Source organism: Ailuropoda melanoleuca, chromosome 16, assembly GCF_002007445.2.
Source record: "Ailuropoda melanoleuca isolate Jingjing chromosome 16, ASM200744v2, whole genome shotgun sequence".
NCBI lineage: Eukaryota > Metazoa > Chordata > Mammalia > Carnivora > Ursidae > Ailuropoda > Ailuropoda melanoleuca.
The window spans coordinates 86,980,161-87,050,153 of NC_048233.1; the positions used below are offsets into that span (position 1 = coordinate 86,980,161).

At 55.9% G+C, this 69,993-nt stretch overlaps 1 protein-coding gene and 1 long non-coding RNA gene across 2 annotated transcripts; both read left to right on the plus strand.

Annotated features, from left to right (window-relative positions):
• Positions 1-24,143: 24,143 nt before the first annotated feature.
• On the plus strand, positions 24,144-32,051 carry LOC117796760. Its single transcript, XR_004621416.1, has 4 exons — positions 24,144-24,246; positions 24,905-25,004; positions 25,243-25,510; positions 31,757-32,051. It is a non-coding gene; the product is annotated as an uncharacterized LOC117796760 (long non-coding RNA).
• On the plus strand, positions 25,625-30,262 carry SMIM38 (small integral membrane protein 38). Its single transcript, XM_034646069.1, has one exon. It carries the CDS (start codon positions 26,060-26,062, stop codon positions 26,213-26,215), a length of 156 nt encoding a protein of 51 aa, XP_034501960.1. The 5' UTR covers positions 25,625-26,059; the 3' UTR covers positions 26,216-30,262.
• Positions 32,052-69,993: the final 37,942 nt, after the last annotated feature.

Here is a 69,993-nt window from a genome sequence, read left to right on the forward strand (position 1 = left end):
GAGGCACCCCCCCCCAAGTCCTAGGATCCCTCCCCGGTGGCCAGCAGCCGGGGTCCCAGAAGGAATTCTGCCGAGAGAGAGCTTTTTCCCCTTGAAGGGATCAAAAGCACACACACACACATTCCTCCGAATCAGAGGTGTGCCAAGGGGGGAGGAGGGCAGGGCCCCCACAACCGGCCCGCCGCCAGTAGCGCGGGCACATGACAGCCCTGAAAACTGCTGGCAGGAACTCAGGCCGGCTGTTTGCAGTGGGCGGCGGTGCCAGGGGCAGGAGGGTGGCCTTTCACCAGCTTGGCACCTTGGACATGTGACGGTCGGGGCAGCCCGAGGGGTGCCCGTGTCTGCTGAACCTTCCGGGCCTGGCCTCTGGGCCCACACTCGCCGTTTCTGGTCGCGGGAGCTGGGGGAGGCGGTGTGAGGAGGGAACGCGCGAGCTCTGACACATTCAAGACACAGGATCCCAAGTGGCTTTTTGTAACTCCCACCATTTAGCCGGGAGAGGCTCTTTGCGGTTTCCACGGCGGGGTCACCTCCAGTGGCCTCGTGGCTGCCCCACGGAGGAGCCACTGCCACAGTCCAGCTCCATGTTAGCGGAGGGGCAGCGTGAGGCTTTGGGGATCGAGTGACCCCCCAGTGTCACACAGTTTCCTAGGCGCCGGGGTCTGGAGTCCTGACCCCACCAACCAAGGCTTCCCAGGCCAGGGGGCGGCCGACACGTGCGCGTTGGTTCCTTTAGGAACCATACGAGAAATGAGCCGCATGTGTGTGTGTTGGGAGAGGTTTCAGTGTCCTGGGGCGGCTGTGACAAAGGCCCACAAACGGGGCGGCTTAGAACAACAGAAAGCTGTCTCTCCCAGTTTTGGAGGCTGCAGGTGGGAGCTCGAGGGGCTGGCAGAGCTGCACTCTCCCTGAAGGCTCTGGGGTCGGGGGGATCCTTCTTGCCTCTTCCAGCTCCCGGTGGTGGCCACACCACTGCGGTCTCTGTTGCCATCTGCTCGTGGTCTCTCCTCTTCTCCATGTTCACTCTCTCCTTCCTTTTAGACACAGAAACCTTATGGGGGACTTTGTGGCCCAGCTAATAGGCTCTATTTCCCAGCCCCCCTCAGCGGGAGGAGTGTATCAGCTAGGTTTTGCTGTGTAACAAAGCACCCCAACCCGTGTGGCTCAATACAGCAAGGATTTATGATTTCTTGTGATTCTGTGTTGGCTGGGGGACTTTTCTGACCTGAGCCAGCCTGGCTGGGGCTGTGTGATCCGGGATGGCCTCACTCCTATTTCAGGGGCCTCAGTGGGGATGGCTGGGTGCTGAAAATGGCTGATGCTTCTTTCCCTGTGCTCTCACCTCTCGGAAGACTAGCCCAGGCTTGCTTCCATGCCGGCAGAGGGGTCCCAGCACCGAGAGCAACCCTGAATGTATAAGCTCTTTTTAAACCTCTGCTTGCCTCCCTCCTTCTGTCCAGGGATAAAGCACAAGGCAGGTCACAGGGCTGAGTCCAGATTCAGGGGTGGAGAAATAGACTTCACCCTCTGTGGGGAGGAATGACAAGTTCAAATTGTTATTCATACAGGGGCATGCATATAGGGAAGCATGAACAAATTCAGAGTCACTCCTGCCATGATCTACCACTGAGTGTGTGCCTCAGTTTTGGCCAAGGAGGTCTAAGCAGAGTGGGTCTTCCAGGATGGGTCCTTAAAGGGAACTCTCTTCCTCCTTTCTTCCATCCTGCTGCTTGGAATGTGGATGTGAGGGCTGGAGCTCCTGCAGCCATATTGGACTGAGGATGAGAGCCACACCCTGGGGCTGGTGAATCACCAAGTTGAAAGGAGGCTGGGATCTGGCTAACTCCTTGGAGCCTAGGACTGCTTAACCTTGAACTTGTGTTTATGTCAAAGTCACATGTGGTCACATTTCATGCCTCTAAGGGGCCCGGGCTTCTTGGAGCAGGCAGTCAGGGTGCTAGGGGCAGGGCTGAGGGAAGATGGGCTTTGAAGGCCTGAGAGCCAGTGCTGCAGGCAGAGCCAGCAGCATGGGTCCTGCCCACCTAACACCATGCGGTGTCCTGGCTCAATGGCTGGAGGAGCCAAGGCCTCTACAAGTTAGGCCATCCAGCCACAGAGCCAAGTTCAAATGTGCAGACCTGCTGTGGGTGGCAGTCTGGGGCCAGTAGACCAGCCTGTCATTTATACCTCTTGGTCGTTCACTCCTTCATTCATTTACTCACGCACATGCTCACTCATTCATTTGACACTTTCTGAACACCTCCCCTGGGCCAGGCCCTGCCTCCGGCGCCGTGGACCACGAACGCCAAGCAGACTTCCTGTGCTCGCTGCTCCAGGCTCGTGGGCTCAGAGACACGTCAGTCAGTCGCTGGCCCTCACAAGCCAGCTCAGCCCCTTGGGGATGTGACCCTGGCCCAGAGGCAGTGCTGGGCAAGGGCAGCCTCGCTGGGAAGGCCTGGGGGTCTCCCAGGGGCAGCGTGTGCGTCAGTGGCTGCGACTTGTTGGTTGTGTCACGTTGAGCAAGTGTGGTCTGCACTCGGGGCCTTGTTCTCATCTGTGGAGCAGGGACCCTGGTGCCTCGACTGGGGGCTGGTGAGAGGATATGGCTGTCTCACGTTCAGAACATCGTGCTGGGGCTGCTCCCCTGCGGTGACTCGTTCCTCGGCCAGTGCCTCGTGGGCACCACACGGGGCTGTGGGCACGGGGCTGCCTCCAGGAGTCCTCTTCTGGCGGCCTTAGCAGCTCTGAGGGGCGCTTGCCTCACGTGCGCTGTGGCAGTCAGCTCGGGCAGCTGTCACAAACTCCTAAAACCTCCCCACACCCAGGGGTTCACACAGCAGGATGCATGGTCCCCCCGTCCTGGAGGCCGAAGCCTGAGATGGAGGTGTGGGCAACGAGGGGGGGCCCCTAGGCCTCTCTCCTTGTGTGTGGATGTCATCCCTCCATGCGTGGTGTCCGTTTCCTGATCTCTCTTTTTTTTTTAAAGATTTTATTTATTTATTCGACAGAGATAGAGACAGCCAGTGAGAGAGGGACCACAAGCAGGGGGAGTGGGAGAGGAAGAAGCAGGCTCCCAGCGAAACAGGGAGCCCGATGTGGGGCTCGGTCCCAGAACGCTGGGGTCACGCCCTGAGCCAAAGGCAGACACTTAAGGACTGAGCCANCCCCCCCCCCCCCCCCCCCCCCCCCCCCCCCCCCCGTGTCCTGATCTCTTGTCGTAAAGATTAGGCTCCTCCCCTGCCCAGTGACCTCACTGTAACTTAATTTCCTTTCTAAAACTGGGTCTCATTAGAGGGACTAGAGGTTAGGGCTTCAACATATGAATTTTCGGGGAGACACAGTTCAGCCCCTAACACACCCCTGGGGGTCAGGTGTCAGGCTGTGGATGGGGAGACACTTGCTCTCCGAACACAATCTGGGAGGTCCCACCTGCTCGGGCCAGGACCGTAAGCGCCAGGCGCGAGCTAGGGCCCTCTCTAGGGACGCGGGTCCTACTCAGGGAAGCAGAGAGACTGAAGCTCATGGCAGGGGACTCTCAAACTCTGCCATCTGCCGCTTCTCCCCTTGGCTCGCCGCCTCCCCACACATCCCCTAAATCCCTGCTGTGTGCCGGACCAGCCCGAAGAGCCCTGGGGGTCAGGGCGCTGAGGGGAGCAGGACCTGCCTGCAGGCTGGGGGGGGGCACCGTGGTCCAGCTGGGGCCTCAGCAGCCAAGACTCTAGGCTCCAGTCCTGGCTGGGCGCTTGCTGGCTCTGTGTGAATGACAAGTTACTTCCCTCCCTCTGCCTCGGTTTCCTCGTCTGCCAGGCGGGTCACAGTGGGGCCTCCCAGGGGTGGGGTGATCTACACAGGCCTGAGAACAGGCCCGTCCTCAGGTAGCTGACTGCAGCGAGCGATGTGGATGTGCCTGGAGTCACCAGGCCCCACGTGACTGCGTGGGCTTTGACCCCACACAGAATTATGTTACGTTTACTACCCTGACCCTCAAAAGGGCACTCTGGATGGAGGAGGGCTCCGCTCCTCCCTTGGCTTAGCTGGCAGGGAGACCAAGGTCTGGGCGGGTGAAGTGGCCGGTCCACCGTCCCCTCTGCCCTACCCTTCAGTTGGTGGCAGCCCCACCCTGTCTCCTGGTCCTGCCCATCTTGGTTGGGCCCAGCGTGTCTCCTGAGGAGTGGCCACCCCCGGGCTTCTCCCCAGAGACGTGGTAGCCGACCTCCCTGATAGCGGCCTCATCGTCCTCGAAGGGAAGAAACAGAAAGGGCCCTTGGGCAAGTGGCGTGGTCCTTGCCTGTCTCCGCGGATGGCCCTGCAGCACGGCCTGGGTTCCCAGAGACGCCCCCTGCCCTAGACATACCTTGTCCGCCTCCTCCCTTGCCAGCAGGCCCTCCCCAGGTCTTCCACCTTGCCTGCTCTCCAAACTGGTGGGGCCTTCTGCAGTTGGTGCTGGCCATCTCCATCAGCCTGACCCTCAGTCATATCTCTGTCCTCTAGGGGACATTTAGGGACATCCTTGCCTTGGGTCCCCATGCCCTGGTTTTTCCCAGCCCCCTGTTCCCCACAGCTTCTCTCTGTGTCCTTGGCTCCTGGTCCTGGGTGTAGTCTGCCCTCTGCCCTTTGCCCTTGCCCTTTGCCCTTTGCTGGTCTTGGCCTTTGTCCAGCATGGGGCAAGGTGGGCTGAGAGAGATGTGGCCATGGCAGGAGCCAAGAAGCAGCTGGTGGGAAGTGAGGCCCCTACCCATCCATCTCAACCTTATCCCTGGAGGCGCTGGGGAGGGCTTGACGGAGAGGGCGGCTGGCCCATTGTTAGGAAGAGGATGATTCCAAGTGGCAGGAGAATTTGCAGTCAAGAGAACACGCCCAGGACACTAGGGGATGCAGCCCCCGATTCTGTCTAGGCTTGAGATGGTAGCGGAAGATCAGAGAAGTCTCCCAGGAGGAGGTGCCTTTGAGAATTATGTAGACGTTCACCAGGGAGACTAGGGGTGGGTTTAGGGACCAGATAGACACGTGATCCTCGGGTCCTGTGGGAGCCTGGCAGCGGCGTAAGGGTCTCTGACATGGAGGGCCCTGGGCACCTGTCCACCAGGTCATGCAGCTGGTTTGAGGCAGAGCCAGATCTTGAACCAGGTTTATCTGACCCCACATCTGGCATGCGTGGTTCTGCGGCGTGACACTGCCTCTGAGCAGCCTGCCCAGCCCTCCCGGGCAGTTAAAATGCTGTTTAATGTACAAAGTTCAGTTTACATACAAAGATGGCCATGCCTGGGCAGTGCTAGGTGGCTGAGGGAGAGCACTGTGTGAGGAGCCCGGAGTCCCACCCTGAGTCCCCAAGTGACCTTGGACGAGTGAGTGCCTTCCCCTCCTGGCGCGTGTGCTCCCTCCTCTGGGCGCTGCTCAGACGGGATCTGGCTGGGCTGTAGCCGATGGCGCCCGAGGGCTGGTTCCAGGCTGCTGTTTACCCCGGTTCTGCATGGAGGGTTTGACCTCACGCCCGCTCCCCACCCTCCAGCCCAGCTGAGCCCGCCTCCTCTCTGCTTAGCTGACTCACAGCTCCGCTATGTGCCCTGCAAACACTCCAAACCCTCACCCGTGGCAGGGCGCTCTGTGCCGGCAGATGCAGGGCCGTGCTCTGTGCTCAGAGGGACGCGTTTGGGTCCCCAAGAAAAACCCGCCATCCTCCACGTGTCTGTCCGTGGTGACAGCGTGCTCCCATACCTGTGACCTCAGAATTGCTGCAGGGTGTCCCTCCAGGCCTCCTGTGGAAGTTCTCCTTCACTCTTATCCAGACCCCTGGTGGGGTGGGGCAGAGGGAGCCTGAACACCGCATCCCGACCCTGTCCCTCTCCTGCTGGCTTGGGACCTGGGGCGGGTCAAGCCACCTCCCTGGGAGAGAAACCAGTGTTTACAGAAGCGGTGGCCACAGAGCCCTGCTGCTGCTGACCTCCTCTGTGTGGCCCCAATCTAGATGGGCGGAGGAGGGAGGCTCTGGTTGAATTAGTGGGGCTGGAGAGCAGAGCTGGCTTAGGAGCTCCCATACCGCTGGGACCCTTGGATCGCCACCAGTGGGAAGTCACCCCGAGAGCCCCCCATAATCTTCGAGGTCACTCCCCATGCAGATCTTCTGCACCCCACTCGACTTTGGTTGGGCCTCAGTAGGGATTTGAACCCTGGCCATCAGGACCCCAGACTCTGCAAGCACTCCACCTGAGACCTGAGGTGGGTTGGCACCTGTGTCCTCTGCTAGGGCTCTGTGGGGTTGGGGACGAGGGTGCTCACGCAGGTGCAGGGCCCGGTGCACGCAAGGTGCTCGAGAATCCTTTGCTTAATGAGGGAGGACATGTGGGGTCCTTGATCGCCCTCCTGCCTTCTCTCCCGTCTTTCCTGTGGAAGAGCTGAGCTCCTGGCTCCCTCTGGAGTCAACTTGCCCTCCCTCCCCTCACTTCCCCGGTCAGCTCACCTGTCACCCAGACTTCCCTTCACTTTCTCCCCATCCCAAAGGACTCCAGAGGCCCCTGTGTCCCACTGCTGGGCTCCTGTGGTCTGTGGAGAGTGGCCTGAGGAGACTCTCCTGCCTTGGGATTTGCTATGGGCTCGGGGAACTGAGACAGGTGCAGAGAGTGGCCCGAACGTCGCGGGCAGAAGGTGGCTGAGTGGCAGGAGCCTGGTGGGGGCGGCCAGGACCGTCAGCTCCCTGCCTTCTTATGCAAAACCGGTTGGATTGCAGGTCCTAGAAATATAATATGAACTTCTGGGTGATATAAATTTTTTTTAGTAGCCACATTCAAAAAGTAAAAAGAAACAGGTAAAATGGATTTTAATCACATTTTATTTAACTCGAGCTATCCAAAATATTATTTCAGCGTGTAATCAGATCAAAATTATTAACAATATAATAACTTTCACATTCTTTTGCGTGGACTTAATTCTCCGAAATCCGGGGTGTTATTTTTGTACTGACAAGCACATCTCAAATCAGATCCTAAACGGTCCACGTCCTGCCACGGCAATGAAGTTAGGTTAAACAGAAAACCACTTTACGTTGCCTTGGTTTTTAAATTGAAATTAATCAAAGTGAAATAAATTAAAAAAACACATTTTTGGGGTCTCACCAGCCACATGCCAAGTGTTCCACGGCCATGCATGGCCAGGAGCTGTGGTGCCAGATGGTGCTGGTCTAGAAGCCTCTGTGTCCTCCTCCTCTTACCGGTCCAGTCCCTTCTCCTGGCTTGGGTGGCCCCTGGCTCACCTGAGATGCTCACCTGTTGGAGGATGGACATTTGAGGGGTGATAAGGTGGGGTCTCCAGGCATCGTGGGAGGCTGGCAGGGGAGGAGATATTGCCCTTTGGAGCCCTTATTCACCCGCTGTAGTGTGATGGGGTGTCTGGGGCCTTGAAGCCCCTCCAATTTAGTCTCTATCTTGTATGAGCACCAACGTTTGCAAGCCAGGATCAAGCGTGTCCCTGACAGCAGCTTACATACAGATGGCACTTAATAGTGGCTTGGTGCATGAACAGTGCAGGTGATGGTCTCACCAGGTGGAGCTGCCTGGCACTGCCCTTTCTTTCTCCTGCTATAGGGGTCTGACCGACCTTCCTCAGGGACCCCTACCATTCCGAGGCAGTGCATCCCACGTGTGGGTGACGCTGACCAGTCACTGGGGCTCGCTTCTCCCCACACACAGATCGAAGCCCGTCATCCTGATGGTGTCCTTGGGAAGCCCTGCTGCATTACCCCCACTTCGTGGATGGGAAGACGGAGGCCCAGAGCTGCCTGGTGTTGCAGTTAGCCGGCGGCAGAGGTGGGCTCTGACCCCAGCCAGGTGAGCTCCCACCCCTCCTGATGACCACTGAGGGCTTATCTCCTCTGACAGCCCAGATCCCGGTTCCAGTCCTGGCTCTGCGGCCTCCTGGCTCTGGCCTCGGTTTCCCTAACTGTACCCTCAGTGGGTTGGACCTTCTGATGGCCGGATTCCTTCCAGCTCTGGGTCTCTGCGTCTGTTCTTGTGTCTTACTTTCTAAGTGATTTTACTTTGGTGATGGGGCCGAGGGAGTGTGAGACGGGGGAAGGGGGCTGGGGGGCAGGAAGCCCGTCATGTGGCGTAGCCCCAGTCAGAGGAGAGGCCCTGCACACGGCTCCCGGAGGCCAGGCCAGGCAGCCTGCCCAGCCGGATCCCGACGCCGGGAGAAGCCCGCTCTGCGTCTTGGCACTCAGGCCTCGCAGCTGCCGGGGGCTGGCCGCGCGCGGTCACTGGGCTGACGCGGGTGGCCGGGCAGTCGGGGCGGGCGGGGGTTGATGGGGGCCCCCGCATCCGTCACTGCCAGCAGCTCCTGCGGGTCCTGCCAAGTCCTGGTGGAACCGGGCCCAGGTGCCAATGTGCTTGGTAACTGGATTGCTATTTGAAAAATTAAAGCGGTGTCCAGAAAATCCAACCTTCGCATTCGTACCAGGAGCCTGGAGCCGGGCGGCGGCGGCCCACATGAAGCTGCTTGTGCAGGGTGGCCAGTGGGGAGGTGCCCCGGGACAGAGCGGATGACAGCAGAGGATATTATCTGCCTGGGCTCAGGAGGAGGGAGAGGAGGACGGAAAGCGCGCACTGGGCCTGACCCCTCACCAGCTGCTGGGCCCATGCGGCCCAGGACAGAAGGCTGAGGCAGGGCCTGCCGTGCGCACGGGGCATGTGCCAGGTGCTGGGGGGCCGGGTGATACTGGGGTGACGTCTTCAGGAGTCCCACTGCCTGAGCCCATGGAAACATTTTAATTTCTTTTAAAGCCAGAATTTTTTAAAAAATGAACTTTTGGGTTGAAGGAGATGTTTTCATATATGTACTAGGTTGAATAGTGTCCCCCTAAAATTCACGTCTACTGGGAACCTCGGAAGTGATGTTATTTGGAAACAGGGCCGTCTGCAGAGGTAATTGGCATAGATGAGGTCACAGGGGACAGGGGTGGGCCCTGATCCAGTGGCCGCAGTGCAGAGACAGGGTTGAGCGGCCACGTGACCACAGGGGTAGCGACTGAGGGGCGTGGCCTCAGCCCAGGAGTGTCTGGAACCCCAGAAGCTGGAAGAGCAGGAAGGGTCCCCCTTAGAGCCTCCAGAGGGAGCTCGGCCCTGCCCACATCTTGACGGCAGATTTCTGGTCTCCAGGACCGGGAGGGAATAAATTTCTGCTCCGTGGTAATTTGTTACGGCAGCCCCAGGAAGGAATGCAATATATAATAGTAATTTGTTTTCATTGCAATGCAGTTGTAAATATAAATTATTATTATTAGTAGTAGTTTATGGAAGAAGGAACCCTTGGAAGCAAAGGTCCCAAAGGCCCATGACAGTCTTAATTCAAGGTGATAAGCGTTGCCCTTCTCCAGGAACTCAGCTCCTGGTCTGGGGGTGGTGCGGGGCCCCGCGGGGGGCTTCTTGAGTGAGTGGACCCCGACGTCCATGTGGGGCTGAGGTTGAGGGGGGAGGCAGAGCTCTGCAGCAGGAATCTGGGGCTGCAGTTCCAGCTCTGCCATGTTCTCCTGTGGGACCTTGAGAGGGGACGTGGCCTCCCAAGCCTCAGCGTCCTTATCTGGGAGCCTCTGGCTGTAGAGGGCGTCGCTGGGTCTCAGAGCTCAGGGGCGGCAAGGGCCCTGGGCAGCGTCCACCGCCTGACAGGAGTCCTGTGCTTGGTGCTCGAAGTCTGTGGGCCGGGAGCTGGAGGCCGGCGCCGAAGGACGTTGCTGCCTGGTGGAGTTTTCCATCCGAGTGGGGAAAGAGCCGCCTTCCTTCCATCCATGCGGGTCTGGATGGATATCCTCCTGCCTTCTGACCAGCGTGGGGTCCCTATCCCTATAGGACTTCCTCCTCACGGTCAGCTCAGTACCATGCTGGCCCTACATGGAGGCCCTGAAGGCAGTCCCCCCTGCCTCTCCCACTCAGACGTCCCTTCCCTCCGGGGTGGCCTTGTGTCTAGGCCAGACCCTGCATGGGCCTGGGACCCACCAGCAGTGGGGGCAAAGTGCTGTCCCAGCTGCCAGCAGGGGCCCAGAAGGGTTCCGGGCTGGGCCATCTTAGCATCTTGGCACCGCTGCCTGGCCTTCAGTGGGAGACCTCTCAGAGGCACCAGACTTCCAGGCGGTGGGCTCTGGGCGCAGCTGTGCATGCTGGTGGTGGGGGGAGGGGCAAGACTCCGTCACCATCGTTCGAGTAGATCATCGCCGTGACACTGCTTGGAGAGACTGGGATGTAGACAGGATTTCAATTCTCACCGTACAGAGGAGGAAACTGAGGCACAGGGCAGCAGGCTGACTTGCCTGTAGGTGGCACAGCCAGGATAGAAGTCCAGGAGGAGGCCATTCTGGGAGCCTGGGAGGAGCAGGTCTTGTCCCCCGGGGATGGGCCCTGCTGGGAAAGTTGCAAAGCGGGGCCGAGGCCACAGGGGCTCCGTGGCTTTCCTGCCCCTAGGTGGGGCATTCTGCACGCGCTTCCCCACACTTTGCACCCGAGCTGGGCTGGTACAGAGCCTCCGGACTTCAGAACTGCTTCTCAGGACTCTCGCCCCTTCTTGCAGAACCCTCGGCCTCACTGCAGGATGCAGGGTGGACAGATTCTCCAGCCGTGAAGCACAACGCCCCTCTCCTCCTCCACCCTCTCCCTGGGGCCCGGATCCCCCCAGACGGGCCTGAGATGTGGCCGCAGCCCCCTCCCTCTCTCCGCAGGCCTCCATCCCATCGGGCCCCAGCGGGTGGCTTGCAGGAGAAACAGTAGGAGTGGTGGGAGTGTGTCTGGGCAGCCAAGCACCCTGGGTTAGGATGCGACCTTGGGCCAGAGGAAGCCGTGAGCCTCCTGAGGGCAGAGCCTGGCCCAGTGCACCTGGTACTGCCCCCGGCCCTCATTCCTGTTCTGTCTCAGGCCTTTTCTGCTCTCAAGGTTGTTGTAGGAGGGATGAGTGTTTCTTGACCACTGAGACCTGGCTCCCGCCTGATTCTGTTTCTCTCCTTGTGAGCTTGGGCGCTCAGTTCCCCTGAGACCTCGTCCATCTCTCTCGAAAGTGGATGAAGATGGCAGCTGGCTTGGCGGTCCCTGGGGAGTCCTCCAGGACAGCCTCAGGGGTTTGGGGTGTGTGCTGGGGTCATGGCTGCATAGAAAGCCTGACTCCAGCACATCCTTGCTGGTGATGGCAGCTGGCTTTACTTCTCCAGGTCTCAGTTTGCTCTTCTGTAAAATGGGGAGAACACAGGACCCATTGGACAGGTGACCACTGGGGACACGGCACATCCGTCAATCGGCACTGCACCTGCTGTGTAGGACATGGTCATCCTCTTACTGCGACTTTATCACTTTCATTGATGAGGAAGATGAATTTTGAGGGGAGGTTATCAAGCTATACTTAGCACACAGGAAAAGCCACCCTTTTGACGGTTTGATGCCTTTTGATAAAGGTACACAGTCGTCAGGGTACAGAACAGCGTCATCGCCCCCAAAGGTGTAGGCAGTGCCTCTCCCCACCGCAGCCCCCAGAAAGCACAGACCTGTTTTCTGTGCCTATGATTTTCCCTCTTCCAAAATGTCATGCACATGGGGCCATGCGGTACGCAGCCTCCAGTGTCTGGCTCCTGTTGCTTACGTAATGCATTTGAGTTCATGCACGTTAGTCCGTGGGTCTGTGGTTCATTCCTCTTCCTGCTGAATATCCCTGAATATTGCCTGCATGCTGAGTGGTATGAATACGCGGAAATTTGCTTTTCCATCCACCAGGTAATGGATATTTGAGTTGTTTCTGGTTGTGGCTAATGTCAGTGAACACAGCTGCTATGAACATCTGGATCCAGTCTTCGTGTGGACGCGTTTTCCTTTCTCTCGGGTACGTGCTAGAAGGTAGGCTTGGTGGAGTCACGTGAAGTGACTATTTAACTTTATAAGAAACTACCAAACTCTTTCCCAGCGCAGCTGCCCCATTTCTTGTTCTCATCAGCAACATCTGAGGGTCCCAGTCGCTCCGCATTTTGTCAGCACTTGGTGTTGGCAGCTTAAAACTTTAGCCATCTTCACAAGTACCTAGTGTGAACCAACAACGTGAAACATGGTTTCAGTTGCTTATTTGCCGCCCAGTTTATTCTTCTGAGAAAGGTGTATTCCAGTTTTGCTCACTTAAAACACTGGGTTGTTTTGTCTTATTATTGAGTCCTAGAGCTCTTTGCATATTTTGGACATAAGACATCGATCAGATGTGTATTTTGCAAATATCTTCCCAGTCTCTGGCTTGTCTGCTCATTTTATGAATGGTGTCCTTTGGGGAGTGGAAGTTTTTCATTTTGACGAGCTCTAGCGTGAGACACGTTCTTTTAGGTCTGTGCTTTTTCAGTCCCTTCTAGGGGCCTTTTGTCTGACTCCCAGTCACAGAGAATTTCTCCTCTGCTTTATTGTAGACGTTCCATAATTGTAGGTTTTACATGTAGGTCTATGACCCATTTCGAGTTGACTTTTGCCTGAGTTGATCTTGTGCACGGTAGCCCCAGACCCACCTCTCGGGGCACCGCCCGTGGCTGGCCAGGCCTCTCCAGCAGTGGTGACTCTTGTCCCTCTGGGTAGTGTCAGCGGAGGCTGCCCTGCCACCCGTGACCAGCAGATGTGAAGCCCTGGGCTGCCTTGGATCTGGCGGGGCTGGCACTAGGCTTTGCCCAGGTTGTTTGCCGGTCAGGCTGGTGGGTGGACTCGTGCAGGGGACCCAAGGCTAGGCTCCTTCCCACTGCTTGGAAGACATTGCTAGAGGAGGCAACCCTGCTTTCCTTTTCTGCTGGGGCAGCTGTTGCCTCCGTGGCCCCAGAGTATCTCCGTCCTCCCTCCTGCGTTCAGCTTGGGGCCCCTTGCCTGTCGGTGCTGTGAGCTGGGCCACTTCGCCCCAATGCAGACATTATAATCATATTCTACCAACTCCCCTCAACCCCAGTAGGTTACCGGTTCCATTTCTCAGGTGGGGAAACTGAGTTTTAGAGGGATAAGTTATTTGTCTAAGACTCATGAGTGCCAGAGCAGAGAACCGAACCAGGACTTCACGATTTCCCTTGACACCGTGTTGCTTTCCCAGGCCGGCACTCTCCACGTGGGCTGAATTGTATCCATGCAGGGACCTGGGAATGAGGTGTCCGGTGATTGTGGGCATGTGGTTATTTCAGAGTGAGGGGGCTGCCTCCCCTCTGGAGCGTAAGCTCCTCCTGGTCAAGGATTTCTCTTGTTTGGTGTCTTTTCCCACGAAGCATGGTCTTGTCCATCCACGGGCTTCTGCAGAGAGTCACTTGCACATGAGAATGAGCCTGTAGAGACGGCACCATCTCTCTACAATGCTCCTCAGGGTGACGGGTCGACCTGCCGGGCCCCGGATGGATTTGGGAACCGCGGCATCCCTGTATGCAGTGTTCGGTACACAACAGGCACTCATTCCATGCTTGTAGTGTGAATGAACGAACTTGGAATCATCCAAGTTCCATCCGTCTGGTGGATATCATCAATTTTAACAAAACTCAAGAGACCATGAAGAGAAGGGTCAAGGCTGAGTGTTCAGGGCCATTTGAGAATTGGATGACGTGGTTTTTGCATCACCCAGGTTCTTGGGTCAGGATCTCGAGGGGAGATGAGGAGAGGCCGTTGGGGCAGGGTTTGGGGTCTTGGGAATGTGCCGTTCACAAAAACCCAGGTCAGCGCGACCAACCTCATGCTGCAAGTGACATTATCCAGGGGCGATTGGGGTCCAGGACGAGCGGGGGCTGGCTGTCTCAGGGCGCTCACCAAAGCTACCTGTCATCGAGAGGGTTTTGTTGCCAGTAAAGCAGCTTAGCAGGTGAACTCTTAGCCAAAAAAGCATGTTTATCACCCTGTTTTGGTTTCCAGCATTAGGATTGCACCAAGTGCCCGAGTTGGAGCTTCTGGATTTGAGTGGAGACATTCCTCACACACACCCTTGTTGCTTCCCTCCCTGGCCCACACACTCTCAGTGACCGGTGGCTGCCAGAGCCGGAGATATGCCAGTGGGAAACTGGAATGTGGAGAGGGAGGGACCTTGCCTGGGGTCACCCAGCTCCCAGGGGAGGACCATGGTCCTCCGCTGGGGAGGCCAAGAGAGCTCGGGTGGGTAGGGGAGGAGAGGCCAGACTCCTACTGGTTTCCCTATGAACTCTGGGCCAGCAGACAGGCAAGGAGAGCCTCAGTCTGGTTTATTCCTGCTCTGCGACCTGGCTTTGGGTCCAGCGGCGATGTGTCCCTTCCCTGGCACCTGGGGCACAGGCGGGAGGCTGTGCTTGCATCAGCTGGGCCAACTGCTGGGGGCCTAGAAGACTTGGGGGCCCCAGGTTGCCCAGGAGCCCCGGAAAGGAGAAGAGAAGGGGACCCACCCTTGTCACAGGCTGTCCACATGTCAGGCTCAGTGCTGGGGCCTCATCGCTGGCAGTCCCACCAAATTCTCGAAACCAAGGTTCCTCCACTGCGGCACCACCGACTTTTTGGGGGAGTTCTGTCCCGTGTGTAGGCTGTTGTGCAGAACCCCGGTGGCTTCCACCCGCTGGCGGCCAGTTACCGACCCCTAACTCTGTGTGACAACCAAAAATGTGTTCAGACAGCACCAAATGTCCCTTCACGGGCAAGATCACTCCCATTTTACCGAGGGGGGAACTGAGGGCCCAAGAGAGACCGGTGACTCACCCAAGGTTTACTGAGCGGGGCCAGGGGAGGGGAAGATCCATGCCCAGAGCGCCAGGACAGGCTTCTCGGGAATGGGACGGAGGGCGAGCTTGACCCCGGCTCCTAGGGAAGGAAGGGCGCAGGAAAGCAAGGAGGAGTGATCGGTTATCTCTCACTGCACAACAAATTTCCCTAAGAATTAAGGGCTTGAAGCATAGACCAACACTTACCTCTCAGATTCCGTGGATCCGGCACTGGGACGGGCTTGGGCTTAGCTGGGTGGTTCTGGCTCCGGATCTCTCCCGAGGCCGGAGGATGTGCTTCCGAGGCTGCTCCTGGCTCGGGTTTGGAGAGCTGGTGCCGAGGTGGCCGGACGCCTCAGCTCCTCGCCATACCGGCCGCTCGGCGGGGCTGTGTGAACACCCTCGGTGCCCGGCGGCCGGCCTCCCCACGGTGGGCGGCCACAGAGGAAGCCACAGTGTCTTTTAGCGCCCAGCTCGGAAACCGCACAGCAGCATTTCTGCAACCCCCTGTGGGTTCCCAGGCCAGTTGTGTTCCCAGCGGGAGGCGGGCTGCCCAGGGCGTGAGCATAGGAGGTGAAGACGGTGGAGTGGGGAGCACCTCGGGAACGGGTGAGCAGGAGAGTCATCCCGGTGGGGGGACTGCACGCCAGTGGGGGGGGTGGGGGGCGTGTCTGGGGAGGAGGGAGAGCAGCCTGGTTCCTGTGAGTGAGCACATGGCATAAAACGGATGAGGGAGAGAATGGCCAGATGGTGGGGGGAACTCGATGGCCAGGCAGAGGTCCGTGCTCGATCCTGTGGGACAGAATGCCCCACAGACCTGTGCTCCCCACGTGGCACCACTGGGAGCTGTGGGGTTTTTGGGGGTGCCTCAGTTTCCCCCTAGGCAAAATGGCCGGGTTGCAAGGGTCGGCTGCAGGAAGAAGACCCGGATGTGTGGAGGCAGTATCGGTCACTCTGTGCCACGTGTGGCTCTGCGCCATGCTGTCCCTCACCAGGCCCGTCAGAGGACGGGGTGGGGCCCAGCTGATGAGCCAGCCGTTCAGGGTGGTGCCAGAGGGGCCGAGTGGCAGGGGAAGCCCTCCCACAGGACCCGCCATCTCCTCCACTGGGGCCTGCGGGTCCACACCTTAGATGGTTTCCATCCAGCGTCCCTCCAAGAGGCGGCTGGGAACTGAGCGCTGCCGCTCGACCCCACCCTGTCCCCACCTGTAGCTGATGCCCCCCTCTTCCCGCTGCCTTTGGGGGTGCAGCAGGGCCCAGATTCCCACAGCCCCAGCGCCCAGGTGGACAGTGAACTTCAGGAGCTTTGGGGCAGACGCATGTCCAGGAGGAGCCCTGTCAGACCCTAGACATTTGCTCAGCAGGAAATATCACGGGGGAGACGCTGCCCTGGCGAGGGTTATCTTAATCCCCGGCTTCCTTTGCTGCTCCTCCTAGCGTCCCTCCTGCTCCTGAAACAAAGCTGAGAATAAAAAACCCGAAGAGATTTTAGGAGCCGGAAGCACCCTGGGCCTCATAGACTTTCCATTGTGCCTGATGGAGGGGCAACCATCGTGTGGGCCTTACATAACGCGGCTTGGCTGGGGTGCAGCACGTCGGTGGGCTGGTTCCTCGGAAACATTAGACGCATCATCCAGGCTTAGCTGGACCCACGTGTAACCTCAGATTACCTGGGTGAGAAATGTCGGAAATGAGGTGGGGGCTCCTGCAGGGAGGGTCAGGGAGCGGGGAAGCAAAATTCCTCTTGGCAGGCGTGCTTGCCAGTGATGGCCAGATTTCCCAACGACAACGGCGACTCTCGTCTCAGCAAGGGTTTTGTGCACACCTGCGGCCTTCTGGCGTCATCACCCCACAGTCCCAGGTGCATTCTGGGAGAGGGATCGGCACGTGGTGGCTGGACTGGCCTTCAGGTCTTTGGGGTGTGGCCCGCACACGGAACTGTGATTAGCTGGTGTCCAAGCCCACGGGCTGGAGGGCGAGGAAGGGCAGTGACTCAGCTCGGCTGACGCAGCGCCCTCAGGTCAATGGTGCTGAAGGAGCTGGGGAACCGGGTCAGGCTCCATCAAGGTCATGTAGGGGCAGATGGATTTAGGGGAAAACTTAAGGCAACATTAAAACCGTCTTTGCACAAGTTGGCAGAACAGAGACCAGTGAAAGAGCTTGGAAACCTTGCGGTGGGCTCAGATTCCCTTCTCTGTGCTATAGTTTGTTAAACGGACCTGCCTGCACCCCCCCCCCCCCCCCCCCCCCCCCCCANAGGAATAAACGCAAGGCCATCTGCAAAGCGCTGAGCTTTGTTTGATCTCGGCTGGGAACGCGTGCCTCAAGTGCTTCGGAGCACTACGTCTGCCCGTGATCACAGAGGGGTTCCGAGTATTGATTTTGGAGGGAGAAGTTTTAGCGAGCAGGTGAGTTTGCAAATACAGCATGCACGAATAACGAGGACGGACTGTGTCTCTGCCTTGGAGAAGAAGGGGAGCTTGAAGACCATCTCTGGACAGGGGGTTAGTGGGGGGCCTCTCTCAGAAGGCAGAATTAAAGCCCAAACCTGAAGGTCCAGGAGGAGACAGCCCATGAGATCTGTGTAAGGGTCAGCATGGTGTCCTTTCTCAAGGCTAAGTTCAGAGCAGTCACTGTTTTCCATTCTGCATAACCATGGGGCAGTGGGCTTTATCTCTGCCTTTTCTTTAGGTCTTGCCGGGGCCTGTCTTTTCTCTCTTCATAGCTTCTTTTACACTGTTTACTTTTCCTCTTATTTGATTCTCTCCTGTACTACTAGAGACCTCAGATACTCAATCTCTATTCTTAGTGGTGATTCTAGAGACTTTTTCCAGGTGTCATAAATTTTATACGCCTCCGTTAATCCGTATTTTATATTCCTTCCAACGATGGGAGACTTTAGAATATGTTACTTCCCTTCTGACTGATATGCAATTGTGTCACATCTTTTACTTCTAATTTTAACCTCCCCAACTTAGACCTGATTTTTCTTGTTTTATGCGGTCAGTGGTGTTTGTTTACACTTACCCAAATGTTCCCCATGCCCTTTGCTCATGGTTTTTCTTGCAGGTTGCATTTTCCTTCTGCGGTTATTTCTCTTTGGCCTGAAACGTATTTTTTGAGATTGTCTTTACTGGCAGTCTATTAGTGGCAAACGTCTTAATTTTTACTTGCCTAAAAGTAAATTGATCCATCTTTTCTTTTACGGTTTGTGCTTTTGAATATTGTTAAGAGAGACCTGCTCTGAGGCTCTGTCAATGTCAGTCTATATTGGCCTCTGAAAGTTTTAGGGTTTTGCCTTTCGCGTTGAATTGTTCAACCATCTGGAGCTGAGTTTCGTGTGAGGCGTGAGGTAGGGGTCCGTGGCGGTCGTCTGTGTTCTCCACCAAGTATTTTGGGTTCTCGATACTTCAGGCATGCGGTAGGACGGCAGCTCTCCACCAAGATCTGTATCCGTTACCTACGCTGCGTAACAAGCCACCACTAACACAGCAGCTTAAAGCGATACCCACAGAGGAGCTCACAGTTCATTAGGGGCGGGGGGGGGCGTGCTCCGTTCTCTGCTCAGGCTCTCACAAGAGACCAGGGGTAGGGTCTGGGGGAGGAATCCACTTCCAAGTTCACTCGAGCTCTTGGCTCCTGGAGGCCACCCTCGGGTTCTAGCCGTGAGGACCGTCCTCTGACAACATGGAGGCTTCCTTCTTCAAAGCCGGCGGGAGAGTCTCACTCCACTTTGCTAGGACAGACGCGTCCATGTATAACCCACCTGTGGGAGGGACCATGCCATTGCATTTGTGTTAATCACAAACACATGACTTGCTTTGACCAATGATGCGTGAGCAGCCATGGGCGTGGCATCTGGCGGGAGAAGCTTAACGAGTGGTCTGTGATTTGTCACGTGATCTTCTCTCCTCTGTCATGGGGGAATGAGGACAGCGTGGTGTCTTCTCTTTCGATCTTTTGTGTGCTTAATTTCTCTTGCCTTTCTGTCCTTGGTCGGGTCTTTGGTATCATCGATACATTTGATCGCTTTTGCGTTTAGAACTTATATTTATCGAAACACCACAGAAGGCAGGAAAAGATCGTCTGCAGACTGAGGAGATGTTGTAATGTGTAGAATTGACAAAGAATCAGTATGAAGGGGATGGATGTTTTCATACAGGTTTTTATTATTATTAAGGTATGGCAAGGTCGACGGATCAGGAGGCGGGAGCCCACCAGGCAGTGGGGGCCGAGCAGGGAGCAGCAGTGCCAGTTGGGAGGGAGAGGGAACTCGGGGGGATCACGTGGGCAAGGATCTTTACTGCAGTTTCTGTGGAAAGGCACAGGTGAGGCAGGGCAAGCAGGCTGAGGATCGGCTAGTTTGAATAATTTCAGCAGGCTCTGGGGGCACCGAGGCTGTCCCTGGTTGCGTGGCACCTGCCCTGGGGTGAAGAGGCCAGGGGACCGTCGCTCAGAGTGTGGGAGCCCCGATAACGGAGGTGGTTGGGGTTTAGGCTTGCAAGGCTGGTTTGTATTTGAGAGGCGTGCTCCTGGGCGAGCCGTTTGCCGTCTCTAGGAATGCGCTAACCCAGGCAGGGGCAGGTCCCCAAGGTCAGCGAGGCCCAGAACACGGGTAATAAGATGCATGGTTAATTCAATGAAGAATGCCTAAAAATCGGTAAGAAACAGCGCACTGGCCAAAGTCTCAACTATAACCTCCTAGGAGAGGAAACCCAACACAGAGAGTAAGAACAAAAGTACAAGATACTGTCTCATCGGCCAGACGGGCAAACATCAGAAAGCCGGCATTGCCAAGGAGGGAAGAACGGGAGCTCCTGCTGGCTGGTGTCTGAACGGTCACTTGGAACCACCACTTTGGGAATTAAATCAGTATTTTTCTTGTAAAGTTAAACATATGTGTTCCCTTTAACCAAGCAGACGCGCTCATAGATAAATTCCCAAAACCCTAGTGTGTGTCCTTACACATTTGTGGCTGGATATACAGTTTCAGGTGGCTGTTGTACTCCAATCCCTGTAACACGTGTCCCCGTTGCCATTGAGAGGCCGGGAGAGGGTCCCTCTGTCACCTGGACTTGAGCGCTGCCTTGTCTCTTGGCTGTTTCCAAGATACTCTCTCCGGCCATAACCGTTCCTGATTCTCCGTAATTGATGATTTGGATTCTTGAGACCATGAGCTGCACTGATGGCCGAAGGGGCTCACGTTGGTCCCGTCTCTGTGCTTTTGTGGGCATGTGACCATCACATTACAACCTCCACAAACCCCAGCATCTGTTTTTTTTTTCTTTCTACGGCATTGGAGACACCCCAACAAACGACCTCTGGTCACTGTGGTGGCGAGGACTCTTGCTCTGGTTCCTGTGGCTCCTGACCTGCCCTGGGGCCTGTCCGTGTGGGCCAGTGAGGCAACTGGAACTAATACGTCCTTCTTTCAAGGCAGGTGTCTCTGTCATCCTAACACGCCCGATTGAAGCAAAATCCAGGTGCGTTTTAATTCACTTGTCTGACATTGGGCTGTTTGGGATGTCTGGATCTGTGCATTGATGTCTTATATCAGCGCTGAAGAATGCTCTACTCCTTTCCTCCATTGCCCTTTTCTGTCCTCTCCTCCTGGCTGCTGCGGCCCTGAGTCCTACCGTCCTGGGGCAGACCCACGCAGAGCTGGGAGAAGCAGGGGGCGGAGGAAGACGGAGCCCTGTGCTTGCTGACAGTGCCTGCGCATTTCCATGAGCGATCCCTAGCCTGGGGGCCGGCCTGGGCTAGCTGGGGCTATCCTGCCCCTAATCGCTGAACGCCGTCACCCACTGGTGACACTGGGGACTCCAGGAGGCATGTGGACACAAGCCCCTTGGGGTGGTTGTGGGGGTTTGGCATTTCTGGGGGCAGGCAGTTCTTGAGTGACACACATTTTGGTGGCAATGGGGTCCCTTCTTGAGGCTCAATCCAACTTTGAGAGCTTACAGTGTCCTCAGGCCTGTCGCTCTCCGGCCTGTTCCGAGCGTCTCACCAGTGTCTCCCTGATCCCACTGCCTTTCTTTTTAACTTAGAAATTAATAAGAGAAACAGAATCGAGGCCCAGTCATGCCTGGGAAACTGCTGAGATCTACCCCCCCTCTGCTCACTACATTTCTTTTATCTTCCCAGAAAAAAAAAAAAGTAGTACCATTAGGTCATCTCCTCTTTTTTTTTTTTTCCATTTCTGGGAAAAATCTTTATTTTGTGTATTTCTCAGGCATCTTGACATGCCGTCTCAAGACTAACAGAGGATCACTTCCTTCCAGTTCCCCTCAAAATTCCTGCCGGTTTTATCTTTTGCAAACGCCTCAGTGTTGCAAAGCAAACCCCCTCCCTCTGTCTCCCCCCCACCCCCGCCTCCTTGTGAAGAAGAAAGGGCCCCTGGCTCTCTGAGGTCTTTAGGCAAAGCAGATACATCCCCACAGAGCCTTCAAAGGTGCCTCTTCCAAAGCCGCAAAACTTCTGCCCGTTAACTCTTTCAAAGAGCTTTAGTCAGCGTGTGAAAGCTGTCTGGGTTCATTGATAAAAAAAAAAAAAAAAAGGTATTGTTTTTAGTACTGCTGAAGATATTAATGAATCGTATCAGAGGCCAGTGAGTCTTTGCAAGGGGCTCTGGTTACCTTTCACCTACTTGTTGCCTTAAACCATGAAATGATGTCGGAGTCAAGATGCCCCCGCCACAACGGGCGTCCCTGGAGAGGCCGGCAGGACGCCTCTCCCTCCCACACCCCAAAGAGTTAAGCAGAAATGGTTAATATTCCTCCCTTTGGCCCCCACGTCCCGTATTCTAATGTATGAACTCTCTCATCCAGACGTGAGCGAGCTGCATATGCTTCCCGGGCTTGGCGGGGCTCGCCTCCCCCGCACGACACGTATGGTCTCCGCTGAAACGGGCGTCCAAGCACAATTTTATGAACACGTAGCGCTCACCTCCACCGTTGGCCCCCGCCGTGCACACACGTATGTGCGCCCCCCGTTTTGAGTGGGGTTCGCTTTGTCCCTTTGCGTCCGAGGGCTCAGCCCGAGGTGAGAAAGAGGGAGCAAGGTTATTAAGAATTCTGACAAGGTAGGCTGAATAAATTGTGTTTTCTTTGTGTGCCTTAATCCGGTGTTGTATTGGCTTCTCGGACATGGCTAATTTATTTGGAATTTCATTCTGTTCCTGACAGCGTCCTTGAGTAGCTGTTTGATCACCTCGAGCGAAGTTACATACCAGCTTTCAACTGTTGGAAGGCCAGCGGTGTAATTTTTCTCAAGTGCATTCTCCTGGGTCCGGCTTTATGCTCGCGGCAGAATGTTTCAGACGGCTGGGGCCATCCCTTGTCAGGGGGAGAAGCCAGCCCGCCCAGGGGTCCCCCTCAGGGAGGAAGCTCTCCACTTTTCCCCACTCATCCCACTGTTGGGGATTTTAATCTGCTTTTGTGGGGCAGGAAGAAAGAAAATTAATTTTCGCCCGTCTGTGCGTAGCATTTTAGTGGAAACCCGGGTTGAAATGCACGTTCTGTTGACTTCAGTATAGCCCCCTCCCCGCGAGCAGGCTGCGTTTTGAGCTGCAGTATTCTCAGGGGAGGAGGTAATTCAGCCACAAAGCTTCCGAGGGTGCTAACCCCCCATCTACACCGCTCCTCGTTTCTCCAGCAACTTGTGCCTTTCTTGGCAGAAATAGGAGTTGACCTCCATTCTCCCTTAACTCACATATTTCTGTGATGTTTGCTCGTTTATTTTTTGTCATAGCAAGCACGTCTGCTTATAGAAAAAGAGAAAAATAATGATTTTCAATAAGCCTCCAACATCTCTGAGCATGTCACTCTTTGTGCAGTTGTGGCTGGTGGTTTTATAATTTGGGCCGAGTCCGGTCTAAAGGAAACACATGCTTCCTTTCCCTCGGGCTCTTGACCCCAATGCAGGCACCTTCCTACCGAGTGCCTTCTAGGTGCCCGGAATGGTGCTAAGCCCCTGCGGATCTGGCGAGAGCTCACAGGCTAGACACCGCAAAGATTTCAGAGACGTCAGTGCCACAATGAAAGTGAAAAACAAAACCAACCAACCAACCCAAACCAGGCTGATACCCCCATGGACCCTGGGTGAGAGGACACAGTGTCTCACCGACCCCTGCCCCGGAGTCCCTGACATGAAGCCCACCGGCTCCTTGTGGCCTTTGAGCAGTGATTTGTCTCCCCTGCAAGGTGGGCTTATCCCCAGCCTTGCTTGCAGGCATGGGGAAGGAGCTATTGCTTCCTTTTACGGAGGAGGAAACTGAGGCCCAGAGCACCCCAGGAGACCCGGCAACTCAAATGGGGCTCTCGGGGCTGGTCCTAGTGCTGTCACTGCAGCGACAGCTGGTCCAGGGTGGGCACTGGGCTGTGCCTCCATCCCCAGCCGTCCTCCTTGGACCTCACCTGAGAAAGGGCTCACCTGGCATTCTCTTAGGGAACATGAGGGAGGACTCGCCTCAGGTTTTTTCAACACATGGCCATTTCAACACATGGCAAAAGACCCTTTGGCTCTTTGCACTCCTGATTTAACCTGGGCCCTCAATCTGTCCTCGGTGACCCCGGGCTGGAGCCTTCCCCGGCTTAGCTCTGTGTGTCGTGGAAAAGTCAGACTGCCTTTGATGGGGACACTTGTCCCCTTTGTCACAGGTTGCATTCGGGGCAGGTGCTTAAGAGGTGGTGTACTGGGAGAAACATGAGTTCGGGCAGAGGGAAAGGGAGACGCTGAGAAAAGGTGTGACCGTGGGCACAGTCCCAAGTTCACGGTTATCCTGAGCAGCATTCTGGGGCCTACTTTCGGCCTTTGAGTTTGTCCTGACCTGCAGGGGAGCTGAGTGTTCACCCCCCCTCCCCCAGTCGGTCCTGGGCATGAAAGCCCCCAACTGTTCCGGGTCTCGGTGCTGGGAGACCTCCACAGCCAAGCGTGTCCCCTGGGGGAGATTTGGGTCTGGAGCAAATGGACATTGAAGCCAGCGGTCGGGGACACAGAGATGGGTAAAGGGTCCCAGGGGTCAGGGTGCAGCCCCAACAATGCCCCAAGCCCATCATCGGCGGGAATTATGAAAGGATTAGAACAAGGAGTGTCTGGTGCCACTGTCTGCTCCGCTGTCTCATCACAGAATTATTTTCTCCTTGTGGGTGTCGGCCACCTTACCCATCTAAGGTCCACTGCACCTGTGTGACAGGTAAACCCTTCTCAGGAGAAGTTGGCCCTGGGAACAGCCGTGACATTGTCCAGGGGATGGGGGCATTTGCTTCCTCTCCTGAAGGGCGTGCTGACCTCGGCCTCACTGACTCCGGGGCCCAGGGACCTCTGTGCAGGAATGGGGAGGCCTCTGTGATCCTAAGGTGTCTGGGTGCGTGAATGACACGTGACCAGGGCGCTGTTGACTTTGCGTGTCCCATGGTGCGCTTGGCAAACAGAGAGATTTACCCAAGGCCACCTTGTCCCCATCTGCCAGGTCGGGAGCTGTGGAGCGGGAGGCAGAGGACGGGACTCTGCCTGGCGTGTGCTCGCCCCTCCAGCTGGCCCAGGACGGCCACCTGGAGAGGCTGACCACACAGGTAAGTGAAGGAACCAGCCTCTTTTCCCTCCCCAAGTTCATGGCTGCTTTCCCCTGGGACCTCGCTCCAGATACAGATGGGTGTGTCTGGGAAGGTAAGTCCTGCCTCTGCTGAGGATTTTCCTGCAACACTCTGGAAACCCTTATCAAGGAGCTGCATCTTTGAGAATGCTCTAAGTGATTACTGCTTCCACGTCGGGCTCCCCCTAAGTTCTCATGTAAGTTTGAAGTGATCTTCAAACCCCTGCGCAAGGCATATAAGCCCAGAGCTTAAGGTCACCTGTAGGAGTCACGGTCAGCCAATGTGCTCTGTCACCTGGCCAGATCCACTGGCTGGTGGCTCTCTCCGTGGACAGAGGCAGAAAAAGGCATTTGCCACCCAGAGAGCAAAGAAGGGCATGGTGCACTTTCAGGCGGGGTGATATCTGAGCTTGCAGGGGTGAGTGCTGAGGGAGGGATGCCAGTGCGGCTCATTGCGGGTCTGGCCCACGGTGAGTGCCTGGCACGTTTGCTGGGATTATCATTATGAAAACCACAAGCCAGTGCTCCCCCCACCCCTCTGCCCATCTTAGGTTGTATTCTTTGTCAAAGCCTTTGCATTTAGTCCTTAGATAGAACCTTCTGGAAAGGCTGAGCAGGAGCACATTCTCCTTTTGTAGGTGAAGAAGAAATTCAGGAACCGGCTTCAGGTGGCCTGCGGTCCTGGAGGTCCCTGAGCCTTCTTTCTCATGAGGTACCTGCGGCTGGACCGTTTCCCAGGTGGGGACGTGCTTGGATCCCCAGGGCCAGGCTTTCGGAGACCTTGGCTCCTCCCTGTCCGTCCCTGGGGCCCCTCTGTGTTATGAGGCCATAGGGTAGGAGTTGGAGGAGGTGACCAGACTGTCTGTTCTCCGAGGAAAGCTTGGCTGGGAAAGGCCAGAGGGGGAGGTGTGTGTCTGTGCGTGTGTGAGCGTGCGTGTGGCAGGCTGAGAAGGGCTGGCGGATGCTGTCCTTTCAGAAACGGTGTGGGGACATTTCTGAGGACGTCCTCTCCGGAGGCAGGGGGGCAGTCAGCGACCCCCAGTCTGCGCCCACGCTGCTCCCTGGATCCGCACGCGAGGTCCTTCGGATTCGATCACCGCCATCTGTGTCGCTTTCCCGTGAGGGGTCTGTGCGCCGAGAGGTGGCGGCCAGCCCCGCGTCGCCTGCGAGCCTAGGGTGGGAGCCGCCGGAGGCCGAGGGTCACCGCGAGGGCGAGCGGGGACCCCGCGGGGCCGGGCCTGCTGGTGAGCGCACAGGTCTCCCCGGGCGCGGGCCTCCCTCTCCCCGCGCGCCCCCTCCTTCCCGCCCGCCCCAGCCCTGCTCCGCCGCCGCCGAGTGATAGCTAATTGGGCAGAGAAAGGGCCCGATTGTGTGCGCGCCGGAAGCGCGGGCGTGGGCGGCTGAAAGCGCCGGGGAAGGTGGCCGGCCTCGCCCCGCAGCTGCCGCTGGAGCCGCGGGGAGGTGACGTCAGCGCTGGCGAGCGGGGCGCCGGCGGAGAGGGGGGCGCTCGCGGCCTCCCGCCCCGGCCGCTCCACAATGCGACCATTGTCGGGCCCCGGGCGGCGCACGGCGTGAATGGCGCCCGGGCCTCTCGACCGGGGAGACCACTAGCCTCGCCATCCGGCCTCTCACCGGCCAGGGAGGCCTGGGACTGGACCGAGGCCGGCCGGTCGCCCCCGGGGGAGCAGGCTGGACTTGGTGCGCCGCCCGGGCCCCCGCCGCCCAGCGGACCCTCTGCAGAGTGGGGGCCTGCCCTCCAAGGCTGGGCCCTGCGCCCGACGCGCGGCCTCGGCATGGCCTCCTGGTTCGGGGGAAGCCTGGGCTCCGACCCGCTCATGGTCCTGCTGGTCATCATCCTGCTGGCACGCTTCCTTCTGTGGTCCTGCCTGGGCACCTACATTGATTATAAACTGGCCCGGCGGCAGCCCCGCAAACCCAAGGAGGACTAGGGCCCCTGACGGCCTGCGGACTCTGAGTGGCCCGCATGGGCAGGTCTTCCCCTCCAGGAGGACGCTGTCCCAGAGGAGCCTTGTCCTGAGGCTGAGGGCGTGTGGGAAGGTGGGGTAGGGCCGGCAAACCACTCCTGTATCCCACCCATAAGGCAGAGATGGACCGTGTCCCACCCAGACTGATCAGGGCTGTCCTGGCGATGGCCCATGTCCCACGTCAGGACAGAGGGGCCACCACTGCCTGTCTGTCCCCAGGTTCTGGGGTCTGCTGTTGGAGTGAGTGACTGTGAGGGCGGGTCTTGCTTTAAGACTCTCTCTGCCTCCAATTCTTTATAAATATGTTTGCAGGATGAAGTGGGGATGAGCCGGAGGCTTGGGGGTGGGAGGGAAGGACAGATGTGGTCACATCACAAGCCAGCCCTGCCACCAGAAGCTGCCACTGCCTTGGTTTTCCCTGAAGCGGACCCTGGAGGGTCTCAGGTCAGACTCGTGACACCTGAGCCCGAGCCCAGCTCTGGTTGACTGTGGGTAAACTCTCTTTCTCCATCTTTAAAATGGGCACAATAACCCCTGCCTCCCTCAGAAGGGTATGAGGAGGGTGGAATAAGGGGGTGGGATGGCAAGTCCCCCGTATTCTGCACACCGCTGGACATGTGGAGGACAATGGAGAAGAGAAGCCAGGAACCCAGGGCCCTCCTTTCCTTTGTGCTTTCAAGTGTGTGGCCGAGCTGCGCCTCCAGAGGCTGACAGGTGGGAACCCTGACGCGAGCCGTGAACCTGGCCTCCCTGCCGCCCGCCGCCCCGTCACGCCCTGCTGAAAAAGCAGCAGGTGTAGCGGGCTGCTTCTCAGCCTGCTGGCAGGTTCTAATCGCCCTGCAGATTTTAGCAAACACGATGGCCAAGTCCCCAGACCAAGAAGCATGGGCAGGGACTAGATGTCCCTGGGAGGCTGGGGCCTGATTGCACTGTGCCTTCCCACAAGGACTGGGGACTTCTGTCAGAGCAGAGGTGAGGAGCCTGTGTCACTGAGCTGGACGAGCAGACTCAGGAAGCCCGGGCCAGGAGCCGCCCTCCTAGCCTTGCGGCATCCTGGCAGAGGGATCACGGGCCTGAGCCAGGGATGCGGTGGGACCTGATGAGCTCGCTGACACCGTGAAGATCTTGTCTTGCTCCTGAAGGGCCTACCGTGCTCGAGACAACCGCATGGACTGGGGAGCCAGTCAGCCCAAGCAGTGACCTTCTGGGGGCGGGACTGACCAACAGGAGAGACTGTTGATGGTGGGGTGTCTTGGAGGACGGTTTACAGGTGAGGTTCTTTTCTTACGGGTGACAGTCTGGGAAGTCTGCACAGGGTGGGGTTACCATGCATGGATTCATCCCAGGGCTGGGGGCGGCTGTCCTTTGGGGCGGTTGTGTTGGCCAGTGGCCCAGCAGAACCTGCATCCTCTCCGTGTCAAGAACCTGATTACAGGATTAGGGGAGGAGGTGCTCTCATTGTTCTTAAGGAAAATGTTCAGTTCTCTTTAAAATGATCATGTGTGATTTTACTGACCTCTTTAAGAAGAATCACAGTAGTTGCCACAATCACATACCAAGGAGGGTGGCCAGCCATCCTGGTTTGCCTCGGGCTGCCCCAGTTTTAAAACTGAAAGCTCCATGTCGTGGGAGACCCCTCCCTCTTGGGCATGGCAGTGCCCACCCCGACTCTGATGGAGGAAAAGTCAGTTCACACAACACGCTGATGTGTTTCCAGTGGCTGGCCTGCCTGTAAGCTGCCTGCCACCTGCAAGTGCACGTGGGTGCATGGATGGCACCCCCACACAAGCTTGAGCTTCACCATTTGGTCCAGTGGGCCAGAATTCTGGGGCTCTCACTGCAACCCCTTCCATTGGGGGTGTCTGGCAGAGAGGACAGAAGCAGCAAGCTGCTGCCTACACAGGACCCCAGAAGAAGACCAGATTCTGCCAGTGTTATTTGAGCCCCTTTCCGCTTACACTAGTCAATATATATATATATATTTTTTTTTCCTCTTTAGCCAGTTTACATTGGTTTCTTTATTCACAACTGACAAAATTCTGATGCGTGCAGGCCTCTGCACCCACGCACCAGCCATCCATCTACAGCCTCACGACGCATGCCTGGCTCAGAACGAGCCCTCAAGCCATGGTGTCTGAGTGAGTGAGAGGATGTGCCCTGGCCTGGTATCAGGCAGCAACTGATCCAGCTGCAAGTGACAGACAAGTAAACAGAGACTTAAACAGGAAGCTTCCCCCCTGCCCTTCATCTTTCTTTCTTCATGTCACAAGTCTGGCCTTTGTCATTCCCGTGGTATGGCAGCTCCATGATATTATCAAGGACTTAGACCCATATTTCTGTTCTGCCGTCCTTCCCATGTAGCTTTGGTCTTCATGGTCACAAGAAGGCTGCTGCTACTCCAGACATTCTGAGTGAGTTCCAGGCAGGAACAGAAAAAAGGGTGCTAGAGGAGGGAGAGGCAGTCCCCTGATAGGTGAAGCCCTTGGTTGTACATGTCCTGAACTAGAAGCATGTCGCCTGGCCTCCTTAGATGCAGAGGAGGCTGAGAAATGGGAGCTTGTTAGTGGGGCTCACGGCCACCCTAGAGAGGGTCAGGTTCCTGTTATAAAGGAAGGCTAAATGGATATGAGGTAGGCAACTAGTGATCTCTGTCATTGGTCCTTGGCATTCTTTGTCTTTATTTGGGACACTGTTTTGGGTATTTGGGTGACTTTTGTGGGCCCCTTACGTGCCAGCTTTGCCCTTGCCTGCTCTTCAGGGATAACAGCTGAGCTCAGCTGTCTTTTGCAGCTCCAACGTGGAATTAGGCTGGCTTCTTGGGGCTCCTAAGAATTTGTTCCAGTAAGAAAGTCTGAGGCTGAAACAGACATATTCCCTCTGAGAGATGCAGGGAGATGCTCGTTTGTCCACAGTGGGTAACAACAGGCACAGACCCGTAGCACATGGATGGTAGACAGTGAACAGCTGATGGGTAAGTGGACGGTAGTGATGGCTAACCGATGGATAAATGGAGGGCGAGATGTAGTCCTCAACTTGGTGGGCATCACAGAGCGCAGCGCTCACAATGTGAGAGGCAGCATGGATACAATGTATAAAACGGTGCCTGCCCTCCCGAGGCTTGCAGGCTGGGAGCTCAGAAGTGGGCAGAGAGACCTGGAAATAGATATTAGCTCTGCACTAGGCAGATGGTTATTAAGGACAACAAACGTGGCAGGTGCAGATTAAGATATAGTGTCAGTGTATGATACACACCAGATTTTGAAGGCTTGGTACAGAAAAATATTGTATAATCTCACTAATAATGGTTTTATATTGATCATGCATCGAAATGATAATATTTTGGACACATTTCGGTTAAATAAAATACTAACATTTTCGAAGTTTCCGGATGGTTGCTGCTGAAGAGCATCTTTCAGTCACAACAAGAACCACGGGGGCCAGTCTAACCACAAGCCTGGTTATTGGGACGCCGAGACCGCACACAACACCTGCTTTAAGACAAGAAGGCCCAGAAACGCTTCGAAGGAGGACCCCCTACCACACCAAGTACTCAACACTATTTACACTGCTCGAGCTCATATAAGAAGGAAAACTCCCAATTCTTTTTATGGAGTGAGCATCTCATTGATACCCAAATCCACCAGAGAGCGTGGAGAGAAGAAATGCATGGCGACGTCACTTAGAAATATTGACGCAAAAATTTGGACTCACTGAATTAAGCATTGCATCGGAGGGATAAAACATCACAAGCAAGCAGGGTGGATCCCAGAAATGCAAGGACGGCTGAATACTAGAAAGCCAGTCCGTATTGTTTCCCATAGTAATAGCTCCAAAGAGAAAAATAATTTCATAATTTCCTTAGGTTCATTTCCAAAGGTGTTTGGATAAAATTCACATCCGATCTCAATAAAACGCATCGTAAAACGGAAGAAATAGATACCACGTTGATATGTTTTTAACCTGAAAAGGTAGTTCTCTCTTAACAGGGAAGATAGCATCATGACAGGTAGGGAAGCTCCAGCAACGTCACCATCAGACCCCGGAGTGGAGAGGAGGGTGCTCACAGCTGCTGAGTGGGGTTCTGGGGTGGGGCGTAGCCTGAACGACTGGGAAAGAGAAAGCAAGTGCAGAGAGATAGGGACACTGGGGAGGAGAAGGACACCCTGACATTAGTCACTGAGAGATGGATGGCATCTTTGGAAAAACGGAAGAGCATCCCCTCAGGATGAATGCAAATGGTTAACGATTCAGGGAAGTGGGCGGCCCCAGGTCACCCTAGAGAAGCCGCACACGGCAGGCGGTCTACACAGGGATGCTCGGCACAAAAGACCCCATTTATAAGATCAACGTGAAGAGCAGAGCGCCTGGGAGCAAACTTCGTGAGACGTATGTCTAATGCTTGGAAGGTCGAGTTGTTCCCTTCTGTAGGTTTTGGGGTGCACTTGGAATGCTGCAGATTTCCCGCAGATGGATGACCCTGGGAGTGAGGGGGCTAGTGGGGGAAAAAAGTGGCAGGGGCAGAGCGGGTCACACCTGACCCTCGAGGACAGATCCGACCACGTCTGTCTCACTTCCCACTCTGATGCCCCCGTGACCCGCAGGAGGAGCCTGGCACCCCACTCGGACCTTCCAAGCATTGACACCAAAGGCTCTTCCAGAGCGGCCTTCGGGGCCACGCGCTCTGGCAGATGTCCCTGCAGCTTAGCCAAGACCGCACAGAGCAAAGGCACTACCGTTTTTGGGAGGGTGGTGGGTGCTCCCATGTAGGGTGGCTAATTGTCATGGGACTGAGGGGTGAGCTTGGGGTTGGGGTTCCCTGTGACACATCTGCAGTGCTCAAATCAGGAGCATCTTGGGCGCACGGGGATGGTTAGTCATCCTCTTCGTAGGAAGTTCTGGGGAGTAATGAATTAAACTATCCAAAGAGAGTTCTGGTCTTTGCCCTGGCAGAGGGTCTTAGGCTCCTGGAACATTCTGTCTGATCAAAGCGTCCTTGTTTACCTGAGACCTTGGGCCACTTGGGACAGTCTAACAATAGGATTTGTTATGGGGGCTTTGTTTCCACCCGATCTCCAGAGGGGCTGGAGACCGAAGGCTGGATAGAGGGTGGTCAACCTTGTCTAGGGGGTCCGGCCCGACAAAACCTGCACACGAAAGCTCGTTTTGGGGGGAGCTTCCTGGTTGGTGATAGGCTGTGCGTGTCACACATCCTTGTGGGGGGAACCGACACCGCCCATGACCTCACGAGGAGAGGACAACCAGAAGCTTCGTGCACGGGCTCTCTCCGGACTCCGCCCCCGCGCACCTGTGCCCTTGACGATTGTGATCTGCGTCCTCTTTCTGTAAGAAGCCACGCTGAGTCTGGAGTCCTTCGGAGGAGTAGTGAACCTCGGGGGCTTGGGCACTCTTGAACTTGCAGTCGGGGCCGGGAGCGAGGGTGGCCTTGGGGATGTTCCTGACCCCTGCACCTTCCTTTCCTGCTCCCTGCCTCCCTGAAAACCACAGGCTGGGATTCCTGGCAGAGCCGGCCCGTTTCCCGCCTCACCCCCGGCGACCTGACCCCCGCCCGCGAGTGCAGCCTGCGGCGCCAGCTACTCGTGTCTCATCTGGAGCTGTTCTGCATACTTTCGAGACGCATATACCTTCTCCCATCCCGTGTTCTGTCCTATCCTGTTGCTGCACGTCATTTCTTGTGGAGTTTCTATTTTTTCTATGATGCACATACATTTTTTTTTTTTAAAAGAAAGAAGTAAAGAAACAACTGGGTCATACATAGTGAAAAAGCACAGCAAGTTTGAACTCCGAGGTGAGGGTCTGGAGGGGCTCCGGGAGGGTCTGTGTGTGTTTAGAGGCAGGGGTGAGTAGTAGGGGAGGGATGCCTGGAGTGCGGGGGAGGCGGGAGGAGGCGGGAGGCGGGAGGAGGAGGTGGCCCCACTTTCTGTGCACTAATCTCATCACTAGAAATGCTCCCCCCACCACGAGGCCATGCAGCGTGGGAACTGGCTCATTCTTCCTTCCCCAGGGACTTGGCACCCGCTCTTTCCCCCAGACGAGGGTCACTGAGGAGGACACAGCCAGGCTGGTGCAGGGACACCTGGGCTGCCTCCATGGCCAGTCTGCGTGGGGACAGGATGGGGAACGGAGACCTTTAGAAACAGTTCACTGGTCCTGACTTCATTCCCCAGAGGGGACGTGACACACTCCACCCTCTGCCCAGCCGCCCCTTCTGGCGTCCCGGGCCTCCTGAGACTAGGTTTGGAGGGGCAGATGGGTGGGGAGCGACTGCCTCACCTCTCAGCTGGACATCGGCCTCAGGGTGCCCACTGCCCCTCTCCCCAAACCCCGCTTGGCCGGGGAACAGGCACTCAGCCTTGGCGAGCTCCCCCGAGAGCAGCCTGCGGAGCCCCTGTGGTGGAGATGAGTCACCCGTTCTAAAAATAAAAAGACTTAAGTCATGAAAGAGCGTATTTCCTTTTTAAGCCAGATGTGTCTGCTGAGGGACCCCCAGCAGTTTGGTGCTGCAAGGAGGGCCAGGAGCCTCTGCTGCATGGGTCATCAGGGCTATCTTCCCCATTCCCCATTCCCACCCACCCCTGGTATGAGCACCTGGACAGGCTTAGCACGGGGCAAGAGAGCTGGAGATGGTCCCTGCCGCCAGCAGCTCCTGGTTCAGCGGGGAAAATGAACTGTGTGTAAATAGCACCCACATCAGGCAGGGGGTCCTATGGGCTATAAGAGAGGGGCAGAGCCTAGAGATCACATAGGGGAAGGGGCATTAACTCTCTCTCAGGATCTGCAGAAGGCTTCCTGGAGGAGGTGTCGCCAGAGGTAGGACTTGGGGGGCTCTGATGGGCAGATAGGGGAGGAATGGTGTCCCAGGTAGGAGAAACAGCATTAGCAAGGGCCCTGAGGCCGGAATGCTCTTGGCACGTTGAGGATCCTCAGGAGGACTTCTCAGACCCCTGGTTACACAGGCAGATTCCTGGGCCCCAGACCCGCTGCCTTTGAGTCTCTGAGTGGGGTGCAGGAACAGGACCAACAAGCCACCAGGTAATTCTCTGGCTCTCCAAAGTCTAAGATTCACTAGTCTGGTTGCCGGGTGTATAGAGGAGGGGGTGAGGATGTACGATGACAAGTTGGGTCTAAGTTGTTAGGGCTTTGACACTCACTTAGGAGTTTGGACTTTATCATCCTGGCAGGAGGGAGCTTTCAAGGGAGGGACAGTCCTGGATCTGTGCTTGGCAGTGTCTCCAAGAGCAATGAGGGCGATGGACTAATGGAGTGAGGGATTCTGGGGTGAGGAGCCTGCTCAGAGGCCTGGGCAGAGGTAAGGGGGCCTGGACTGTAGAAGTGATGTGAGGGAAAGGGTCGGGGCTCTGGGAGACAGCAGGGACAGGACTTGGGCCACTCCCATGGCCCCAGGCTTCAGGGGAGAGCCTGTGACAGTCACCAGGAAAGTGCATGCAAAATATGAGCAAATGTGGGAGAATTGGGTGCTTGTCATCAATGGAAGAGGAGGGGGGAACATGAAGGGGGAGGGGAGGGGGAGGAGGGAAACGGGGAGGGGAGAAGAGGGGGAGCCAGCGGTCCTCTGGGTTGGAACGCCACATCCGCTCCTTCTACCCACGTGACCTGGGCACCATGCTTTAACCTCACCAGGGACCAGATTCCTGTCTGTGAGATGGGGACAGGGATGTCTCCCATGAAGCCCATAGCGCAGAACTCGTGCACAAAGATCCCGTCTGTGCCAGGTTGCGGGAGGGCCCAGAAGCTTCTCTGTGGGCACACGCATTCGTGTGTCGGGTGGGACTTTTCTGGTCTCCCCAAGAATTTGGCTGAAGCCATAAAGCTGAGGATGAGAGGTGATGAGAACCCTGCATTCATGAGAGGTGTGGCTGTCCCGGTCCTGTCCGACGGAATGAGCAGAACTGTCACCGCCGTCACCCGTCTGCAGCCCGAATGGGACTGGGAAATGGGGCTGGTGCCCGAGCGTTGTGACTTAGTGGGTAGCTGGGCAGTGCAGGTGATTCTTCTCTGGCCAATCCAAAGTCAGGAGGGGGCCCCAGTGAAACTGCTCAGAGACTGGGGTGCCCACAGGGAGCAAGGAGTGACAGGTGCTGCAGTGTGGAACACAGTCCAGGGCTGCTGCAGTCCCGAATACGTCAGGCAGAAGGTCTTGGGAACTTGGCTGTGAGTCCCTGGACCTGGGGGCCATGCATGGATGCAATGACTGGCACCTGCTTTTCTCCTTGTGAATTCAGGAGGTGGGGGCTGGCTGGAGCCACCCCAGGGCAGCATGAAGAGCGAGGGCAGTGGGGCCACCTGCCATCCCCCAGAAGTATGGGTAAGCCTGGCAGGAGAGACTCCTAAGTTTCCCACAGGGTCAAGTCTTTGGCTCCTTGGTCCTCTTAGTGTCAGAAGCCTCTGAGGCTTAGGGGAGGGCAGGGCCACCCAGCTAGAGGGCATGTCCTCAGCTCTCCTGTGGCAGGTGGGCCATGGGACTGACTTGTGGTCCAGGGATGCGGGAGGAAGGGGTGCATGCCGCTGTCGGCCACATCCTGGGAAGGGAAGCTTTTTCCTGCCCTCTCTCCTTCTCCCTGTCGGCCTAGATCACAAGCAAAGGGGGACAAAGGAGAGGAGGCTGATGTCCTTGGTCATGGGGGAGCAACATGCAGGAGGAACCCAGCTCCTCGGGCAGCCCCATGGCATGGAGTCCCTGGCCCGCCATGGACCACCCTCAAACTCCAGGCTGCTATGAAAGAGAGAGATGAACTTCCATCGCGTGTGTGCTGTTGTACTGGGGTCTCTTTGTTACGCAGCTCTGTCCATAGCCTATCTGATATACCCTTTCAGCAGACCCGTTCTGTTCAAGCTTCTCATTAGTGAGATAGCCCCCGACTGCCCTGTGCACAGCACAGCAGTGCCAAGGACACACCACCCCCTCTGTGAGGTCTCAAGGCCAGCCCCTTTCTCTAAATGCTTGCCCCCCGCCCCACCCCCATAAGCCTTCTGAGGCCAGACTGTGGCCTAACACTGTGGCCTCCTAAGAAGCATTTGTTGCCTGTCAGGAAAAAAAATCCTCTCTGGCCTTCAGCTGTCCTTGTCGTGTCCTCAGGGGGACATAAAGCAGCAGGAGAATCAGAGAGAAATGGCCACCTTCTGCCATCCACTTCTCTTGTCACGAGTGATAGCAGGGTGGGTGGGGGTGGGCTTGGCAGAAATACGTGCAGGAATGGCTACTGTTTGATGTATGTGTGGAGAATCTGCGTGGCTGGTGGAATGTTCTGGAATCTGCTCTTGGTAAAAGCCTTCTGCTCGCAGGAGTGCTCAAGCCGAGGTGGGCCGGCCTGTCCAGTCCTGGAACTGGTGTGCGCTGGGGCACTCGAGACGTTTCCTTGATGCCCTGAAGTCTTGGGCCTGAGCGAGAGGTCTCCCGATGCTCGGTTGGTCCTGTCGATGGACAGTTGGGCAGACAGTCCTACCACAGCCAATGGCAGGTTCCTCCGGATGCCCGCAGAAGCTGTCCTTCCTGGCTGTCTTCAGGCCTCCCAAAGTACCTGGCAAGTGCTCACCACGGCAGTGTGGACACAGTCTGATTGTGGTCTCAGCGGCCCCTGCTTAGGTTTGTGTCAGCACACTCCTTCCCCATGGACGGGCCAGGGGCCAGTGAGGAGGGGAGGAGAACCCTCCAGAAATAGCCTGGCCTGGCTGTCCATCATCAGCTCCTAGCACTTTGCAGAAAAAGCATGCTCTAGACGAGTAACAGATGCCTAAAAATAGGAAGTCAGGATGGAGGGAAAGCAGGCATTAAACAAGGAAGGTGAATCTGGGGACAAGGTTGGGGTAGGACATGCGTATGCTGCCCACGGTGTCCTCCAAGGTGGTGATGGCTGGGCTGCAAATTCCTGGCGGCCAAGGCGAGCAGGGAAGGGAAAGGTTTGAGTTTATATGGCTCTTGGAGGAAACGCACTGCTCTGTAGGGACAATAAATGTGTCCTTAGCCCTTATTTGTAAAATAAATTGGTCACGAGGGGCTTTACCTCAAAATTATCAGGAGATACATTAACGAAGTTTGTTCTCCCAACCCACGAGCAGGGAATGTGTTTCCATTTCTTGTGTCTTCCTCAGTTTCTTTCGTAAGCGTTCTAGAGTTTTCAGAGTACACATCCTTTGCCTCTTTGGTTAGGTTTATTCCTAGGTATCTTAGGGTTTTTGATGCACTTGTAAATGGGATCGAGTCCTTGATTTCTCTTTCTTCTGCCTCGTTATTAGTGTATAGAAATGCAACTGATTTCTGTGCATTGATTTTATATCCTGTGGCTTTGCTGAATTCCTGTCTGAGTTCTGGCAATTTTGGGGTGGAGCCTTCTGGGTTTTCCACATAGAGTATCAATGTCGTCTGCAATGAGTGGAAGTTTGACTTTTTCTTTGCCGATTTGGATGCCTTTCATTTCTTTTTGTTGTCTGATTGCTGAGGCCAGGACTTCTAGTACCATGTGGAACAGCAGTGGTGAGAGTGGGCGTCCTTGTCGTGTTCCTGACCTTCGGGGAACAGCTCTCAGGTTTTCCCTGTTGAGGGTGATATTTGCTCTGGGTCCTTTATGATATTGAGGTATGTTCCCTCTATCCCTCCGTTGTGGAGAGTTTTATCAAGAAAGGGTGCTGCATTTTGTCAAATGCTTTTCCTGCCTCTATTGAGAGGCTCATATGTTGCTTCTCCTTTCTTTCGTTAATGTGGTGTATGTATCACGTTGGTTGATTTGTGGATGTTGAATCACGCCTGCAGCCCAGGAATAAATAATCCTTTTTTTCCCCAGACAAAACTAGATTTTATTTTATTTTTTTAAAGATTTTATTTATATATTTCAGGTGGGGGAGACAGAGAAGAGAGAAAGCAAGCGAGCACAGGAGCAGGAGGAGGGGCAGACGGAGATGCAGGCTCGCTGCTGAGCAGGGAGCCCAATGTGGGGCTCGATCCCAGGACCCGGACATCTTGACCTGAGCTGAAGGCAGACACTTAACCAACTGAGCCACGCGGGCGCCCCCTGAATAATTCTTTCACTGTACTGTTGGATCTTCCTAGCTGATATCTTGTTGACAATTTGTGCTTCCATGTTCATCAGGGATATTGGTCTGTAGTTCTCCTTTTTAGTGGGGTCTTTGTCTGCTTGGGGTCAAGGTAATGCTGGCCTCATAGAATGAGTTTGGAAGTTTTCCTCCCATTGCTATTTTTGGGGACAGTTTCAGAAGAATACATGTGAATTCTTCTTTAAATGTTCGGTAGAATTGCCCCGGGAAGCCACCCAGCCCTGGACTCTTGTTTCTTGGGAGAAGTTTGATTACTGATTCAATTTCTTTGCTGGTTATGAGTCTGTTCAGGTTTTCTATTTCTTCCTGGTTCGGTTTTGGTAGTTTATATGTTTTTAGGAATTTATCCATTTCTTCCAGATTGCCTAATTTGTTTGCATATAATTGCTCATGATAATCTCTTATAGTTGTTTGTGTTTGCAATGACATGAGTAGAGCTAGAGGGTATAATGCTAAGTTAAATAAGTCGGTCAGAGAAAGACAAATACCATATGATTTCACTCATCTGTGGAATTTAAAAACAAAACATATGAACATGGGGAAGGGAAGGGAAAAATAAAATAAGATAAAAACAGAGAGGGAGGCAAACCATAAGAAACTCTTAACTATAGGAAACAAACTGGNCAGGTTCCTCCGGATGCCCGCAGAAGCTGTCCTTCCTGGCTGTCTTCAGGCCTCCCAAAGTACCTGGCAAGTGCTCACCACGGCAGTGTGGACACAGTCTGATTGTGGTCTCAGCGGCCCCTGCTTAGGTTTGTGTCAGCGCACTCCTTCCCCGTGGACGGGCCAGGGGCCAGTGAGGAGGGGAGGAGAACCCTCCAGAAATAGCCTGGCCTGGCTGTCCATCATCAGCTCCTAGCACTTTGCAGAAAAAGCATGCTCTAGACGAGTAACAGATGCCTAAAAATAGGAAGTCAGGATGGAGGGAAAGCAGGCATTAAACAAGGAAGGTGAATCTGGGGACAAGGTTGGGGTAGGACATGCGTATGCTGCCCACGATGTCCTCCAAGGTGGTGATGGCTGGGCTGCAAATTCCTGGCGGCCAAGGCGAGCAGGGAAGGGAAAGGTTTGAGTTTATATGGCTCTTGGAGGAAACACACTGCTCTGTAGGGACAATAAATGTGTCCTTAGCCCTTATTTGTAAAATAAATTGGTCACGAGGGGCTTTACCTCAAAATTATCAGGAGATACATTAACGAAGTTTGTTCTCCCAACCCACGAGCAGGGAATGTGTTTCCATTTCTTGTGTCTTCCTCAGTTTCTTTCGTAAGCGTTCTAGAGTTTTCAGAGTACACATCCTTTGCCTCTTTGGTTAGNCTGGAGGGGAAGGGGGTGGGGGATGGGTAACTGGGGGATGGACATTAAGGAGGGCGCGTGATGGGAGGAGCAGGGGGTGTTACAAGCAACTGATGAATCACTGACCTCTGCCTCTGAAACTAGTAATATACTATATGTTAACTAAATTGAATTTAAATAAAAAATTTAAAAAGTAAAAAAAAATTATTGGGAGATAGTTATTATATCAGCTGGTGTTCTTCAGAAAAACAGAATCGAGGGGCGCCTGGGTGGCACAGCGGTTGGGCGTCTGCCTTCGGCTCAGGGCGTGATCCCGGCGTTATGGGATCGAGCCCCACATCAGGCTCCTCTGCTATGAGCCTGCTTCTTCCTCTCCTACTCCCCCTGCTTGTGTTCCCCCTCTAGCTGGTTGTCTCTATCTCTGTCAAATAAATACATAAATAAATAAATCTTTAAACAAAAAAAAAAAAGAAAAACAGAATCAATATGATGTGTGTTTATATAGAAAGCTATTTATTATCAGGAATTGGCTCACACAATTATGGACGTTGGCAAGTCCAAAATTTCTGGGGTGGGCTNTATAGTTATTCTATCAGCTGGTGTTCTTCAGAAAAACAGAATCGATATGATGTGTGTTTATATAGGAAGCTATTTATTATCAGGAATTGGCTCACACAATTATGGACGTTGGCAAGTCCAAAATTTCTGGGGTGGGCTGGCAGGCCGGAGACCCAAGAGAGCTGACTTTCTAGTTCAAGCTGGAGAGCGGTCTGTCCTACAACCAGGAGGAGCTCAAGTTGCAGAGAAGTACAAGGGCAGTCTGCTGGAGAATTCTCTTTTTGTTCTTTTCAGGCCTTCAACTCATGGGACGAGGCCCACCACAGAGGGAGAGCAATCTGCTTTTCTCAGTCTACCAGGTCCGATGCCAACCCCACCTAAAAACACCCTCATAGGAACATCCACAAAAATGTTCGACCAGGTATTTGGGCACCCTGTGGCTCAGCCAAGTCAACACAAAATTAACCATCGCAGTGATGGCTGGTGTCGTCCCCCATCTTCACAGCAAAGGTGGTCACGCCCTGACTGGGTAGGTCCCCCAAACACAACTCCAGAAGGCACTTGGTGGGGGCAGGGGGCTAGCCATGGCTCTCATGGAAGAGATGAGCCCATTGCCCTTTCTGCCACAGCCCTGTCTCCAGGGCCAGAGTGCATTTCGGGGGGTCTGAGATTCTCTGGCCCCGGCGTTGACCACACAGCCGTGCGATATGCTCCGTTGGCTTATTTATCTTTTCACTGAGGTGGGGGGGTCGGGTTTGGAAAAGAAGAAAAGGAAGGGGCCAGATGCATGAAGACCCGTCAGGAAGAGTGACCTTAGGGCCATGGCCTTGGGCAAAAGCCGGTGGGGGAACTTTAGCTCCACTGATCGGCCAAGCAGCTTCTCACTCAAGAGCAAAGGAAGAAACGCAGGAGGAGGATGGGGAAAATACCCGCCCGAATTTGGGAAGGAGGGAAGAGAAGAAACAGCTAAGGAGAAGTGGAAACTTGCTTCACCTCAGAGCACTNTGGTGTTGACCACACAGCCGTGCGATATGCTCCGTTGGCTTATTTATCTTTTCACTGAGGTGGGGGGGTCGGGCTTGGAAAAGAAGAAAAGGAAGGGGCCAGATGCATGAAGACCCGTCAGGAAGAGTGACCTCAGGGCCGTGGCCTCGGGCAAAAGCCGGTGGGGGAACTTTAGCTCCACTGATCGGCCAAGCAGCTTCTCACTCAAGAGCAAAGGAAGCAACGCAGGAGGAGGATGGGGAAAATACCCACCCGAATTTGGGAAGGAGGGAAGAGAAGAAACAGCTAAGGAGAAGTGGAAACTTGCTTCACCTCAGAGCACTTACGCTGTGGGGACTTGCAGCCTCTTTGCAGCTGGATACCCTCGCTGTCGTCCCCAGCAGTGAGCGGGGAGCCCGCCGGGGCTGGAGGGACACGGGCCGGAGGGACGCGGGCAGGAGGCCGTGCTGCCAGATTGAGGGAGCACAGGCTGTCCAGCAGAGACCAAACTGTGCTGGGGCACGCCCGGCAGGAGGTGGGAGCAAGGAAGGGTTAGAGAAGGGGGGGCTATTTCAGTTTCCCCCACCCTCCACTCTTCCATCCGGGACCTCCCGTGGGCCAGGACAGCCCGAAGCCTGAGGGCGAAGGGGGGGACACGTCGTTGCCTGCTCAGAAGAACCTTCCCTCACCCCCAAAACTGTGTCCCCGCACCCCCACCCACCGGGTCTGGCTCAGCACCTGTCCCCTGCTTACCTGCACTTGTCTTTCATCTTGGAATTTAGTCCGAGCCGATGTTGCGTCTGTTTATTGTATTGTTTGTTCTGCTTTTTATATATCGATTCTCTAGAATGCAAGCCCAGGAGGACAGGGGGTTTGTCTGCCGTGTCCACATGAGAACAGTGCCCGGTGATCCCTAAGCTCTACACCCCCATTTCTGGGTGACGGACCCTTCTCCTGAGTCTTCTCTGGCTCCGTGTCCCCAGTTCCTGCAGCCNTGTGCCACCCAGGCGCCCCTGTTCTGCTTTTTATATATCGATTCTCTAGAATGCAAGCCCAGGAGGGCAGGGGGTTTGTCTGCCGTGTCCACACGAGAACAGTGCCCGGTGATCCCTAAGCTCTACACCCCCATTTCTGGGTGACGGACCCTTCTCCTGAGTCTTCTCTGGCTCCGTGTCCCCAGTTCCTGCAGCCGGGACGGAGTTTCGGGGCGGAGCTTCTGGCTGGGCTCTGGGCGAGGCTGGACTGATGGCAGGGACAGTCCCAAGGTCGCAGGGCAGCCTGCCTCCTGTCCAGCTAGCCAGGCGGCTCCCATCAGCAGACACGGTCTCGCCGCGGCTCCCTGGCTGCTGGCCAAGTTCTCAGGTCAGTCCTACGTGCGGCGCGTCAAGTGCCAGGCTCTAGGCCACTTGCTGGTGAGGCGGGTGCGCACGGCCCTTGGGGGTTAATGAGGCATCGCGAGAGCCGGATGCAGGCACAGCACTTACATCAGAGCCAAGGCTTAGTGAACGACCCAGACGGGCCAGCCACCCTTCTAAGAACATTTCATGCATCCTTAACTTGACTCCTCACAAACCTTCTGTGGGCAGGGGCTGTTACCATCGCAGCCAGCAAGTGGACATCTGGGTCATGGGCCTGGGCAGTCTGTGTGGTGAGCCGAGCCCCGAGCCCCCAGGCATGTGTCTTCAGGGCACCGTGAGGCAGAGAGGGAAGATGCCACAGCAGAGAGCTGACACCCTGGAGGGATACAGGAGTGTGGGGAATTCTGGCTGGGTGACATCTGAACTCAGCCTTGAAGGCTGTTGATGTTTGTGGTGTGTGTGGGGGGGTACTTTCCACGGGAAGCAAGGAAGGCTGAAGAGGTGGGGAGCGGGGAGGCTGGGTTTGCAGAGCCGGGTCACTGGAAGGGGATGCCCTATTGCCGGATCCTGCCTGCTCTGGGAGAAATGAGCTCTTGCTTGCAAAGAAACATCTGTCTGGAGAGCCGTGCGCCTAGATGTTTTTACGCATGCCACATATGACGTGGGAGAGGCCCACTCCACATTCCCTACATGTTTATTGCAAAATAACCTTATCCTGGGAATAACAGGAGGAAAATCACCCACATCCCCACTGCCCTAACAAACAACCGTACGTGTGCGCGTTCCCCTCAGGCCGGAAGCCCGTGCAGACGTGACTTTGAAACCACAGTCCACGAGCAGTCTTGTTTGTCCATTGATCTGTACGGCAAATGTTTCCCAACTACTTGCCTGCTGTGCATGAGGGACTGTGCTCTGGACAATAATGGCTTAGATTTTCCTGGGTTTCGCTACCCATGCGGGGCTCCCTCACTAATCAGGGTATGCCAGCTGTTGTAANTAGGAGGAAAATCACCCACATCCCACTGCCCTAACAAACAACCATACATGTGCGTGTTCCCCTCAGGCCGGAAGCCCGTGCAGACGTGACTTTGAAACCACAGTCCACGAGCAGTCTTGTTTGTCCGTTGATCTGTACGGCAAATGTTTCCCAACTACTTGCCTGCTGTGCATGAGGGACTGTGCTCTGGACAATAACGGCTTAGATTTTCCTGGGTTTCGCTACCCATGCGGGGCTCCCTCACTAATCAGGGTATGCCAGCTGTTGTAACCATCGATCCCCAGTGACGAGGCCTGATCCAGTCAATGTGTGTTTCCTGTCCGGGACGGTGCGATGCAGGTGGGGTTGGGGCTGTGCTCCAGGCAGTCATGCAGGGACCCAGGCCTCTCCATGCCACACATTCTGCCGTCCTTCAGAGCCTTGGCGCCCTGCCTTGGGCTGGCGGGGGACAAACGGAAGGAAAGAGCGGGGTGGGTTGGGCAGGCCTTGCCTGGAGGTGGCGTTCAACGTTTCCAGCTCATTCCATCGCGTGGGGCTCAGTCGCGTAGCTGTGTCTACCTGAGAGGAGAGCTGGACAGGTGCGTCCAGCTGGGTGCCNACCATCGATCCCCAGTGACGAGGCCTGATCCAGTCAATGTGTGTTTCCTGTCCGGGACGGTGCGATGCAGGTGGGGTTGGGGCTGTGCTCCAGGCAGTCATGCAGGGACCCAGGCCTCTCTGTGCCACACGTTCTGCCGTCCCTCAGAGCCTTGGCGCCCTGCCTTGGGCTGGCGGGGGACGAACGGAAGGAAAGAGCGGGGTGGGTTGGGCAGGCCTTGCCTGGAGGTGGCGTACAACGTTTCCAGCTCATTCCGTCGCGTGGGGCTCAGTCGCGTAGCTGTGTCTACCTGAGAGGAGAGCTGGACAGGTGCGTCCAGCTGGGTGCCCAGGAGAGAGAGGGGATGGGCTTGGTGACCCTCTGGGCAGGATCTGCCACGGTCCTCAACAGCAGGCTGTTTGGTTCTGAAGGATGGAGTAAGAAGCACAAACCAAATTGTGGAAGGAGAAGGGGACGTTGTCACCACAGTTGAAGGTCTTTGGGAAAACGTGAGCTGCAAAGGCAGGCTGAGGAGACCCTCTGGGCCAGAGCCTGGCTTTTGGAGGATCCTGCTGTGTACATAAGCTCCTCCCCACGGCCACCAGTGTGACTCATTCTGCGCAGCCAGAGCTCCGCCTGCTCATTTTCTGCGCACTTTCCAGAAGCGGCTGCCGCTCTTGCCTTTCCTTCCTCTGCTTCCCTGTGGGCTTGTGTCTTTCAAATCCCCTTGCTGTGGCTTTGGTCAGGCACCGGGAAGGAGCACACTCAGACAGCAGTGGTCAGTCACAGTCCTCAGGACCCCATTTTGCTTCTCCCCACTTAACATTATCTTCTGGTGTCACTACGTGGTCTTCACGGCGATCATTTTCATGGTGATGTAACAAAGGAGACTTCTCTTTGCAAAAGTGTGTCCCATGGACTGTTGGTAGGTGTGCCGAGAAAGAAAGATGTTCTGAGCTGAAATTAGCTTGGGATGTTTGGAATTTACAAGGGTAACTGCAATCAGTTTCAAGGATTGTAATTCCAACTATAATCAGTTGCATGGTCTGGGTGGAAAGACCTGCGTCCCTTCAGGCCATAGTGGTTCCGAAGAGATTTCGGACTTACCTTCAATTCCTGGGGAGCAGTAACAAGGATCCTGTTTGGGCCCCACAGGTGACTGTTCCCAGGGCCCCTGGCCCCGGGCTTGGTTAGATGACTTCCTGTGGACTCCGCAGTCCCCTGCCACCGGTCATATCACCTGTTGTCATGTATTGCAATTGTCTGCTTGAGTCTTTCTCTAGCCTGTGAGCTACCTGTGGGCTGCAATGGAAGCTGGCTGCCTGTTAAATTCCTATTGTTCGGCACGAGTCTGGAGGAGAAAATGCACCCAAACTGTTGGAAGAAAAGAAGGAAGAAAAGGAGTGGGGGAGGGAAGAAAGAAGGACAGAAGGAAGGAAGGAGGGAAAGAAAGAGGGAGGGAAGGAAGGAATGAAGGAAGGAGGGAAGGAGGGAGGGAAGAAGGAAGAAGGGAAGAGAAGAAGGAGGGAGGGAAGAGAGGAAGAAGGAAGAAAAGGAAGGAAGGAGGGAGGGAGGCCAGCCGCCCAGGACCGTATGAGTGGAGCACGGCCCTCCAGGCCACCTGTGCACACAGACACACGATCCCGTGGGAGCTGGCGCCCAGCACTGCTGTGTGTAAACAAAGTCTGCCCCCTCTGGTGTGGCCCCATCTTCCGACACCGGCCTTCGTCTCCCCGTGGAAACCCAAGATCCAGACTGGGACAAGGGTTGGCAGATGTCTGTGAAAAGGGCCGTCTGCCTTTGCAGATAAGAGTTCCCCAGACAATGGATGTACTCGGCCAGGAATTCCCACTGGGCTCTAGTCGGAGACTCCGACAGACCTGGGTCACGGCTCCCCTGCCCCTCAGGGCCATCTCTGTGGGTCTGGGACTCCCACTTTCCTGAGCACCCCGTGGCAGCAGCTACCCTCCCATCTGAACACACAGCCATCTTGTAGGACTTCTCAGAACAAGAGATTTTTCTCGGAAGGCCCTGAGTTAGGAGTGTTGGTTTTGTTGACTCAGCCTGAGTCATCCTGTCTTGGATCACTGCGGTCCATTCAGCTGAGGCCTGGGGACCTTGGTGTGTGGGGGACACAGTGATGATGGGTAAGTGATTAGGTCTTCCCCCCGTTGGGGGTTAATCGCACTCCAGCTTGGGGCTCAGGGATGGACAGCTCCCTGTGGTTGTTCCCTCTAGTGCCTCCAGTGAAAGATGGCCTCAGGGGAGCCGAGGAGGTCAACAGAGTGCCGAAGTCCCCTTGTGGGCCTGACTGTGACTCCCAGCTCTGAGCCATGACCCTTCCTCCTTACTGCCATGCTTTGAAGGGCGGAAGCCGTGTGCATGTGCGTGAAGGAAGAGGGAGCAGAGGGCACGATGGCCAAGGTGCCCTAAAGAAAGCCCACTCCCACCATCCCATTTGCATTTAGGTCATTGGGAAACCATTCTGTGGGAATCCACCCTCCCTCCTGGAGAAGCAGGGGTGACAGAAGGAGTCCAGGGATTTCTGTCCTTTTCTCTTCTCAGTGCTATCCTGTAATTGGATTCAACTTCCTCATGAGGCCTCCAGTCAGAGAATCAGACCACCAAAGAGGCTGGGCCAGATCCAGTGTCCTCCCTTGGCTGCAGCCCTTACCAGGGCCTTAACTCCAAGTCTTGGCTCAGGGCTGATTCTTTCAGAGGACATTTTCACAAGGACACTTATCTGTGCCCTTCCTGGGTGTGCACCTTCCCCGTCCCTTTCTCCAGCCTTAGGCTCGGGGCCAGACTCCCATGTTACTCAGATGGGAAGTGTGTCCTTTCTTCTCTGGATGTGATTGGCACCAAACCGTTCCCCCAGACTCCCCCCACCACAGAAGAAGACCATGAAGTTCATAGTTGGAGGCATGAGCACGCACAAGATAGGAAGGAGCTTGTGCCAATTTAAAAAGCGAGGGTGAAATGAGGGGACAGGTGTCTGAGGTACCATCTCTCCATCAGTCAGCTACGGCCCCAGTCATGCTGCGTAACAAACCACTCTCAACGCCAGGCTCACAACCATCGGGATGTATTTCTTGCTGGACTCTCTGGTCCAGGGGGCAGGTCTGTGGACTGGTCGGGTTTGGCTGACCCACAGGTGGCTCAGCGGGGCTTGGTTCTGGGCCAGGACATGCTCTGCATGCCAATTCTTCTGGGGACCAGCAGGCCCCCATGGGTGTGATCTTCTCTTAGCACCGGCAGACGTGCAGGGGATAAGCCCACTCACAATAGCATCTTTCAAGCCTTCGTTTGCCTGTGTCAGCTGACGTTCTCCTGTTCAAGGTGAGTCATGGCTGAGCCCCCATCAGTGAGTGAGGGATATATTCTACCCGTAGTGGGGGGGGGACTGCAATCATGGGTCCAGGGTGGAGTTAAGGACCCCCACTGCGGTCTACCACGGCCCCTTTCTAAGGGCTTGGAGCTGAAGTCTGCCCCTAGGGAGGGGTCTTGCCAGTGCGGACAGGCAAGCATTGGGACTTTGGATGCTGACAATGGTGGGTTTGGGTTCACGGCCTGTCGGGTCGCTCACAAGCTGTGGGATGGCGGACAAAGCTTGTTTGAGCCCCAGTTTCCTCGAATGTAGAATGGGAAGTGGTATTTGTCCATACTCGTGCTTGCGTCCAAGCTGAGTGAGCCGGGTGGGCTGAAGCACCTGTCACACGGCAGCCGCTGTGAGCGTCCCGGCCAGGTCCCCACACAGCGAGTGGCTTCCGCGGCGGAGCCCCCCGGACATTGCTGTCCAGAGGGAGTGCGGGCCCCTGGCCAAACTGTCCAGTACGGCGGGGAGGTCACATGGTGCGGCAGGTTCAGATCGGTCCCGAATTCAGAGCACGCTCCCCCGACATGCTCGGGCCTTGAGCATGGGCTGGCTGAGGGGATGGGGCAGTGATGTCCTCACTTCCCTTCTCCCCTGCAGGGAAGCTCCCCTATGACCCACAAAGTCACCTCCTACCACCTTGTCAACGTCCTGTGGAGCCGAGGAAGGAAACCCGCTTCCTGGGAGCACCTCCACTCAGGGCATGGTTCGTGCTCCTTTGTGACCCAGAGGCGGCAGGGATAACATGCACATGTCCACCGAGGTCTCTTTGTCTTTTTGAGGGAGGTGACAGTCCCTTTGAAAATGTGCTGGAAGCTATTGGACCTTCACCCCCTCACAAAACACATGGACATGTCACCTTTTGGGTACAGTTTCAAGGAGCTCATATGCTCCCTGAGGACCATTTATGCACGAGAAGTGAAGAGCCCCCCTGGACATATCAGAGGACAGGAGCCACTTGAGCTCCCATCAGACAAGGCCAGGGGATTCCAGCATCACAATGGACACAGTCAGTAATGGATTATAATCCCATCACGAGATTGTGAATCCCCAAGTCCGCACCGATAATGAATCAGTAGGCGGATCCACGAACAGAGAAGAGAAAGCTCTTTACCGTCAAAGACCAGCTAACAAACGTGGACGGAATGACAGGCTTAGAAAATTACAGCTTTGCAACCCTCAGAGCAGCAAGTGACTTAGGCAAGAGTCGCGTCATACTCATGGATGGATGTGAAAGTTTAATGAAGCACGTGTCTCAGAGCATCTTTCCACGGGTGACACTGCATTCCAGGGGGCGACCGGGAGAGCCTGGAGAACACCGTCCTCTCCAAGCAACCCGTGTCAACAGTGCCGTTGCCGGGCCCAGGTGACAGCGTGAGCCCGCCGCCGACACGCGCCGAGGACGCGGCCTCGGTTCTGCAGCTGCCCTCGCGATGCCAGCGTCACGAAGGTAAAGGGAGAACTGAAGAATCGTCCAGAATAAAGGAGACTCAAAAAGGCACACGCCTGCTGCAATGATCGATCTTATTTTGAAATGAAATGCTCTGAGGAACGTGACGGGGACGGCTGGAACAATCTGAGTAAGGAGCGTGCATTAGATGACAGTGTTTCAATGGTCAATTTTCAGAACTTGTTACTGGTGCTGCGGTAAACCTCATTAAAAACCCTATTCATTCCTAAAAATAATAGTTGTACTTCGGCGCCATGAGAAAACAGCCTTGTTATTAAAACATAGGTACCTGAATCCTTAAGGACCGCTGTGGACTGAATTGTGTCCCCCCCAATTCACACGCGAAGCCCCAGGGCCCAGTGTGGTTGCATGGGGCGCGAGGAAGTAATTAAGGTAGGATGCGGTCAGGAGAGCGAGCCCAATCCGCGGGCCACCCGAGCGCTCCCTCTTCCTCTGCTGAGTGAGGACCAGTGGGACGTCGGCCCCCGAAGCCAGCAAGTGGGCTCTCCCCTGAAGCCGAGCCCCCGGCACCCTGATCTCGGCTTTCCTGGCTCCGGGGCCGTGGGGGCTAACCTTTGGATATTTAAGCCTCCCTGTCTGCGCTGTTTTGTGACAAGGCCCGAGCCAGCCACCCAGGCACAGAGAGGCAGGTCGTCGGCAATTCAGTGGTTCAGAAAAAAGGTATGAGGATATATGAGGAAAGACAGAGTGATAAAGCAAACTGGAGAAATGAATGGTGACAGTTGGCGAGTCTCGGCGAAGGGCGTTTGGGCGTCATTTGCTTTATTTCTGCAGACTTTCTGTACATTTGAGATTATGTCAAAATATACCCGTAAGCCAACAAGGAAGACTCCTGCTCTGTACAGAAACAAAGGAAGAAAAAAGCCAAATCGTGCTCCGTGGGCTCAGGATTGATTGGCCTGGCGCGGAATCGCAGAGTGCCTCTGTGGGGAATCCAGGGCAGTGAGGGGGCCTGTGTGGCTGGCGTATGCCTGGGAAACCTGGACAGGATGGAGTGGGAACAATAGCAGGTGGGATTCTAGAATTCACGAGGATCCTGGGACCGAGCTCTCCTGAATGCTGGCGATGGGCGTGAACTGTTCTCCAAGTGTGTTCCTCCGATCTCTATCCTGAGAGATTCTCCACCCAGAAGGGTTCCCTGGGGAGGCACATTTGAGAGAGGCAGCGATATCGGCACAGTATTTTATTAAGGCATATTTATTTAAAGCCTGGGAGGAGTTGTCCTCAGGAACCCCGTGTAACCTCGTACAATGAGGTGGGGAGTCTCTTGAGAACCTCGTGAGAGAAGTAGCTGGAAGACGAGATGCTTCAGCCTCCCGGGAACCACGCTGGCGGCACGGACCCTCCAGGACCTCTGTCCGTCCCTCCTGGCACTGGTGTCCACACCATTTCCAGGAAGGGAGCGGGGAGGAGAATATGATCTGCCTGTCCACAGGGGGCCTAGTAGGTCACCTGAGCAGGTGTTTGCCAGGCACACCTGCTGAGCCAGGACTCAGGCGTCCTGGTGGCTGGATTGCAATCAGGCCCTTCCCTTCTCCTCTCTGCCCCGGGGGCCCTGGCGACATGGGGCTTGACCAAGCCACGTTCCTCATCCACCAGGCCCGATTCCTCAGGGCCCCTCCAAATACTCAGGGCTCGGCTCATCCTGCCTCTTCCTCGGCTCTGACACCGTGCCAGGCCCCACCCATGTGTCCTCTTCCCCTGCATCCTGGTGCACAGTCCGAAGGGCTCCTGCTAGACTGCCCAGCGGCGCGCCCTGTCCGTCTTCGCTCTGCACAGCGGTGCGGGGGACAGCCGCCCTGCTGTGCCCAGAGCCGCGCAGCAGTAACGTAAAGAATCAATGTGATTGAAAGCATGCTGGGACCCTTCCCGCTTTTTTTCATGAGATCCCGTTACGTACACACCCAAAAGATACAGTGCCGGTAGGGTGCATCCGAAGCGCTCGGCTCGTGCTTCTTGCAGTTTGTGAAAACCCCGCCAAACTTTGCAGTCTGTTCAGCCGCACGGCCGTGATGGGGATAGTTCCCTTTACCCAACTGAGATCTCGAGTTTCAAACCATGCGGCTCCTCGTTTGCTGCAGGTGAGTTTCCTTTAAACCCCGAGCAAGTGGATCCCGTCATGTCTGCAGGATTAATGAGGCCCGAGGGAGCTCGGATTTGGCTCAGCAGACGTCTTCCGTGCGTATCTCACCACACAGGCCGACAGCTGGTCTCCGAATGCATTATCAGCAGACTCATTACATATTACCGACGGGGCCGGGGACGCATCATGTCATTCGTGCTGTCCTGCAACATTTCAATCTTGGTTAGTTCCGTGATTTCATTTCAAATCTCTGCATTTTTGCAGGAATCAGCTGGTGAACTCATATGTCAAAACATGTCCTCCCTTTTATCTCTGACTCCGGTATCCGGGATCTCCCCAAATTGCCTTTATTCATAGCTGAAGCAGACCATTTCCCCCTCTTAACAGTAAACAGTGTTTGCTAAGAAATGAGATATTTTCGACGATGAATTTTAGCCATTTTCCATTTTCCTCGACCTAATTGAGTGAGCAAATGCTTTAGTCTGCAACAAAGTGGAAACTCGCCCCGCAGTCGGGGGGCTGCCAAATGTGTTTTGCTCCTTTAATGTTTTTTGATCGTTTCCAGACCTGCTTTTGTCATGAGGAGCCCCGTGCACGGTGGGCGACTCTTCCCGATAACTGAGTTTTTGTTCCCGGGGTGATGAGCAGCCATGATAGGAAGGAGTATGATTCCAGTCGTTGGGACCTTGAAAGAAAAGTCCCTTCTAACGTCACCACCTGCCCTGCACTTCTGCCCTGGGAGGGCAACTGGTGTGGCCGTGGTCCACCACTTATTTTCTCAGATTTCAAACCATGTGCTGGATTCCTACTGAAAATGGTATCATTCTCTGAATCTGGGTTGACCCCAGATGTACCCCGATTAATTATTGATGATAAGGAGACCCACGGCTGTTCTCCCCGCTGGCTCCGGGGCCGGCTGCACTCGGCAGGAAGGCTTGGAGCATTCTTGGGAGGGGGGTGGAGAGGTGGAGACCCGGCGGCTTGAGCTGGGATCACTGGAGGGTCACGGCCGACTGCGTTTTACCCAATGTCATGGCTTTACTTTTGTTTCAAATTCTCTCTCAATGAAGAATCTGCTATTTCTACACTGCTGTGGAAAAGAGAGCCTTGACCCGAGCTCTGTAATTTACAGGACTGATGTAAAGGGGTTGTGATGGTTTAATCGCGTTACTGACAATTTGGGGGGGGAGTGGAGAAGGGGTTTCCTCTGAGAAGTGGGGGCATATGTCGCTGTGGTCCCTCATTGCCTCTGAGCTGATGGGCTGGGAGTTTGAGGGGGTGATAGGGCGAGGGCAGCCAGAGGGATCCTAGAGGGCCAGGACTTTGTTGTGTTAGCAACAGGAAGCCATGGAAAAGTGACTTGGGGGGGCTTGCAGGCTCAAGCTGTCAGGGGTGTCAGGGGCCTCGGGCCGGCCGAGGGGCAGTTCCATGGCCCACGCAAGGCATCTGGGGTTGACCCTGGGTGTTGGCACCAGGCTGGGTGGGAAGTGGGGGGTGGGCTGCCACATATCTGTGCCCACCTGGGCTGACCCCTCAGGTGATCTGGCCCAGGGTCCTCGAGAGGCTTGGCAAGGGGACCTGCAGTCACCTTGGGATCTTCTGGGTCTTAACAATACAGACTTTGTTCACCAGAAGGGACCCTGGGATTCAAGCCGCTTGAACCCAAACCCAGAGCGTGGAGATCTTCCCACAGGGGCGGTTTATCACAAGTGAGAGCTCCGGCGCCCCCACTGGGCTCACCCCATCATGCATATTTCTTTATATTTGCAAAAGTGAGATTTTTATAACAAGATTTATTTATTTATCTGAGAGTGAGAGCGAGTTCGCGAGCGGGGAGAGGGACGGAGGGGGAGGGAGAGAGAGAATCGCAAGCAGACTCCCTGCTGAGTACGGAGCTGGACACAGGGCTCGATCCCAGGACCCTGAGATCATGACCTGAGCTGAAATCGAGAGTTGGCCATTTAGCTGACTGAGCCGCCCAGGCGCCCCTACAAAAGAGAGATAGTTTAACAGCGGTAGGTACAGCTGCTATGGCTTCCGTCTCTGATTCGCCTTCGCTTTGGGGTCCAGGTGAGGGGCGGTGGGTTTGGGGGGACGGGTTTGGTGTTTCCAGTCACTTCCCCTAGACAGCCGAGGTGCCACTGGCTCCAGGCTCAGGCTGGCTTCTGGGGATCCAGCTGCACCCATGGGGCGATTCCTTGGGATGTGCCCGAGGTCGCACGGTGGTGTCAGCCCCTCTTATGGGCCCTGACCCTGGGTGTGTGTGTGGGCAGGAGAAATGAAGTTTGACATTCGTGGAGCCGGAAGTTCGTCTCTGAATAATGTGTCCCGTCATTGTATCGTCATGTTGTAAGTGGGACATTCAGTTCCTATTGCAGCTAGTGAAAACGGAAGGTATTTAAGAATTTACTTGGTGATACAGGGCGTATGATTATAAATAGACCAGCATATATGCATTTTGTCCTTTTTGGGGGGTGGGAGTCCTGGGAAGATAGAACTCAGCAGGATTCCTAGATTTGCAGGACACAGTGTACAAGCCCTGAACACTTCTGTGTGAATAAAACACACCCAACACATCTCAAGGTATCAGACCGCTTCTCAGAGCTCAAGGTGCATCTTGTCCTGACAAAATCTGGTGCTTCTCGACAGTGGGGGACAGGAGGTGCCCCAATGCAGCACAGTGACCTGAAGACACTGGCACACATGGCCATCGATAAGTTAACGCATTGCTCAGAAGAGTAGGTGTGTGTCGGAACTCTGTAGGACAGGACATGAGGACAACGTGGCAACAAGTTGAAAAGTGCATTTGAACCCGCAGGGAAATGTAAGTCAAGACTCATCCACACCCGTTAGGAGGACTACTATCAAGAAAACAGAGGGGCACCTACATGGCTTCGTCCGTGAAGTGTCTGCCTTCGGCTCGGGTCATGATCCTGGCGTCCTGGGATGGAGCCCCGCATCGGGCTCCCTGCTCAGTGGGGAGTCTGCTTCTCCCTCTGCCCCAAGTAACTGAAAGCAGGTCTTAAAGACATAGTTGTACCCCCATGTTCATAGGAGCATTATTCACAAGAGCCAAGAGATGGAAGTGACCTAAGTGTCCACTGATGGGTGAACAGACGAGCAGAGTGCAGTCCATCCACACGGTGGGATATTACCCAGCCTGCAAAAGGAAGGACGTTCTGACACCGGCCACAGCATGGATGGACCTTGAGGACGTGACGCCGAGCGAAATAAGCCAGATAGGAGAGGACAAAAACTGTGAGATTGCTCGGTGCTCCCAGGAGTTTCCTGGAGTCCTCAGACTAGACAGAAGGTAGCATGGTGGCCGGGGTTGGGGGGAGGGACTGCAGAGCTGGTGTTTCAGTTTTACAAGATGATAGGGCTCTGGAGGCGGAGGGGCTGCTGGTGGCACAGGAAGGCGGACGGGTTTAGTACCACTGACCTGCACACGTGACAATGGTTCAGAGGTAGATTGTCTGTTCTCTGTGTTTTACCGCAATAAAAAGGACATAAAAAAATCGTTTGAATTCCTTCTGCATTCGCCTTAATTTCACAATGCTTCTGTCCATTTTTCCGAGTTATTGATTATTCCAAAATTAACTGTGATGGGAAGGATGATCCCAGCAGAAGCCTAAAACAAGCTGACCGACAGCAGGGGCAGAAGCCCGGACACATGCCAGCCCTCTTCCTGCGTCAGAGCAGACGCGAAAGCCGAGAGTCCGAATCATGGAAGAAGCAGACGGACTCTAATTCCCCACCTACAACGGAACCCAGGCATCTTTCTAGTCTCTTTATAGAAAAAAATACTACGATCGCCAAAGGAGGGTCGTGCTGAGGTGAGATGAAAGGGTGTGCAGTCCCGAATACAGGAAGGCCGTGTCACAGACACGGGCCAGGCAGCTCGGAAGGAAACGCGTGGATACCCTCCGATGTTTTGTGGTGTTGGCAATCTCTGTGAGCTTCGTAATGTCTGAATCGTGAGTTCTTTCCTCATCCTGACTCACACCTTGGGCAGATGCAGCTTTGTATTTGCAATTTTGTATGAGTTTTCTCCTAGGCATCTGACTTCGCGCCTCCTCCATGTCCCTACCAGGTCGCTGCTTTACTGGAGTGGGGGACGGATGCCACCCAGGTGTGCCCACCTCCTCCCACGGGATGGGGCGGCCGTCCCCCTCTACCCTTTGCATCTCCCCCAAACAGGTCTGCCCCTCCCCCACGCCCATCCTTGGAGTGTCGGGCATCGCCCTTCGTGCACACCCCCTCGTTTAATCCCCCACACGAACCTGCTGGCTGGGGGGTTGGCCGCCTTGGTCTATAGGTGAGGGATTTGAGGCAGCGGCCATGAAATCTCTTGCCCAAGCTTCTCTGCTAGCAAGTGCTGGAGCCGGGATTTGAACCCGGGGCTCTGGAGCCAGAGCCTCCATCGGCATGCCAGGGGTGCAGTATTCCCCCCGTTCGTCAGGGAGGATACTAGCAGCCCCGTCAGTATGAACAGGCATCACGTACTAATCCCCTCTTCTGTCCTCGTATTGGCCCACATCGCAGCCTCACGGCCGCGCTGAAAGGTGCTCTCACTCTGTTTCACAGGCGTGGGAATTGAAGCTTAGGGTGGTCAAGTGATATACTGAAGGCAGAACAGCTCGGAGGGAGGAAGGACTGGGTTTTGATCTCAGAACAACAGTCCCCTTCCTGCTGGTCCCGGGCTAACTCCAGGCCACGGCAGCAGGCCCTCCGGGACCACCGGCCCCCCACACTGACCTCCCTGAGCACGCCGGGTTGCTAGCAGTGCCAGTCTTTCCCATGTCCTCCACGTGACTGGGGGCCGGGCCGGGGTCACGGGTGTGTGGCCAGTAGCACACGGCCCCGCTCTCAGGAGGGCCCCACGCTTGGCTTAACAGTCTGTGGCCATCCCGAAATTCTCAACAGTTTTTGAACAAGGGACTCTACCACTTTCATTTTGCACCAGGCCCCGCAAATGACCGTCTCCCCCTGCCCAGCCGCCTTCCTTGAATCCATTTGTAAAATGGATTACTACGGTACGAGAGCAGAGCAGATTACTACGGTAGGAGAGCAGCGAGAAGGTTCTTTATCTCCTCTTGGGCAAATCCATTAGGGTTAACGGCCCCTCTGAAGCCCCTCCGAGGGGGTGACGTCAGCCTGTCTTTGGTGATTTGTGGAGTGACCGCACGATAAGGACTCCGGCCCGTTTTAGTGACAGGGCATCCTTCCCTGCGGCTTCCGAGAATTAGTGGGGCTATCTCTCCATTTATCAAAGCCCTTTGGGGGATGAGGCAATGGGGCCGAGAGGCGTTGTTGCCTCGCTGTCTCCCTGCCCGTGGGGGCCTGCAGCTCCTGCCGGCCCGCCTGGATCTCTGGGGTCGGGACGGCCGCCCCGGGAGGACCCACTGCCCTCCCAGGTCCGAGCTGCGTGGCCGGCCACCAGCTGGGCCTGCCGAGTCTACTGTCCCAAAGTAGCGTGTGGATGAGAAGGACAAGACGGGGCTCGGGGACACTCGAGAGTTCGGCCTGGGCCGTGTTCAGTCTGGGACGCTGGGGAAGACGGAGTTTCCTGGAGGCGGAGCCAGCTGTGCCCCCTGCCCTTGCTGTGAAGGTGACGTTGTCTCTTTGAGGGGACGGCCCCCCTGTCCCCCCCCGCCGGCAGAGAGCTCGGGCAGGCCGTGGAGTTCCCCCCCGAATGTACGGCTGAGGGACTCCCTGGCCTGGCTCAGAAAAGGCAATGTGGCTTCCACGTGGCTCTCGCTCTTGGCCTGGCCTGGGAACCTGCCCTCCATGACGTGAGGAAGCCCAAGCCGCCCGGAAGGGCCCCCTGGGATTCGGGCTCACAGCCCCGCAAGCCCCCAGCTGACACTAGCCTCGACCGCAGGTGGGGGTGGGGAGAATGAACTTGCGATGATTCTGTCCCCCGCCTTTGAGCTGCCTGCTGAGGCCCCCGGCGTCGTGGAGCAGAGAGCAACCGTCCCCACGGTGCCTGCCTGGATCCCTGACCCACAGAAACCACAAGAAACAGGAAACGGCAATTGTTGTCCTGAACCACTCCATTTTGGGGCAGTTTGTTGGGCAGAACAGATGGGATTCTCTACTTGGAAGAAATGTCTGCGTGAAGAGACGCCAGCGTCGGGAGCTGGACTCCGTGGGTCCCTCACTCCTCCCCAGGGGAGGACCAGACACTTAATCCTGGAAACTTGGGGGCTCTAACCCCCCTCTCCCGGGGATCTGCTCACAGATGGCATGTCGTCTGCTCTTCTCTCTGCCTCGTGTTGGTGGCTCTGCCCCACGGGCAGCAGGGCTGGATTCCCAGAGTGACCTTGACTGAGTGGGTCTGGGGCTCGGTCCCTCATGTCTGGGGGTCAGGTGATCTGAATCCAGCTTCTTCGGTGACGGGGGACCTAGCTCAGTTTCTGCCTGTAGAGCTTGTCCGTCTCTTAAATGGCTCAGAACTCCAGCAGGGAATGTGTTTGGCTCTTGTTGAATTGTGTCCCCAAAGTATGTTCAAGTCCTAAAGATATATCCAAGTACCCACAGAAAAGGGTCTTTACAGGCATCATGGACTGGAGGATCTTGAGATGAGAGCATCCTTGATTCACCCTAAATCTGGTGCCAAGTGTCCTTGTCAGAAGAGGAGAGAACCCAGACCGAGGGGAGGGGCCGTGTGACCACGGACGCAGAGGCTGGAGGGACACAGCCGTGAGCCAGGAGCACCTGGAGCCCTGGGAGCTGGAAGAGGCAGGAGGGGTCCAGAGTCTCTGGAGGGAGCCCGGCCCTCCCCACACCTTGATCTCAGACCCTGGTCCCCAGAACTGTGAGAGAGAGCGTTTCCGGTGTTTTAAGTCCCCAGCCTGTGGTCATTTGTTACGACCTCACCATACAGACCCTGAAGCCCCAACGGAGAGAGCCTTAGACGCGGGGTGCCCGTCACTGTTGATTGCGGTAGGTTTGCAAGTTTGTAAGTTTACAGTCGTTTGCAAATGTGAACAAAAATAATAATTAAAGATATTTTATAGAAACTTTTTACTGGAGTTTTTTACAGAAAACTGGTTAAGAAAACAGGCAGCAACTGGGCACTCTGGCTGAGTGGGGGTGCCCCGGCTTCTTCCTGTGGACACAGTGGCTGGAACTGGGTTCTTGTCTGAGTCTCAACCCTGACCAGCCGTGGGACGCTGGGAAGGCGAGAACATCCTTCTGTGTCTCAGTTTCTCCATCCGCGAAGAGAGAGGGGCGCAGTGCTCTCTCTCAGCCACACTGTGCTGTCCCGGGGCTGGGTTTGGGGAGCCCCTGGGGACCGAGGCTGTCAGGAAGGCTGGCTCCTCCGGGGGACTTTGGCTCCTTCTGTCTCCCATTTCCATCTGGGTCCTGCCCATGCTGCCCCTGCAGGCGGGGACCTTCCCCGTGATGTCTGGGGCTGCCGAGGACTCTTCCTCGCTGTCGCGTCCCCGTGTAAGATGATTTCACCCCCGGAGAGACTCAGGGCTCTACAGCTGAGCAGGACCTGCACTGGGTTGTCGGCACGGCTGCTTTGTCACTTCACGGCTCCGAGCCTCAGTCCTCCCATCTGTAGAATGGGAATGCGTGGTAAGGACCTGGCTGGTGGTCATTCCTCCACAGATGGGGTCGGGGGCAGCATTGCAAGTGGAGAAACTGCCCCATGAGAGGCGGGGTGTTGGCCCTGTGTGGGCCTGGTTGTGAGCCTGGCGAGGCATTCCGGGCGATGGGGGTGCGGGGCACATGAGACGGGGGGCCTGAGTGCTGTTGGGGGTTCGGAAGTTCAGGCTGAAGAGCTTAAACTTTACATCGTAGCACAGAGGAGTTCGTTGTACCACCAAAGAAAATGAGCAACAGAGAGGACGAGCAACTTTGCCAATGTCACACAGCCCTTCAGTGGCAAAATGGGAGAACAGGCATCGGGTGTCTCCACCCTGTGCCGTCTCACTGGTACTGAGGCGCCGGCCTGCCCTACGGGCTTGTGATCAGAGTTGGGACCTCGGAGGTGAAATCCCAGGTGGCGAGCCCAGCCTGCAGCGTCCTTGGCCTGTGCGTGGGTGGGGGCGACGTTTCCGAGTTATCTTTAATTTGCCTTGAAATCAGGCACCAGTCCTTTGCAAAACAGGAAGCGGTCTCTTCGGGCCTGACATGAAATAGTACTGCTGTCACCTTGAATTAGAGAGTTCGACATGTCTCAAAGGAGTGGCACATTGAAATAGCTGGTGGGGTCCACCGGCCCCACGAGGCCTTTGATAGCACAGCTGATAACAGACCCTCAGCTATAAATACCCAGAATCAATCAGCACGCGCTGCTGACGGCCGCCGCGTTCACATGTCACAGCAGATGGGAAGGAGGCAGGGATGACGATCTGTCTTGCCTTTCAGATGGATTTCCTGTTTTTTAGGGAGCGGGAGAAGGCCCATCTGGTAATTAGATCGTGGGCCGAGATAGCCACCTCCGGGTCACTGGCCCCCCACTCCACGTGTCCCCTCAGCCACGCGGCCCCAGCATCGCGGCGGCTCCAGTGGTGCGGCCTCCACAAATGGGAGCCATCAAGAGGCCTCCCGCCCCATGGAAGTTTCTGGAAGGGGGGGGCTCCTGTCTTTCATCTTCCCCCTACTTCCTTTCCAGGCTCCTGGGTTTGCTGTTAGCCATCTCATTACTTATTTTCTTCTAAGGCTCTTCCCAACTAGTCCATGTATGTGCAAATGTGCACAGACACTTGCACACATGTGTGCACACACATGCGTCCCACAGCCTTCTTCACTGGCCTGCCTGGGACAGTTGTCTGCCAGTTCGCTGCCTCTAGACCCCTCTGGGCTCCTTAGCCTGGTGGAGGCCGGAGGGTGGCGAGCTGAAGGAGCGCCCGGGGTTTTCCTCCTCCCGTTCACACCTGGCCCCCCTCTCGCCAGCCTGTGCCTTTGCTCGGCGGGTTCAGGTGCCCCGAACCTGTGTCCACATCTGCATTGCAGCCTCTCCTCCGGGTTCTGTGCGGCCACGTAAAGCTTCCAGACTTCTGTGGACAGTGAGCCCAGCACAGTGTTATCCGATCTGATTACTGCCTTACCATTCCCACTCCTGATCTGTGGCTCCCAATGTCCCCCAAAGGCAGCTCTTGGGAGAGGGCCCACACTCTCACTGACCTCCTGGCCTCCATGCTGTCCGTGACCCTCCTTACCCCTTCCCTGCCCCAGCCCCCAGCCCCAGCTATTCAAGGACTGTGTCCTTCTGTGAGACCCTGCACCGGGGCCAGGACACGCGGCTTGTTTTCGTCTCCGGGGAGCTCGCGGGGGATGCTTCCGCCATGACCGCATCTCACGTGCACCCCTGCCCTGCCTTATGAGATCTCCTGTCCCCCACATTACGTGCAGACAGCGCTGGTAGCAGGCATCTCTCTTCCCGCCCAGGGGCCCACCAGCCGGCCAAATGGGACGTTTAGTTGGCAAGTGAAGCTGGCGGTCTGCCCAGAAATCCCGAAGAAAGGCCCCAGAATGGACCTGTTTTAAACCGCGCCGCACACCTTCAGCATATACTCCTGTTTCAAATACTTGAAGGGGCTCTTGAGAGCCTTTGAGAATGAAAACCCCAACCTGAAGCTACGCAGGGCCGACTGCAGCCCCCGGGGTGGGTGTGTGCCATGTGGTGGGGGAACCCAACCACCGTGTTCCACGTGGACATAGAGGCAGCCCAGGGGTGGAGAGAGAGAGCGTGCAGCTCAGTTCAGGCCAGGTCCCCAGATGGTAACCGAGGTCCTCTCTGAACGCTCGTGTCATGTCCTCTCCCCCAGATCCTGAAGCCACAGCCTCCCTCCGGATGTCACGCGGCATTCCAGCCAGTGGTTCCTGAGTCTATGGAACGTGGGCATCAGCTGTCCGCAGTGGAGTGAAAGCCAGTGGGGGAATGATGGCTCCTGGGGGGACTCACTCTCAGAGGCCCCACAGGTTTATCTGCCCAGCGGGCAGGGCCCTCCCTGCCGAGAGAAATCAGGGTCCCTCAGGGTTGGTGGTAGACCACAGAATGCAGAGTCAGGGCTGTGTGTATGTGAGACAGACTGAGGACAGGGCAGAACTGGGGTGCGGAGGGGAGCCCTGGGGCGGCTGGGCAGCGGGTCCAGGCCCTGAGCCCCAGGTGGTCAGCTGACTCTGCTGTCTGCTGAGACCACAGCAGCTGGAATCTCGTCACCGGGGGTTGTGGGGCCAGTGGAAGTCATGCAACTCGGTGACCATGGGGATGCGGCCGGACCTCCATCTGCCCTGGTGTCTTCCTCTGTAGAACGGGCACTGCCATAGTTCCTTTGTCATTTGCTGAGAGACGAAATGAAGCATGAGGGCAGAGGACTGCCCTCACATCACCAGAGGCTGGGCCATCAACCCAGGGGCCATTTCTGTCAATTCAAGGACATCCCAGCTCTTTCCTTTCTGAGTTGTCTGACTCTGGGCAAGCTTCTAAAGCCCTGTGCTTCAGTAGCCTCACCTGTGAAATGGGACAGTAACAGTCCTATTTCACAGGGCTGGGGATGCAATGGGTTGACATGTGTAGACTCCGTGGAACAGTGTCTGGCTGGCATTCAATGTAGGTTAATTGTTACTGGTATTATGATGATGGTGATGGTGATGGTGGTAATGATGATGGTGACGGTGGTGATGATGACGGTGATGGTGATGATGGTGATGGTGATGATGGTGGTGGTGATGATGGTGATGGTGATGATGGTGGTGGTGATGATGGTGATGGTGATGACGATGGTGATGGTGATGGATGATGGTGATGGTGATGATGGTGATGATGATGGTGATGATGGTGATGATGATGGTGATGGTGATGATGGTGATGGTGATGATGGTGGTGATGATGGTGATGATGGTGATGGTGATGATGGTGATGGTGATGATGGTGATGGTGATGATGGTGATGGTGATGATGGTGATGGTGATGGTGATGATGGTGATGATGGTGTTAATGGTGATGTGATGATGATGGTGATGATGGTGGTGATGAGGACGGTGGTGATGATGATGGCAGTGATGGTGGTGAACTGAGCACTTGTTATATGCTAAGGTCTGTCCTAGCACAGACATACTCTAGTGAGCAAGATAAACCTGACCTCTGATCCCCTTGGAATCAGTCCTAGTGAGGATGAAGCCAGTGAATAAGTAAACTGATAAATATAAAATATCAAGTCACAGAGGGAAGAGCTAGGGAGCCATGCGATGGGTGGGACACTGCAGTAGGTCCCTTGGAGGAGGTGACATTTGGATACAGTGGGAGGGCTGAGCGTTTAGGACAGCCCCCTTCCTGCTTCCCCGCCATCCCCCCGGCTGAGTTTTGAATTTCAGCTGGGAACTTGAATCCACGACACCCTTTGTGACATACTAGATTTGTGGTCTCGTGCTAGTTGAGTCCCGACTCTGGGACCTGGCGCTCCCATCAGCACAGCGAGTGTGTGGGTTGCAGTCAGATATTCCTCTGGCTCCTTCCATCACTGGGATCCCAAGGGTCTCGGGCCTGCGCTCATGGCCTTGATCCGCCGTGGAGTAATTGGCAGTAAACGGTTGGCCCGAGGGGCCCTCTCTGGGTCAGGGCCCTCGGGAGGGTTGAACAGTTCACTGCGCAGCAGTTCCCTGTGGCTCACCTGAGACGGAGCTGGCTCCAGGAGCAATTTCCCCTGGATGAAACAACCTCTAGAATCTACCGTATATCATTTGCCATGACGTCTTCTGTTTAAACAGCGGCAGCCGGTGGAGGGTGTGCTCTGAGGCTGAGCGTCCAGGGGGGCTCGCGTCCCAGCCCCCGGCCCCGACCCCCGTGGAAGGCCCCGCCTGGGGGAAAGCAGGCATATGGAACCCATTTGGGAAATTCTTTCTGCATAAACCCTTTTTCCAGGTAAGACACACGCCCGTATTGACTGTGAAAGATGAAATCGCTCTCTTGCTTTGCCGGTTATGTTTTTATGGATCTTAATTAAACACATGCGCTCCCTGGGTTGGGAAATTGAACCCTCTTTGAGTGGCCCTTTCTCAAGAGGTGGTGCTGGCCCAGCGGAGGGCCAATTATAACCCCCCGTCCTCGCCACCTCCCAGGACCTCCCAGGCCCTCTGAGCACTTGGAAAATGTGTGCTTGACAGAGGGGCTTTGATTCCGCACGCCTGGAGAGCATTAGGCCTGTTTCCAGGCCCGAGGCAAGGGGCAGTCAGAGTCCCAGGCCGTCGGCGGGAAGGCCTTGGGGAGCTGGGCTTTCAAACTTCATTGAGCATCAGAGCTCCCCTTCACACCCAATCACACGCAGCCCCCGATAGAAACCAGATGAAGCCGCTCAGGAGGTGGGGGGGGGCCCACGCAGCCCCTTGTTTAACCTGTGGGCAGCCCTGGCACTGGCCGCGGGTGCCGGTAAAGAGCGCAGCTGCTGCCCGGACTCTCGGGGAGCTGGAAATGTGAGCTGGTTCGGTTACGTTCCTTATCTCATTTACGGTCACAAAAGCCACATGAACTAGGGGTCACTGCCATTTCACACGCGGGGAAGCTGGGCACAGAGCCACAGAGTGACCTGTCCAGGGCTGCCCAGCCGGGGCAGGAGGAGTGGCGTCCAAGTCCTGGAAACTTGTGTGCGTGGCCACCTCTCTGGGAAGCTGCTGGTGGGCCCACGGCTCCCCTTTGGGCCGTGTTCCTGGCTCGGCGGTGCCCTGCCTTCTCGAGTTCTGGACCCTGTCTGTTGGGGATCTCCACAGCGTGGTCCCCTCCCGGGGTCCGGCCGAGTGGCCCCGGTGCAGCCAGGCTCACTCCTTCCGGAGGGATGGCTCTGTGACCAGCAGCACGGGCCGTGGGGTGGAGGTGTCTCTCAGCACAGAGCTAGCATGCCAGTTCAGGGGATCCCGGGTTTTCTCGGGGGTGCCTTTGGGTTTCTGCTCGTAGTTGATGATAAGGAACAGATTCACAGGCCAAAACAGCTTACAGGTTTCAGGGTTCTTCATCACGAGTGGGGAGGGGGCCTGGCTCTTGGCGGAAGTGCTCCAGTCATGCCCCCAGGACAGTCCACCACCCACTTCTGTTTTAAAGTCAGGCTAGTGATGGTGTGACCTGCCTGCAGTGGAAGTCATCCTTTCCAGGTATATAGTGCATTTTGGACTAATGTACCCAGCGCCATAGCCAACACATCACCGCGCTACAGAATAAAGCCCCCGAGAGGTCCCTCCCACCCCAGTCCCTGCTCCCACCGATCTGTTTTCTGTCTCTGTAATTTTGCCTGTCCCAGAATGTCATGTCAAGAAATCATACAATACGCAGTCTTCCGAGTCTGGCTTCTCTCACTTCACATGACGCCTTGATAATCCAGCCCTTTACAGGGATGTTATTTGTGCCTTTGTAGATTTGGTGGCTTCAGGGTAGATGGAGCTGGACTGACCCATGGGGACCCTGGAGTGGCTGAGCGCTCAAATGCAGAGTTCCTCCCAATCTCAGCGTCTGTGTGAACGTGGGCACAGTGGCGCTGTCTCTGTGGGGTAATGTGAGACGTGTCATGTAGAGAGCTCATGGCTGCAGGTATCAGACGCCTGACTGAGGGGAATTCTATGAGAAGTCCGCCGGAAGATGGCTCCAGGGTCGGCTAAGCCAAGGGCTCCGCGATGCTGGGGCTCTGGTGGCCTCCTCTGGTTGCAGGATGGCGGTGGCTTTGTCTGGCACCACGGCCCTACACGACAATGTCCAAAGTGAGGAAGGGTCACCTCCCTGTGGCATTTTCCTCTGGGAGCACGCCCCAGGCCCATCAGACCTCCCCATGTCGTGCTGGTCAGGGCCATATCGCGTGCCAGGTCTGATGCCAGTCAGGTTGAGCCCGCCCGGACCTTCGGCTGGGGAGGGGCCCGTGAGGCCCCAAGCAGCCAACAACTGGACAAAATTGGGGCTCAGCCGGCAAGGAAGAAAGGGGGCATCTGTGGGGCAGGCAACGGGCAGAGGCAGCTGGATGAGTGGCTGAGAGTGCCAAGGGCAGTGTGATTGCTAGGGGGCTCTCTGTACTAAAGGACCTGGGGAGGGGGAGGCCATCAGGGCCAGGGGTCACCACCGCGGCCAGAGGATGGCGTGGGCCCTTCCCTGAGCTTCAGATGCTCCTGCCTTCTCTTTGGATGTTCCTCAAAGGAGGGGACACGAATGAGCACTTGTGAGCTTCGCATGGTGTCATCCGTCCCTCCAGGCTTTCTCCCTTCCCCCCTCATCCCTGCATCACTCCATCCTTCACCCTTCCATCCCTCCATCCTTCATCCCTCCACCCCTGCATCCCTCATCCCTGTTTCCTCATCCTTCCATCCCTGCATCCCTCATCCCTCCATCTCTCCATCCCTGTATCCTTCCATCCCTCCATCCCCGCATCCCTCATCCCTGCATCCCTCCATCCTTCATCCCTCCATCCCCGCATCCCTCATCCCTGCATCCCTCCATCCCTCTATCTCTCCATTCCTGCATTTCTCCTTTCCTCAACTTCTCCAGCCTTTCTTGCAAGTAACAACAGAGCACACGGAGTGGGGAAGAGCCAGTGATGGATCCTGGGGAGAAGGGGAGGGGTGAGGCCCCGACCCCAAGGACCCACTGAGGGAACCTCACGGTTAGGGTGTGGAGGCATGGTCCCTTGCAGAGCTTGACCGTGATCACTGTGGAACCCTGCAGGTGAGTTCTTAGGACTCAGGGAGACTGCGCTGTACAACTTTCCCTTGCTACACAAGCCCCCCAACAAAGTTATGCAGGCAATTGGCTAACTTCCGTATCTCCACTTGCTGTGTTTAATTAAGATCCGTACGAGTCGGATTTGGAGGAAAGAAGGCATGTAGGTACCGTTGGCCTTTGTCTCAGGACTTCGTTCCTCTGGTCTGTGATGAGGCAGGCCACGGACGCCCACCTGGGAGGCAAGTAGGAACGAAGGAGGCTTTTGTTGCTGGCAGACTTTCTGGATGGCTCTGAAATGCCAGACTAGGTCTCTGGCCAAAAGCCTCCAGCTGTGGCCCACGACTGTCTAGGCTGCTATCATTTGAGGATTATGGAGGCTAAATTATATGCTTGATTGGCTAATCTCCTTGGTAGCAGCATTTGTGAAAATGAAGTGTATTTTCTTTTTTTTTTTTTTTGGCTGCAGTGGAATTTTCAAGACTTATCAGGACAGAACCTTTGCCATTCCCATCATGGGACCTTTCAAACCTGACAAGAGAAGTCATCAGTAGCCGCGCCCCCACAGCCGATTCGGAGAGGCAGGAAGGCGCCTGAGCGAGATGCCATGTGAGGTCACACGTGACACGTGGGCGAGTCCCCACGGTGTCTCTGTTCAAGCATATTTACGTTAGCTGAGTCCCACTCAGAAGCTGGAACTGTCAACGGGGCCTGTGAAGGGCTTCAGAGACGTAGATTCTCATTATCAAATTTCGAAAAGGGACGTGGTGTGGAGGGACCCAGAACGGTGACGTGATGGGAAGCGGGGCGTGCCGGTCTGTACCCCTCAGTGAGGCTTCCCGGCCGTGTCCGGTGCCGTCTCCCCTTTGGAGACTACGGGAGGCAGGAGTGTGGCAGATTGCCTCGGGACAATGGGCCCCTCTCCCATCGGGTGGGCTGCTAGGCCCCAAACAATAGGCCTGGGCCAGCCCCTCTCCTGCTGCCCACGGCCTGAGACAGATGCCCAGGAGCCCCCTGTGAGCGCCCTGGAGGTGACCTCTGGGGCTGCCCTGTCACTCCGTGGAGGAGCCCTGGAGAGGGAGGGAGGCAAACAATGGGGGCCTCATGCCGGGTGCCCAGCCTCCGGCACGGGCCGGGGACTCCCCGGGGAAGGCACGGCCTGCCAGGTGCTGCTTTTGTCTCCGGGCACGGGGGCCTTCCACGGGGGTCTCGCAGCTCAACGGCAGGAGAGGCTTGGGGCTGGAGGCCCTCTTGTTGTTCTCTGGGGAGGACCCACGGAACTGATTTTGCTGTCCCCGTTCAGTTCTAGCAGCCCGGCCCCGCCCTGCACTTGGCCTCTAACAATGTCATTCAGAAAAGCAATTCACATGGACTGGCCTCCAACAGCACCAGGACTTCGCACGTCAGATTTTATGATCAGACCTGCCCTAGGAAATGCCCGACTTCAACATGACGTTATTCTTGAGTTGGGGCGCAGGAAGAGATTTCTGGAGAAATGTCAGCTTAGGGGGATGTGGGCAAGCCTGGAGGGTTCGTTTTCTGCTGAAAGACTAACCTTGGGAGAAAAACTTCAGCAGGAGCTGGAAGCAACCTATGACTACATCAGTGGGTCCTCCATCCAAGGGAGGAGTGGTAACGCCAGTGTGTGTGTGTGTGTGTGCTTCTGTGTGCACACGTATGCATGTGTGTATGTGTGTGCATGCATGTGTGTAATGTGTGTGTGCATGTATATATGTGTGTGTGCTTGTGTGTGTGCACGTGTATGTGTGTGTGCTTGTGTGCGTGCACATGTCTATGTGTGTGTGCTTGTGTGCGTGCATGTGTATATGTGTGTGCTTGTTGTGTGTGCACGTGTATATGTGTGTGTGCTTGTGTGCGTGTGTGCATGTGTATATGTGTGTGTGCATGCATGCGTGCATGCACGTGTATATGTGTGTGCTTGTGTGCGTGCATGTGTATATGTGTGTGTGCTTGTGTGCGTGCATGTGTATATGTGTGTGTGCTTGTGTGCGTGCATGTGTGTATGTGTGTGTGCTTGTGTGCGTGCACGTGTATATGTGTGTGCTTGTGTGCGTGCACGTGTATATGTGTGTGTGCTTGTGTGTGTGCACGTGTGTGTGTGTGCTTGTGTGTGTGCACGTGTATATGTGTGTGTGTTTGTGTGCGTGCACGTATATGTGTGTGCTTGTGTGCGTGTGTGCACGTGTATGTGTGTGTGTGCTTGTGTGTGCTTATGAGTGTATGCATGTGTGTGCATATCTGTCAGTGTATGCACAAATGTGCGTGTGTGTGTGTGCTGGTGTGCATGCATGCATGTTTCTCACGTTGATTTCTTCTGCGGCCTCTCTCTGGCTGCAGATGGCCGGCCCACACCTTGTCCACGCGCATGCGTCCTGGGGGTCTCCATGTGTGTCCAAATTCACTCTTCTTACAAGGAGGCAAGTCAGACTGGACAAGGTCCCACCCCAACGGCCTGTTATAACTCAGTCACCTCCTAGAGACCCCCTCTCCAAACACAGCCACACAACGATGTGCTGGAGGAGAGGACTCCATCAAGTGAACCTTGTGGGGGACACAGATCGGCCCATGACAGATCTCAGAGGTATCAGGCTGAGTGAATAAAATCCATCTCAAAAGCTCCTACATTGTAGGATTCCATTTATGGAACATTCTGGAAGATAAAATTATAGAGAGGGAAAGCAGAATGGTGTCCCAGTGATTATGGATGGTGGGTGCGGGTGGGTGGAACCAGAAAGAGGAAGAATCAGACAGATCGTAGGAGTGATGACGCTGTGTCTTGATTGTGATGGATACATTTACTCACGTGGTCTGTACCAGAGCCTTCTGGAAAAAGGCACCATGCTATGACTTTGTAGAGGTCTCTAAAAGGCATGTTACTTGGGCAAAATCTTCAAACCCCTGGTCAGATCCATTAGACTTTGCGGTTATGTCCTCCCCCATCTGCTAACCCGAAGACCAGCCCTTCCTCATCCCAGCAGGCTCCGTGATCCCAGAACGTGGCTCAGCTGTCCACCTGTCCACCCGTCCATGGCTGGGGTGGACTGCGCGCAGGAGGCCCAGGGTCAGCACCTATGACCGGGCATGTGAACGTGGCCTGATCCACGGGGCAGCTCCATCAGAGAGCACTGCGCATGGCTCTCCCTCGCGCACCTCTGACGTTTGGCTTCGAGATGCCCTGTCCTGTTTGGGCTGTTGGTCCATGCCCCTTGCTGAGACCTCTGGGCATTCTGTGAGAGACTGACACAAGGACCCAAGCCACGATGGGGCTCACCCACAGAATAAGTGGGAGTGGAACTAGGCGGCCCCCCAATCCCAAGGGCATGACCCCAGTCAGCACCAAGTGGCCCTTTTGGGGTCCTGCGAGTTTGGACACTGGAAAATGGGATTTTAGAGCTGGAAGCTCTGTTAGAAAGGAGCCCTCTGCACAGACATGGAGGCCCAGAGAGAAAGGGCTCGTCAGGTGGTCTGGGAGTCCGGCAGAGCTGCCCTCAAAATGTGGGCATGGATGCTGGGCCCAGGGGCACACAGGCCTTTGCTCTTGGGTGCTCTGGGATCAGCCTTGGGGACAGACAGCACCTGAGAGCTTGGGAACCCTTGATGATTTTCCAGAGACTTCTACTTTGCTTACTTAGAATCACGGTGACCCACTGGGGTGGGCAACACAGGGACATTCGGCCATCTTGCCGACGGTGACAGTGGTTTAGAAGACAGCCTTGCTGCACATAGTCAGGGATGGGGCTGGAGCCCAGTGGCTTCTAGGCCCTCCGTCCGTGGCCTGGGTGGCCCTAAAATGGTCTCTGGTGGGAGCACGGTGCTGCGGAGGGAGCACGCCACCAGTCTGGATGGACGGACCTCCAGTGGCACAGACGTGCGGGGCACAGTGTGCCGCCGAATTTGCTGGGAGAGAGCGTGCCGCAGAGGAGCCGGTCGGGCGCTCAGGTGAGTCCCATCCCAGCTCTGCATTTGGCCCCGTAGCTCGCCAGGCCTCAGTTTCCACAGGGTGAGTTCATGCTGGGAAAGTGCCGGCCCGGGACCAGGGGTCAGCTCTTCTCTGTGGAACTGTGGGACCGTGTGGCTGGGACCCTGGGCCGGTCTGTGCTGGGGAATTGCCCTGAAGGGGCGGCAGAGAGCCCCATGGTGGCGGCCTTGGGGGTGCCATGATGCCAGCGATGTCCTCGGGGAAGTGGTGACCCATGGTCTGCTTTCTTCCCGTGGCTTTCTCTCCCACGGGGGCGGAGACCAAACTTGGGCTCGGTGGGCAGAGTGTGTGGTGAGGACTGGCTGTCTGGGGTGTCCCCACAGCCACGGAGGAGGACGCTACCCCCAGCCTGGATGCCGTGTGGCACAGTGACAAAGACCCTCCCCGCTCCTGACTCAGTTTCCTCCTGACCAGCCAGGAGCACTGGCGTGACCTATGCCTCGCCACCCCCGGCCCTCGTTGGCTGGGACCGCGATGCTGCTTCATGGGGTCCAGCTTCCAGCGGGGCCGGCCTCCCCACGGGCCACGGAAGGGCCTGGAAAGGGGTGGCCAGATCGCCGTGTGGCTGGGGCTGGGCGGCGGGTCCACACGTCTCGCAGTCTGTCCGACCTGGCCAGCGCCCACGAGCAGGCCTCGGAGAAGCGGGCCTCTTTGGCGGCAGTCCTACTCCGAGAGATGTGTGTCCCCCTCCCGCCCCTGGCTGCCTATGACAAGTGGCTTTCAGTAGATATGACAGCCACTGGTGGGGGGTCCCTGGCCCCAGTCCATGTCTCCACACTTGACTTGCTCAGAGTTCACTGGCCCGAAATAATGTCCCCAATGCAAGTCGGCGGACGGAACGTTCGCAGTGGACGGTTTGGTTTTTTTTTTTTCCTCCTTTTTTAATACATTAAACATGCATTACTGGATTTCTACCCGGTTCCTCTGACAGCTGTGGAAAAATAAAGAAAATTCAGTTTGAACTTAAAAAGCTGGGGCTTAATTTATGTCCCGCACCTTTGTCTGCCTGGTTCTTTTTCCTCTTCCGATGGAAAGGCCCCAGGGAGCGGGAGACAGAGGCTCTGCCACCCCACGTGGCCCCGTGGTGCCCGGGCCTTAATAGGGGCGCCCAGTGGCCAACACGGAGGGGAGTTTTCAGATGGAAATGCGACGAAACAATGCAATCATCTGTCTCCCAATCTGTTTTGAAGGGGGGAAGAGAGAGCCGCCGGGAGGAGAGAGTCGGTTTCTGCTGGGGGAGCTTTCATTCAGAGCGTTTTATAGGGAAAGACAGATGTCATGAATACTGATGTGGATGGCCTGGCTCT

Bases quoted from the DNA above. Each gene is read 5' to 3' on its own strand.
- SMIM38 (XM_034646069.1), top strand. From the start codon at position 26,060: ATGGCCTCCTGGTTCGGGGGAAGCCTGGGCTCCGACCCGCTCATGGTC.